General features: G+C 36.3%; 4 protein-coding genes, 1 long non-coding RNA gene and 1 pseudogene across 8 annotated transcripts in view; 3 read left to right on the top strand and 3 right to left on the bottom strand.

Annotated features, from left to right (window-relative positions):
- The first annotated feature begins 31,177 nt into the window (after positions 1–31,177).
- LOC131638804 (transcription factor GTE11-like) lies at positions 31,178–38,195 on the top strand. 2 transcript variants are annotated; one of them, XM_058909353.1, is made up of 11 exons: positions 31,178–31,350; positions 31,461–32,756; positions 32,906–32,954; positions 33,036–33,323; positions 33,793–33,869; positions 33,957–34,029; positions 36,723–36,803; positions 36,881–36,996; positions 37,111–37,177; positions 37,293–37,423; positions 37,514–38,195. In XM_058909353.1, exons 2-11 carry the CDS (start codon positions 31,527–31,529, stop codon positions 37,781–37,783), a joined length of 2,382 nt encoding a protein of 793 aa, XP_058765336.1. In that variant the 5' UTR covers positions 31,178–31,350; positions 31,461–31,526; the 3' UTR covers positions 37,784–38,195. The 2 variants fall into 2 exon arrangements, with proteins under 2 accessions (XP_058765336.1, XP_058765335.1); XM_058909352.1 differs by having other exon boundaries at positions 31,178–32,756.
- Positions 38,196–43,848: 5,653 nt separating this feature from the next.
- LOC131638803 (stromal cell-derived factor 2-like protein) lies at positions 43,849–45,425 on the bottom strand (annotated as a pseudogene).
- A 1,217-nt stretch (positions 45,426–46,642) lies between these two features.
- LOC131638805 (uncharacterized) lies at positions 46,643–49,421 on the bottom strand. Its single transcript, XR_009294774.1, has 4 exons — positions 49,377–49,421; positions 47,338–47,381; positions 47,200–47,248; positions 46,643–47,107 (listed from the first exon to the last, which is right to left on the bottom strand). It is a non-coding gene; the product is annotated as an uncharacterized LOC131638805 (long non-coding RNA).
- A 200-nt stretch (positions 49,422–49,621) lies between these two features.
- Positions 49,622–53,120, top strand: LOC131638801 (kelch repeat-containing protein At3g27220-like). The gene is made up of 6 exons (XM_058909348.1): positions 49,622–50,060; positions 50,147–50,376; positions 50,587–50,757; positions 51,286–51,391; positions 51,751–51,957; positions 52,194–53,120. Exons 1-6 carry the CDS (start codon positions 49,716–49,718, stop codon positions 52,359–52,361), a joined length of 1,227 nt encoding a protein of 408 aa, XP_058765331.1. The 5' UTR covers positions 49,622–49,715; the 3' UTR covers positions 52,362–53,120.
- Positions 51,995–61,791, bottom strand: LOC131638799 (glutamate receptor 2.9-like). 2 transcript variants are annotated; one of them, XM_058909347.1, is made up of 5 exons: positions 61,064–61,791; positions 54,313–55,619; positions 53,944–54,241; positions 53,447–53,844; positions 51,995–53,132 (listed from the first exon to the last, which is right to left on the bottom strand). In XM_058909347.1, exons 1-5 carry the CDS (start codon positions 61,341–61,343, stop codon positions 52,638–52,640), a joined length of 2,778 nt encoding a protein of 925 aa, XP_058765330.1. In that variant the 5' UTR covers positions 61,344–61,791; the 3' UTR covers positions 51,995–52,637. The 2 variants fall into 2 exon arrangements, with proteins under 2 accessions (XP_058765330.1, XP_058765329.1); XM_058909346.1 differs by having other exon boundaries at positions 52,975–53,132; positions 53,385–53,844.
- Positions 61,792–67,385: 5,594 nt separating this feature from the next.
- LOC131638797 (4-coumarate--CoA ligase-like 9) overlaps positions 67,386–71,873 on the top strand; it is a 5,122-nt gene continuing 634 nt past the window's right edge. Inside the window, exons 1-6 of one of the 2 annotated variants that reach the window (XM_058909342.1) lie at positions 67,386–68,505; positions 69,633–69,822; positions 70,326–70,468; positions 71,318–71,385; positions 71,550–71,652; positions 71,791–71,873. The exon at positions 71,791–71,873 is cut by the window's right edge and continues 634 nt beyond it. In XM_058909342.1, the coding sequence (XP_058765325.1) occupies positions 67,486–68,505; positions 69,633–69,822; positions 70,326–70,468; positions 71,318–71,385; positions 71,550–71,652; positions 71,791–71,873 (1,607 nt within the window). In that variant the 5' untranslated portion in view covers positions 67,386–67,485. The remainder of the gene's footprint in view (positions 68,506–69,632; positions 69,823–70,325; positions 70,469–71,317; positions 71,386–71,549; positions 71,653–71,790) is intronic. The other variant, XR_009294773.1, reaches the window with a different exon arrangement.

Raw genomic sequence — 71,873 nt, 5'->3', positions numbered from 1 at the left:
TGAAACACAATCACTACCAAAAACAAGCATCAAAGCATCTTAAAAACATGAGTTCTTAGCATCAAAACAAAACACATAACTTAAACGAAACTTTCAAAATAAGAACGAAAACTATAAAAGACGGGCCATTGTGTTACCGAATTGACGAGATTTATGCCGAGAGATTGATGAAAACACCATACAAATTGGTGACCGATCACAACCCCAAACTTAGCTCGTTGCTTGTCCTCAAGCAATGCCTGAGACATCAAACAGAGGTCACCCCTAAATTTATGCTTCCACAATACAACCGTGTTTTTCACAACTCGACTTCCACCATTCCAGTCAATCATGCTAGCTTTTTCTCCCCGAATTTTCCGCTCCACTTTCATGTTAAATTTCTCCTTCACCTGTAAGCTTTTTCACACTTCTCACCAAGTCTCTCACGGTTAAAAGCAATTCACTCATAAATCACGATATGCAATATCAACTTTTAAATTTGAACAAATTCTACTTTCATACACAAACACTTTGCACACACTTTTTGAGGTCTTCGGGTTGAAACGGGGCTTAGGACAGGTGGGATAAACAAGGAAACGGATACACAAAGGTTTTGGGGGCTCGAAAATCATGTTGTCTTTCTTGTTATTGTGCTTATTTTAGTACGATGGGGTTTAATCATTGACTCTTGACTTCACTCACTTATTCGAGTGTTTCAAATGTAACCAAGTCATTTAGTCAGGACAAGTGTGTTTTGGTGAGTTCTATAATTTTTTTTCTTTTCTTCTCTTCTTTTTTTTTTCACTTGCCCTTTTTGTATCACCACCCCAAACTTAGAATTTTGCACAACTTTTTCATCCACCACGTTTATGCCGAGCACGGGTAAAAAGGAATTTTTTTTCTTTTGGCCAAGGGGTAATATATGCGGGTTTTTAAAAACAAACAAGGGATAAAGGCTCAAAGGGGTTTGCAAATGGTAAACATGAATCAGGGATGGCTAAAAAGGCTCAAGGGGAAACACAAAAAACGTGCCTCAGTGTGTGTTATCAGGTAGTGTCATATGAATAGAACTTACGCAAATTCAAAGTGATAAAGTCATACCTGACTACTCTCTCATGATGATAAATGTCTGGCTTTTTATGATCTCACCATGTTGGGCATAGCTTACAGGATCCCGAGTGCTTATTGTGTAATGTCGCTTCTTTTCCGGTTCGTATGTACCAGCTTTCAATCTCAGACCAGTGTCATCGAGTTGCGTCCAACTATTTTTTTCAGTTGTATCAACTTTCAGGGGTGCCTCGGGTGCAAGCTTGGGTTGGATCTTTCATCCACTCGGTACTGGTTCACCTCTCTTTGACACAATCCTCGTCCTTCTGCAACACAATGTTCCTTCAAGCAAACTAATTAAAACAGAACGAAAAACTTAGCAAATAAACTGAAAATAAAAACTGAATGCAATAAAACCCCCCCACACTTGAACCAAACATTGACCTCAATGTTTAAATTCAAGATAGTGAGGGTGAACTCACAGAGGGTACTGCGACTCCAGCTGCCTCTTCCTAGCTTTCACCGGAGAGACCCACCTTTTTTTCTGAAAACAAAATAAAAAGTAAACTGCATTATTAAAACCGTGGGTTGCCTCCCCCGAAGCGCTTCGTTTAACGTCGCATGGCTCGACGGTCCAATACCCTTTATTAAGGAGGGTACTTCCTCCTCCAAACTTGGTTGCTTGTCACTTCCGCAACCACAAACTTATGAAACCGAGAAGTATGGACCACTTTTCTCTTCAAGTTACTACCCACTTTCATCTTCTCACCTTTACTTTCCACTGTTTTCTTCTTCTTGATTTCTTGAATTACCGCAGGAATTTTTATAGGTGTATGAGTTGAGGCCACCTTAGAGATGATACTTAAAACTTTTTCGGGATGGTGTGGACTTTTGCTGGCTCCCTCACTTCTGATCATACCAACTTTAGATTGATTATTCCCACCAACAGCTTCTTTTTTGACTTCTAACACCTTCAGTGTTACCTCCTCATCAAATGATTTAACTACGAGTTCCCCTTTTTCAATATCCAAATTGCAGCGACTAGTAAGCAAAAAGGGTCGCCCAAGAAGGATTGGAGTCTCTTCATCCTCAGGAATGTCCATGATGTGCAAATCAACTGGGTAAACAAACTTGTCAATCTCTACCATTACATCTTCGGCTATCCCATATGAATTCTTAATAGTGTGATCAGCAAATTGCAACTTTGTTTCACTCTCGCTTATTTTTCCAATCTCCAGCTTTTTGAAGATGGACAATGGCATCAAACTCACACTAGAACCAGAATCAATTAGCACCTTTTTGAACACTCTATCATTTATGGTGCACGGTATTGCCACCACTCCAGGGTCTTTCTTCTTAATGGGGATCTTCCTTGCTGGCGAGACTCTACCACACTTTTCAGTCACAATTTTTGTTTCATCTCCCACTTGTCTTTTCTTAGAAATTACCTCTTTCATAAATTTCTTGTATAAAGGCATATTCTCAAGTGCTTCAAAGAAAGGTAAGTTAATCTCTAACTTCTTGAACATTGCAGCAAACTTCTCAAAATCCTTCTCTTTCGAATCCTTCTTGGCCACTCTAGAGGGGAATGGTAATTTGACCACCGGTTTAGTTTCTTTCTTATTTTTCTCTTCTAGGTTCTTAACCGGTGATATCACTACTTCAGGCTCTTTTGGATTTTCTCTAATTTCTAGATCTACTTCTATGACTAAGTTGTCATCTATCTCCTCCTCTACTTCAGGCTCTGGCGCTTTCTGACTTCTTGTTGTAACAACATTAATTTTTTCTTGGTTTTTTGGATTTGCCACAGTTGAGCTTGGAAGAGTACCTTGTGCCTGTAGAGTGAGATGTTGTGCTATCTGACCCACTTGAACTTCCAGATTTTTTATTGAAGCTGTTGTGTTCCTATGGTTGTTTCTTGTCTCTTCTTGAAACTGGGAACATTGTCCGGCCAATCTCTCAATAGCTACTTCCCATTCTGCCTTTTGAGGAACTTGTTGTTGATCTTTCCATGAGAAGTTTGGATGATTCTTCCATCCCGGATTATAGGTGTTAGAATAAGGATTGTTCTGCTTCAAGAACTTGATTTCTTCAATTTGTTGAGGAGCTGCAAAACAATACACAGTTTGGTGAGGACCATTACAAATCTCACAACTGACCGTCTGAGCCGGTTGAACTTGAGCCACAGTTTGAGTCTCAACAGTCATCTTCTTGAGTCTTCTCTCGACTTCAGCTGCAATTTGGTCATCCATTTTCACAACTTGATTAGCCAACTTTAAATCAATCATCCCTTCCGGCTGGCTTACACTACGATCATATCATTCCAAATGCTCATTCGCAGCAATGGCTTCAATGATCTTCTTGATACCAGTGGCTGTTGTAAAATTAGATGAGCCACCGGCAGCTGTGTCAATGAGTTGCTTAGTCTTCATCTTGAGGCCATTCACAAAGTTCTGCATCTGTTCAGTTGCATCCATATTGTGAGTAGGACATGCAACTAATAATCGTTTAAACCTCTTGTACGCATCTCCAAGTGATTCTCCTTCCTTCTGTTTAAAATTTACTATGTCATACCTCTTACGGATATACACAGAAGCAGGAAAATACTCGTTGAGAAATGTCGTCTCCATTTGTTGCCAAGTTGTAATGCTCCCAGCAGGTAAAGAGTAGAACCACTCTTCAGCATCTTCTGAAAGGGTAAAGGGAAACATTACCAACTTTTTCGCTTCCTCGGAGTGTCCTTCAATTTTTAACGACGTGGTCATCGTGAGAAATCTCTGTAAATGCTTATTTGCATCTTCATTGATTTTTCCTGAAAAAGGCCTCTTTTCGAGTTGCTGGATCGTTGAAGGGTGCAACTGAAAATGAGCAACATTGACCGGTTGATTTACTATTGTCAACCGTCCAGTTGGAGCATTTGTTCCTCCATAATCACCCAGAAGTCTCTCCACTGGAGGTGGATCTGCAGCCATGGTTTCAGACTCGGTGTCTGAAAGTTCGGAATGAACCGAAATTACTTCCTCTTCTTCAGATTCAGAAACTGTCAGTGTTGCTTTTGATGTTTCCGGTCTTTCTTGCCTGGCTTCACGGAGTCTGGTACGCAATGATCTTTCTGGTTCTGCGTCAAAAAGAAGTTCAGCTGAGGTCTTACCTCGCATCCACAGATTAGACAATTATTAATAGCAATAAATCAGAATATAGAAAGAAAAATTTTGGTTGCAGAGCAACAAAATTTCAATTGAATTACAAATTGAACTTATATTTCTGGCAGTCCCCGGCAACGGCGCCAAAAACTTGATCGGAAAATAGCAAGTGTACTATTTTTACCGATGTAGTAATAATAGGATTTATCCCAAATATCGATCTCGTGGACTGCGTAGGAAATATAAGTTATTTTAATGATTCAATTGAACAAAAGACCATGGGGGTTTTGTTGTTTGACTAGAAATAATGATAAATGACAACAAATCAATAAGAGACGTAAATGTGACTTTGAAACAATATGAGAGAATATGCTAGGGTGAGTGTATGAATTGCCTTGCAATGACCCTTAATCCTTAGTTATAAAATATCAATGTACATGAACTATTACCGAATCTCAAGAGTTATCTTCCCTAATTCCTCAGAGGAAAACCTTTTGATACTTTCTTGTATCCTAATTCCTTAGCAATTCAAGAAGTAATCAAGCGCAATATAATTTATCAAGATTATTATGGTTACTACGAAGCATCCTCATTCCTAAGCAATAACAATCGTAATATAATTTTGCAAACAGCGATAAGGTGGTTTGTCCGACCTAAACCTTAACCGTAAATCAAAAATCTATTTGTCAGATAGATAGAGCAATAAGCACTTTGCACAATCAAATAATTTCACACACATAAATATTCTCTAACATAAAGGAAATTAGGTTCAATGACAATAGCAATTCAGGGACACCCCCCTAGCATTGGGGGGTTTAGCCGCTCATAATATTCAAAGAAAATACAATAGGAAGATTAGACATTACAAGAAAATAGGATTGCTTTGATCTTCAATCGCAATTGCTCTTGAAGATCTCTGTTCTCCAAAACCCTTGAGAGCTCTCCTCTTTCTTCTGCAATTCTTTCGTACGTCAAAAAGTGTCTCTTCCCTCCTCCCAATTAGGTTTTAGTAGTGTTGATTCAAGTTAAAAACATGCGAAAAGTCCGAACTACCCTTAATGAAGTTGAGGCCTTTAAAAATATAAAACTGGCAAAATTGCTCGCGCCTGCCAACACGAGCCGTGTCCTGTGACACGGGCACCCGTGTTGGCCCTCTGTCCATGTTATTTTCAAAATTTCCCCCAGGCTTCCTGACACGGGCAGTGTCACGTGACACGGGCACCCGTGTCAGGCCACTGTTTTACATGTTTTCTTTGCTTTCCCCCAGGCTTCCTGACACGGGCAGTGTCACGTGACACGGGTACCCGTGTCAGGCCACTGATTTCTCCATTCTTTTGTTTCTTCTCCTGCTTCCTGACACTGGCCGTGTCCTGTGACACTGGTACCCGTGTCAGGCCACTGTATGCACCAAATCTTCATTTTTTCTTCGATTCATCTTTGTTCAGCCCTGCATTCTTCTCATGGACTTAAACGCATAAACCTGAAACACAATCACTACCAAAAATAAGCATCAAAGCATCTTAAAAACATGAGTTCTTAGCATCAAAACAAAACACACAACTTAAACGAAACTTTCAAAATAAGAACGAAAACTATAAAAGACGGGCCATTGTGTTACCGAATTGACGAGATTTATGCCGAGAGATTGATGAAAACACCATACAAATTGGTGACCGATCAGCTGACAATGGAGTCAGATTGCTACCAGTATGCAAAGAGGTGTCACAAATGTCAGATCTACGCCAATAAAATTCATGTGCCACCATCTCTTCTCAACATACTCTCTTCCCCTTGGCCTTTCTCCATGTGGGGAATCGACATGATTGGAATGATCGAACCAAAAGCGTCCAACGGACATCGCTTCATCTTGGTAGCCATAGACTATTTCACCAAATGGGTTGAAGCAGCTTCATATGCAAACGTTACAAGACAAGTTGTCGTCAGATTTATCAAGAATCACATCATCTGTCGCTACGGCGTTCCTAGCAAGATAATCACTGACAATGGGTCAAATTTGAATAACAAAATGATGAAGGAGCTTTGTGAAGAATTCAAGATCGAACATCACAACTCATCTCCTTACAGACCAAAGATGAATGGAGCTGTTGAAGCAGCTAACAAAAACATCAAGAAAATCATTCAGAAGATGGTCATCACTTACAAAGATTGGCATGAAATGCTCCCGTATGCTCTTCATGGTTACCGTACATCAGTACGTACTTCGACTGGAGCAACTCCTTTCTCCCTTGTATATGGCATGGAGGCAGTCCTACCTATAGAGGTTGAGATTCCATCAATGAGAGTTTTGATGGAGGCAAAATTAACAGAAGCCGAGTGGTGTCAAAGCAGATTCGATGAATTGAACTTAATCGAAGAAAAGCGCATGACAGCTTTATGCCACGGACAGCTATATCAACAAAGAATAAAGAAAGCTTTCGACAAAAAGGTTCGACCTCGCACAATCAAAGAAGGCGACCTTGTACTCAAAAAGATTCAATCTTTTCTCACATATTTGAGAGGGAAATGGACTCCCAATTATGACGGCCCCTACGTGGTCAAGAGAGCTTTCTCAGGAGGAGCCTTAATACTCACGACTATGGATGGAGAAGAATTCACCCGTCCTGTGAACGTCGACGCAGTCAAGAAATACATCGCCTAAATAAACAAAAGAACAGCTCGCTAAGTTGAAAACTCGCAAAGAGCGGCTTAGGCAAAAAAGAGCGTCTCGATGAATCGAAAACCCGAAAGGGCGATTCAGGCAAAAGTTAGAGACATAAAAAATATATTAATCAATCCCGGTAGACTTAAAACCCGAAAGGGGTAGTTTACGCAAAAGTTAGGGATATATGGCAAGTAACTGTGTTCAGGACAAACTTGATCATTCAAAATCCATAGCGGAGTATTCATCAGCAGTAGGTCATCTTCTACGAAGCACGAATACAGCGCAACTCGGAGTGGAAGGGAAAGATAACGGTCGTCACGTTTCATCGTAGCCCTTTTCCCGAAAAATTACCAATTTCCAACTTTATAAAAACTCCATGGAATCAAGCATTTGGCTGATTACCATTCCATATATAATAATTTGAGCCTTGTGCTTTTCCTTTGCAATCTAGTCTTATTCAGTTTCTTGGAATGCATTTTAAGTTTAACAGTCAATTTCTTGAAACAAATGTTTTCATAAAATAAAAATGAATTTACTTGCAAAAATAAAGGTGAAATTTCTTTCTAAGGTTTACAAACAATAGGAAGAATGCAAACAGTTGCTCCGAGAACGGTTGAGACTCCGGGAACCAATATTTCCCCATGAGGTCGCTTTGCGAACATCTCCCGATGACGGATCTTCACTTCAATTCATATTACTCACTTCAGACAGCGGACAACTGATAACCAGATATTCCCAACAGAGTTCGAACTACAAGAAGAAGACATCTTCTGATCAACAAGAATTCAAGTCGTATCTTAGGATTTTCCATCCGCGACAATTCTATTCACATTCACTTTACATTTTATCATTGTCATAATATTCATGCATACATTACATCATAATTGCATAGCTGAATCAGGCTTTGATCCTGTGAATGCCTAAGTCATTGAGGCATGAATTCAAAGTTTCCCCTGCAAGTTCCGGAGAAACGTTTTCCTTCGAGACAACAGTTCATACACGAGGATCTCACCAAGCAAGTCAACAGATGGTAATCTCCCTCCAAGAGATAGTTTGTTCACTTTTGGAATTCCTCAGCCGAGATTCTCCTGCAGAGCGACATTCAACAGTCTTCTTCAGATAAGATAGTCTGCTTCACATTTTGGAATTCCCTACAGGTTTGGTATTTCCCCAGCAGGGTCAAGAGATGCCACTTTTTCGTCAAAGAAAATAATTCAGAATCTCCCAGCAGATCAACAAATGATTCCCCAACGGAATCAGTGAATGGTAGTCTTCGTCCAGAAGATAGTTCATGATCCCCAGCGGAGTCAACAAATGGTAGTCTTTCCCCAAGGAAAGACAGTTTGTCTGTTAAACATTCAGGAGGACAATAAATGTTGGTTTTCACCCCGAAAACAGTTTGTCCGCCTTCAAACAAAGTCATTAGCCCCTCAAAAGAGCGCGGGCCCATATGACAATCTTTCAAAGATGCCAAGTCAAAAGGGAAGATGGTGAAGTTTCTTTATTTACCGTCAAATGGTATCTTACCTCCAAGTGCTGGTAAGAAGTTTGATGAGGAAACAAACCCTTGAAGTTTCTTTATTTACCGTCAAATGGTATCTTACCTCCAAGTGCTGGTAAGAAGTTTGATGAGGAAACAAACCCCTGAAGTTTCTATTTACCATCAAATGGTATCTTACCTCCAAGTGCTGGTAAGAAGTTTGATGAGGAAACAAACCTTTGAAGTTTCTTTATTACCATCAAATGGTATCTTACCTCCAAGTGCTGGTAAGAAGTTTGATGAGGAAACAAACCTTTGAAGTTTCTTTATTTACCGTCAAATGGTATCTTACTTCCAAGTGCTGGTAAGAAGTTTGATGAGGAAACAAACCCTTGAAGTTTCTTTATTTACCGTCAAATGGTATCTTACCTCCAAGTGCTGGTAAGAAGTTTGATGAGGAAACAGACCTTTGGAGATTTTCTCTTTATCTGAGATATTGTCCAAACGCAACTGAGACCAGTTCCGAGATTTGGACATCCGGAACAAGAGGAGGTTGTCTACCTTTTTCTAAGTATCAACACTTAGTTAAAGAAGATGGATTGCGCATCCTACATTGCCATCCATTCTCTAGAATCCACATCAAGTGTTTCTGCAGGAGTTTGTCTCCTCATCCCCGCCGAGTGCGACAACGGGATCAAAGATATGCAAAGATTTTATCAATTACAACATCTCAGGAGCGCCCAAAATTCGGGCATTCCTCGATATTTAAGTCTCTTTTACGTAGAAGAGATCGAGATATCAATCTCTCTCCCTCCAGATAAAAGAAACTTAAATAGGGGCATCTGTCATACCCTAATTTTTGACCCCCCCCCCCTGAGATGACATATCTTCAGGATTTTCATCAAGTCAAAGCAAGTACCCAGAGAAGTCTAACATTCAATCAAGGGTGTTCAAAGACCAGAAAGCTCAGGCAAAGGATCAATCAATAGAAGGATTAGTCTCTAATACAATCATAAGACTCAAGAGCTTCATTATTTCATCTATGATTGATTAGACACCCAGTCATCTGAGTACAGGTTTACTCAGGTCACCAGACTAGGGTTTTTTAGCCTATCAAGGACTAAAATCAGGGATCACCTTTGGGAAACCCTAAAAAGCCCCAGGGGATCATTCAAAGACATCAATCATCTTCAAATAGCTCATATGACAAGATCCACTGGACATCACACCTCAATTCAAAGTCTACAGTCATCATTGTCCTCTGGTCGACAATTAGGGTTTTTGACCTAATTCACCAGGATGGTTGACTTTTAATCAGGGCATGGATCCAAAACTCAAGACATGATTCAAGAGTCTCTACTACCTCAATATAATCCATTTACATCATTCATTTGAGGAGAAGATCTTGATTCTACACAAAAGTCCAAAATCTCACCTTACCAGGAAAAAGTCAACTGTATGGGATCACCATTGACTTTTGAGATTTTTGGTCAAACCATGACTTTTAAGGATCAATATCATCAATATATGGATAATGAAGTAATTTGACCAAAGAAATTCAAAGAAATTCATCAAGGAGCAAAAAGTCGGGAATTAGGGTTTTTTAAGGCATGGTGAGAACTCAAAATTTCACCTACACAACTCAAAAAAATTCCAACATGAAAGTTGTAGATCTTGCAAAATAAAACAACATCTTACAAAGGAACTTTTTTCAAAAGATCAATCATTTAAGAGTTTTAGAAGTTTTGGAGTTTTAGGTCATAAACACTTAGAAATTTTTCTAAGTGTTTTAACCTAGTTTTCTTCCAACTTTTGCCTCATTTTTCACAAATTTTCCAAAGGATTCTGAAGAAACTCCAAACTAATGATTTGAAGTAGATGTTTAGGGCTTTCCAAATTGTGTTCAACCTTCTCCAAATTCAATTTGAGCTAGGAGTTATGCTTGTTCAAAGTTGGCCTCATGAAGTAAAATTATAGGTCATGTACAATTTGAAACTTTGCAATTTTGTGCATTTTGCTTCACTAAGTGATGCTACACGACCTCTAATGCATCTGAAACCATACCATACATCAATTTCCATCATTGCATAAGGATTAGAGAAGATTCCCAAAAACAAAGGCATGTGATTATGTAATGATTGCATTTTTTGAATTTATGGCAAATTGGTGATTCATCAAAGGAATCTTCTCCCAACCAATTGGAGCTCATTTCTGCAGCCATTTGGTCCCCTAAGATCAAGCAAAACCGAGGGCTAGGGAGTGGTATCAAAGAGCTCATCATTGCACTTGGAATATTCTTTGAATTCCTTCATGGCTAAGAAACCAAACTCACTACACTAAGCAAGCTTACTATGATCAATTGCTCTGAACCAATTGCCTATAAATAGAGGCCTCTTTCTCATTCAGAAAACACACCAAAGCAACAGAATCCTTGCTTTCTCTCTTCTTTCTCCATACTTAAGGTTTTCAAAGGTTCTTTGGCAAGAAGACTCGGATTCTTCAAACCAAAGCTCTTCCTTTGGAATTAAGTATTCAAACACATTAGGGGAGTCATTTGGAGGTGATCCAGACCTCTGAAACACTTCTGTGAGTGAGGAATCATCATCTGCACCTCTCACTTGGAGCTGTTGCAGTTGGGGTCGAGCAAGAGGTTTTGGGTACTTTCAGTCCAAGCTAAGCATCTCAACACCTTCCAGGAGGATCACTGAAGCTATCTGGATCGTTGCAACAACTCTGCAACACACTTTGATCAGAGCCAGATCTTCATTTTTCAGGTAAGTTTCCAAAGCTTCAAACTCTATGATTCACGCATGATAAATTAAAAATGAAGTTACCAGTTGGTTTCTGCACCTTCATAGATCATTAGCCCTCAATCAATTGCATCAAAACATGCATATATAGCATTTCATGTTTAATTTCAGTTTTAGGGTTCTTAGTGTTCATGCTTGCGAATTTTATGTTACACTTAGAATAAATGAAATTAAAGGACACCATCATAATCCTCGTCCAAAAACGAGCAAAATCCATGTTTACATCTTTAAGTTTGGTTGAGAAACGAAGGAGATAGCAAATTCAAAAATCTGAAGCTTGAGGTTGAAGATGAAGATGGTGGCGCCATTTTTTTGAATTTCCCAGACTTAAGTTTATTTTATTTTGAATGATGGGTATGTTATCTACGAATTCATCGTAGTGTCCCAATGGTTACAGCGCGCGTCCAAAAGCCTTGCCTTACCTTAGGTCTGGGGTTCGATCCCCCCCTCAGACCTTTTGTTCATTTTATTTTTCCAACTCATTTAATGCCTTGCTTTCACATATAATCCTATGGGCTCTTTCCTTAAACAGGCCACGCGCGTGGCCCAGTTGGTATTTGTTTTGTTTGGTAACCAAGAGGGCGTGAGTTCAACCCTTGGTGAGACCAAACCATTTTTTTTACTACTATTTTCCTTCATTTTTTTATCAACTTTACACAATTATTTAACCTATCAAATAAATACATTTTTACTTCATTTTTCACACACTTGTCATTTAATATATCTATTTTGGGAATAATCATAAAAATATTATTTATTTCTTATATTTTTATTAGGTTTAAAATAGTATATTTTAAGTGTTTTCTTAAATACTTTAAATATATATTTTCATTTTGTTTTAACCTAATTATTTGTGTGAACAATTTTATGATAAAACCCTAATTGTTTAGGTCTTAATTAGGTAAAATCTTTATTTTTACCTTAATTAAGTTGACTTTTGTCAATTCTCAAAACTGTTTTTTTTCAATCTCTGATTAAATCAAATGATTAAGGTTTTCAAACAACAAAACCTTATATCATTTCAAAACATTCTTTTCAAAAATTACTGTCATAACCAGTACTGTAAAGTACTGGGCCTCTAATAGAGTGTAAGTCCCAAACACCTTCTCTTCTTAGCTTGTTTTCAAAACTGTATTTTCAAAATCTTCTTTCTGTTTTCAAAACATTCTTCTGGTATTTGAAGGGCATTATTCCCGGTGAAACTCTTCAGATACCTATGTGACCTTTGTCCATCTTCACTTCTTCTGTTTTCAAAAACCATTAACTGTTTATCATAAATATTCAACTGTTATCAACAAAACAACAAAAATACTGTTGAGGCTCTGTACATACTTCTTCAAAGGCCTCCACTCCATCCAGGTTAGGCTTTACAAGCTTTCAATTTACAGTCTTTATTTAAATTACTGTCAAATATAAATTGTGCATATATATTAGTTTAGAACTATGTTTGAGTATAAACCTTAGGACAGTTAAACTATATATATTATAGGAATATGACCTAGGATTGAGAATGTCTTCCTGGTGAAGGCTCTTTCCTAATTAGAGATCTGTAGTTCAAACCCCCAAGATGAATTATTCCCGGTGAAACATCTTGGCAAAAACCTTAGAATCCAAAAAAATAGGACACATCCACCCAAAGAGGAATTATTCCCGGTGAAACCTCTTACCCATTTGCTTAGAGCCAAAATAAGTTCAAAACCACATAGCTTTCTCTTGTGCTATAACAAGGACCCTCGATTAGCCTCCTCTTGGGCTTTGTACAAGGACCCACAGGCTTCTTAAAAGCACTTCCAGCTTCCTCTTGAGCTTGTATACAAGGACCCATCAGGTTTCTTATAAACATAGGAACAGGTCTTTAGTCACCTTTTAGCCTACCCTGGTGAGTTTCTTCCAATTTAAACCAGACTTTAAACAAGCTAAGTTTGTCTCAATTTTGCATTGAGTACACCTTTTGAAATGAGAGACATGGACAGTCTCTGTCACCCTTATCTTCATCAATCTTCCTTAGCAGAGTCTAGGATCCATATCTTCTTATCCTCAGCATGAGTCAGCCTTCATCTTGGGCTTTAAACAAGAAGTCTCCACTAGATAATCTTTCTGCCAATCATTTCAATAAAACCCCTGGAAAGGGTTAGCCTCCAAAGTCAATTAAAATCAATCCATCATTTCAAATTCCCTGGAAAGGGTTAGCCTCCAAAGTCAATTAATAAAAACCTGTTTAAAATGTTAAATCCCCTGGAAAGGGTTAGCCTCCAATATCAGTCTTTCAAAACCAAATATTCATTCTCTTAGGAGATAATTTCCCCAAAAGAGTCAAAACCCCTGGAAAGGGTCAGCCTCCAAAAAACATGATAAAGTCAGTCTTTTAACAGACAAATTCACCAGCTGAGTCAAAATCCCTGGAAAGGGTTAGCTTCCAAAGAAAAAACAGTCTTTTAATAAAATCTCCTCGGTAGAGTCAAAACCAACAAAAACAGTTAGCCTCAACCTTGGGCTTCATACAAGGCACCAAACAATAAAACTCCCCTGTCAAGAGTCATCCTCAACCTTGGGCATTGTACAAGGCAGATAATAGAGTCTCCCCAGTGAGTTCTTCATCATCTAATAGCCACAACCTTGGGCTTTGTACAAGGCAGATTAAACCATATTTTTATGTGTCAAAGATTCCTAACACCTAGGATCTTTTCCCCATAGAGTCATCCATACTCAGTTTATTTAAGAGTCAGCCACAACCTTGGGCTTTGTACAAGGCAGAAAATAATGTTTTTTCCTAGCTAGAGTCAGCCACAACCTTGGGCTTTGTACAAGGCACACAAAATAGAGTCATTCATAGTCTCAAAAATTCAGTTATCCTCAGCAGTTAGCCACAACCTTGGGCTTTGTACAAGGCACACAAAATAGAGTCATTCATAGTCTCAAAAATTCAGTTATCCTCAGCAGTTAGCCACAACCTTGGGCTTTGTACAAGGCACACAAATAGAGTCTCCCTAAATAGAGTCAGCCTCAATTCTGGGCTTCGTACAGAACACAAAAATACCCTGTAATTAATCCCCAATGGAGTCATCTCCCAGAGTCAATAATAATTAATAAATCAATCAAAAAGCCTCAAGCTTGGGCCTCATACAAGCCAGCTAAAGTCAAATCTTTTATACAGTAGATAGACATAGCTTATCTCTATAGAGAGATATTTTTACTACTCTACCACATTCAAACAAACAAACATTTCCATTTCAATTTCAATTTTAATAAAGTCTCCCATTTAGGATTTTGAAAGGCATGAGCTGGCAGTAAAACCCAGACATGTGGTAACTTTCCCTAATTTGGATGAGCAACTTTCTTTCATTTAAGAGGCATTTGACTGGTATACTTGCACATACACAAGTAAGGTCCCCCTCTTGAATGAAATGAATTCAGTTATTCTGTCACTCCTTTAAATGTTTGTGGTAGAATAGTACAAATACCTCTCTGTAAAGATGATTTCATGTCTCTTTACTGTAAACAGAGATTTAATTCCAAGCTTCAACCTTGAGCTTCAAGCAAGGCACCAAAAATAATTAATTTCCCTAGTTAGTTCCCCGAACTACATTAAGCTCTGACTTCCACTAGGGATATGTAGGCATGAGGTTCACAAGGAATCTCAGCGAGCTAATAAAATACCAAAAATAGTCAGTCTGTCTGTCTGTCTTTCTTTTATTCCATTCAATTCCTTCTCCTAATACAAAGGAGAAACTTTCCCAATAATCATTAGCAGCACAAACACATTTAGACACAGAGAAGGTTCCTGTAGAGTACTACAGATATGTAGGGTGTTTAAACACTTCCCTATGTATAACCGACCCCCCGGACTCCAGAATTTCTAGTCTAGGTGAAATCCCCACACTTAGCAAACTCCTAGGGTTTAGTTGAGATCTTTTTTTCCCTTTCCTACTCGTAGGAACAATAAGAAAGTTCGTGTGATATCGTAGGAAGAACTGAAACAAAATTCATCCCACCACGGGCGCATTCTCCTTCCAAATTTCGCGTGAAGGGTTTAGCGTGCCGTCCTCCCAAGTGAAACGGGGAGGTAAAGAAAACGACACCACACTCGTCTCTACCCACGATCCTTAATCTGGGTCTCTCTTCTTCCGTTTCCTGTCGAACGGGAACGGTTCTTTGATTTGAAGCCTCTAAATTAATTACTGGAGTTCCTTCGGTCATCTCTGTTCTTCGTGAGGGGCCTACATCTCTAGTGGCTGTCCTAGATGGTGGAACCACATCTTGTATACGTTCCAAAATGGGCCTCTCTTCTTGATTCGAAGGCTGTTTGTCTTTCCTTCTTGGTTGTGGCACTCCCATGAAATCTGCCATTCGATTCATTTGGGATGATATCTTTTGGAAAGTTTCCACATTATCCCGATTTGTATTAGCAATATTTGTCGCTAGTGGGTTCAAAATTGAAGCCAATTCTTTGGCCAAGACCCCTAACATATCATGGTTGCTTGCATCCATTTCTTGCCGAAATGCTGCTTGGTTATTTGTGGTAAAATAGGGCATCTGGGTAGAAAAACTAGTGTTGTGTGCACTTCGACCCACTGAACCAACATTCGGTGAAAACGTCGCATTGTTAGTTGTGGCATATGTGGGCCCTGCCCCTCGTACGCCTGTTCCTAATGGATATGGCATTCCGTATGGATTATTTGGCCTCCACTCGAAAGTAGAATTTGTGCCTTGACCAAACAAGTTATTCGCAGCATTTGTCGAGGAAAACGGTATTTCCTCTGCGCTTGTGGATGAAGGTGCGGTTGTCGATATTGAAACTGGAATAGTCCCTGAATGTCCTGTATTATTTTCAGGCATAGCCTGGGAATTATCTACAGGTCTCGATCCATTTGGACCCGGTGTATCCCGTGTTCCCTGACTAGAAGTCGAATTTGCCGCTCCTGATCCTGAACCTTGTGGGGGACCTTGGTCACCCCCTGCACTGGCCGTAACGACCATTTTCTTGTTGTACCTTCGTTTGGGAATCGGTTGTGCACTGTTTGTTAACTTACCGTTCCTAAGGTTCATACAAGGTCTTGATATTGTCTAGACAAAAATAAAACAATTGATTAAAACAATCTGCTTGACACCGTCCCACTGGGCGTGCCAATTTGTTTACGGTGATTTCCGGTAAACAACCGCTAGTCTTCCAAACTATAATAAATATGATTTGGTTACTCGCAGGATCGACTAGATTGATCCTAGGACACATAGTCAAAAAGATTGTTATCAATGGTCATTCGAACCATAGTCATGATTCGTCTTTGTTAATAAGAATTGTTTCGAATAAAACGAGTAGTCTTGACAATCACTTGGTTATACGTAAGTATAATTTCAGTGAAAGGATAAGTAAAATAACATATGAAACGAAAGTATTGTTAAAGCATAAAGAATCTTAAAATGCAGGAATGTTAAATACTTCAAAAGTAAATGACATGAAAGTAAAAATACAGAAATGTAAATGGCAAGAAGTAAATGAAATGCAATAATACTGAAAGATATTTGAAAACGAAAGAGAATACACATGTATTAAAATGGTGGTGTCATACGTACATTTTCTCAGCGAACTCTTTCTCTTAACACTTGATACTTGAGTAATATGTGAGTGATTTGTACAAAATGAACACCCAGAATCCTAACATTAAGACTCCTATTTATACTAATCTCGACCTTAACGGCCCTACGCTAATCTAATGCCACGTTTCTCATAAGAACTCCAGGGACGCCATCTGTTTATTTAGACAGTTACGAAACCGTCTTCGAATTTCAAATCTTCCCGCCTGAGTCCTTCTTCGACGCGTGGCAGTTGTCGCACGCTCCCGAAAATGAACAGAGTCGCCACCAATATATTTATCCCAAAGAGGGAAAGGAATATCAGGAAACCTAAGATGAATAAGAACGAGGTCTTTCGACCAAAGATAGGGTACGGAAGTCGGTTACGCGAGGGGAAGGTACTAGCACCCCTCACGCCCATCGTACTCGATGGTATCCACCTATGTTTGTTGCTATCTAAAGGGTGTGTACTATATAAAGCTAAATGCAAATGAATGAAAAAGAAACACGGGGAAAAGAAGGAATATTTACAAATGTGCTCGTTCAAGCCCCGCGACTTGATGCCTACGTATCCTTTTCAGGAATCAGAGCGACCGTAGTTCGGCTCATATGTTTCTGTTTGTTTTTGTGTTTTTTAGTGGACGAAGTTACATTCGCACTCCGCTGCTCGACCTCTGGAGTCTTAAGCTGGGAATGGAGCGGAAATAACATGTCCGATTAAAGAATGCCTCGGAGGCGAGATAGAGAAGAGAGTTTGAGCGTTTCGAGGAAATCCCTTAAGCAAGGGAAACTCGAGTTACTCTTTGGTTTGTGTTTTTTAGAAGTTGGGAACTTACGCCTGAATGGAACCCTTAAGCAAGGGAGATCCAAGCACTCGAACATTCCCTTAAGCAAGGGACGTTCAAGCTTCCATTCCCTTTTTTAAGATTTTCACTTTGTTTATTAGTGTTTTAAGTGTTTTCTTTGTATTTTTTATGGGGATTTTTATTCAAGTATTTATTAATGTTTTATGGTTGTAAAAGAAAAAAGAAATGAAAATAGGGAACTAGTTCTAATTTCTAAATCTATGTTGTGGATATTCTAAAAGAAAAATAGAGAGGAAAAAGCAATTAAATGGATTAAAACCAACATCAAGGACCAAGGGCATTTTAGACATTTCACAATGGAAAATATTCACAAAACAATTAGAAAATCACACAAACTATAAAGGAAATTAATCACAAACAATTTCATTTTTTATTTAATAGAGAAATTAATTTGAATTAATAAAGAAGACTATTATCTATTTATGGTTTTTTTTTTTATGAAAAACTATTTATTAAAATTCTACAAAAATGCTAATTAAAAGTCACTTAAAAGAAATTTAAAAAAAACTAGTTGGTAGGAAAATTATTTTTGTTGTTTTTTATCTAAAAGAAAAAAACAATTAATCAATCAAAGAGAATAAAAAAAACTATTTTTATTACCTAGTTTGGTGAGGGAGGAGAGAGAGAGTAGAGAGAGAGAAGGGGGAGAGAGAGAGAGAGGGAGAGAGTTTGAACGTTTCAAGTGGCACCCTTAAGCAAGGGAGACTCAAGTTGTTCCTCTTTTTTTTTTTCTCCTTTTATGTGAATGTATGTGCTTCTATTTATATTGCCAATGATTGGATTGTGATTTGGATTCTTGAATGTGGGACTTGAAAAATGTAGTTTGCAACACACCTTTTCCATTTCTCCAATGTGGGACTTGCACCATCACCTTTTTTCATTTTTTCAATGTGGGACTCTAACTTGTGTTGTATGTTGCAATTGCTCTTTTTCTTCATGCTATGATGCTCACTTTAGACACTTATATCTCAAGCCATGGGTGGTCAAATGATGCAAGAATGGTGTCATATCAAAGAGGGCATGGGATAGAACAAGATTGGTGTTGAAAATATCTCGGGATAAGGCTTAGAAATATGAGAAAAATGGCCTTGAACTCATGCAACCATCACTGCACACGCCCAGCAGCATGCAGTCCCGTGCGTATGGCCAAATTGTGACTCTGCGAGGGTGGTACTTTGAGCCTCTCTATCTCGATCAATACATGTCCAAAATCAGTGATACTGGTCTCATTGGATAGAGGACATGGCAAAAAATAGTTTAGAACTGGGCTTGTTTAAGATAGAGACTTGTGGAGGGAGAAAGAGGCCTTGACATTTGGCCCGCCACGTGTTTGCTGAAATGCGTTGCGTGCCCAGAATTCTGTGTCATGGCTGCCTGCAGAGTTTGGTCAGGGTTGGGGCACCACTTTGAAGGCTTGTATCTCACTCAATATTTGTCCAATTGTCCCAATTCTTGTTTCAATGGATAGAGGAGATGGCAAGGAAGATATTGATACCAAGTTTGCATTCATAGCACTTCTGTAGAGCTCTAAAAATGGATGGAGATTTGGCACGCCATGTGTTTGTTAAAATGCCGGGTCATGACCTGCCTTGTGACCTGGATTGTGCCTTGATTTAAATGAGTTTTCAGAAACTCCACACCACTTCAACTCTTCATACAAGCTTCAAATAAAAAAGTGTCCAACTACAAAGTTGTTCTCCTCCATGAGAGGAAGAACTTTGATGTTGGAAATTTCTCCGAAAAATGCCGTTTGCCACGTGTAATTCAGTGCTGAAGTGGACTGCCCAACAAGATTCGAAACACCCAAAATTTTTCTAAGTGTTGAAAATTGCCTTTTTTGTCATTTTTTCTATTTTTGGCAGCTTTTTGTCAAACTCCCGATTTTATCCATTCTTTGACTTTTCTTGCCCGATTTTCCACCAAAAGTCAATATTTGAATAATTCCTCTGATTCTGACCCAAAAGTCAACTGTTCCGATTTTTCCGACTATTGATGAAATTCCCGATTAAACCTCTTCCAATCGAATCCAGTCAAACAAACCCCTCCACAAGGTCAGCATGAGAAGTTTTCCACACATAGGAGCCATTCCCGATTAAATGTTGACCAGAAAGTCAACTGGTTGACTTTGGTCAAAGAAACCCTGATTTAACGAACCAGATGATTTGCAAGCTTGCACTCTTCAATCAATGTCCTGATTCGAAGCAGAGAGACACCCCAATCTAGGAGGACTTCAATGAACATAGAGCCACATGATTATACCTCAGTCTTCCTTGTTCTCCGATCAAACTTCTTTGCAATAAAGCTCTTTCTTTGCTAGCCTTTTGAATAGTACCAATGATACGACTGCATGAATGTGAGTTATGACCTAAGTGATGTATGTACATGAACCATAAGCCATATGAGTAGGGTAGGACAAATTTGGGGTATGACAGCTGCCCCTATTTAATCGTCTTAAACCTGAGAGCGAGATTGGCGCTAGCCTTTCAAGCATTCAAGGTAGAAGAAGATTAAATACCAAGTAAACCTGAAAATTTGTCTTATGATGAGATGTGATCCACTGGGGATAAGATGATGTCAAATCCACTAAGGAAAACTGCGTCAATTCTGGATCGAACGAAGTAACCCTGGGTTAGGAATGAAGTGGAATTTAACTCTGGGTTGAGTGGGAAAAAGACAAGAAGACAACCATCAACTCTGGGTTGAGTGGAAAAAAGAGAAGGGTCAACTCTGGGTTGAGTAAAAGATAACCGTCAACTCTGGGTTGAGTGGGAAAAGAAACAAGAAGAAATATCCGTCAACTCTGGGTGAGAGGGAAAGAAACAAGACAACCATCAACTCTGGGTTGAGTGGGAAAAAGATAAGCGTCAACTCTGGGTTGAATAAAAGACAAACATCAACTCTGGGTTGAATAAAAGGTGACCGTCAACTCTGAGTGAGTGGGAAAGAAACAAGACAACCATCAACTCTAGGTTGAGTGGGAAAAAGATAAGCATCAACTCTGGGTTGAATAAAAGACAAACATCAACTTTGGGTTGAATAAAAGGTGACCGTCAACTCTGAGTGAGTGGGAAAGAAACAAGACAACCATCAACTCTGGGTTGAGTGGGAAAAAGATAAGCATCAACTCTGGGTTGAATAAAAGACAAACATCAACTCTGGGTTGAATAAAAGGTGACCGTCAACTCTGGGTGAGTGGGGAAAAGGTAAGGGTCAACTCTGGGTTGAATAAAGGAAGACTGTCAACTCTGGGTGAGTGGGAAAAGATAATTAACTCGGGGTTAAAAGATGAAAGGAAGGTCAACTCTAGGTTGAACACAAAGACACCAACTCTGGGTTGAAGCAAGATGAACATGATTGACTTGAGGAGATGACACCACAATGGTAACTCTGAGTGCCCCAGTGGAATATCAATTGATTGCTTGTAGAGAACCCATCTGATGAGTAACTTGGCTTATGCTTCACATGCAAATGTTTGATTTATTTGTGCACTTCTGGAAATGCAATGCAAGGGATTCTATATGCAGTGTACTGATGCATTGTTCAGGGTTTCTGCTTTGATGTGGAATAGATTAGGTGGAGTTTTGAAACTCTGCTTGATTCAAGATGGGGTGGATGGCCCTGCTTTGTTGATGATCGGATCATGCGGGTGAAATGCTAATGAAAATGCAATGATATGCATGATGATTGTATGATTATGAGTGCAATGATTGTCTCCAAGATACCAGGAGTGGATGGAGTATGCCCTTGTGGAAGGTTGTTGCTTGAAGGACAACACTTGTGAAGGTGAGGTGTTTAGTTTGACTCCTCGACACTTGTCTTGATATCTGACACTTGCTTGGGGATGGAAGAAAGAATTGTCACTAGCTTGCCCCAGCTTGTATGACCTTTTGAGATAGAATTTTGACATGCTTGAATCATGGAGATGTGCAATGGTCTGCCCCAGTGTGGATGAAGGGATGAATGCCCCAGATTGGAAGGAACTCTTCCACCAGATGGGTGCTTCAGAGACTTGCTTTGTGGATGACCAACCTTTGCCCTTGTAAGATTACTCGATTGGAATTTCAATGTTGGACTTTCCTTGGTATCAAGCATTTACTTTCTGATTAGAGACAAATCTGTTTTGCAAGAGATAATGAGAAATGCGATGCACATGTTAATCTCAAAGAAAAAGTTTTATTTGTCAAAATGTTGTATTGATACTAACACAAATGACACAGCAACATAAGGAGTCAGTTTGACATGATCTTACAGTTTCTATGCTTTCGGAACGAACCCTACTTCAATTAGGACTTTTGAGGGTTGTAACGTAGCCGGGTTCACGGTTTGAGAAACAAAGGATAAAGGCTCAAGTTCTAATTAACCCACCCCTTCTTCGTGATGTCCTCCAATCCTACGTCCAGTTAGTTTGACACGAGTATTCGTCTTTCAGGAAGGTTGTGATGAATGAGGATCTAGCTTTGATGGAGGTGGCAGTCACCCTTTGGTGCTTTTGTTGATGGTCACAACAATTTGTCCCTTGGAGGATTCCTTTCTTTTGCTTTGTCTTTTTTGCTTTCCCTAATTTTTGCCTGGACAGAAAGTTTCTTTTGATTTTGGTTTTCGTTGTCCAGCGGGATATGCCCTAATTTTTGCCTAAGTCAATTGCTTCAAAGCTTTTCTTTTTTTCTTTTGACTTAGCGGGCTATTGTTTCTTTCTTTCCTTTTTTTATCATGATTTATAACTTTCTTTCCATTCTCTTCGTCTCGTTCGGGAACAAGTTGTATGACATTTGTGATTGACTTGATGATAAGGTTGTGACTGCCTTCTTATTGGTGAATGAGAGACATCCATTGTGGATTGTGCTCTTCTTCTTTGTTGTGAGATCTGAGATATGATTGACCCTCTGATGGAATACCTGAAAGTTGAGCGCTCTGTCGCACTAACTGAAGACTACCCTGCCCCAGGTTAAGATTGAGGGTTTTGTATCTTTTGAAAAGAAACTTCTACTCCTTAGGCTCAAAGGGGTTGACGAAGGTTTCACTCCCTTATAACTCCAGTGTTTAGGAATTGAAACAATGCCTGTACATCGTCAGCAGGATCTTGTTCCAAAAGCATACAATTAGTGATTCATGTGTTTTTGATTCATTTTTCATCATTCTCCTTTTTTAGTTGCTTAAGACAAATGAATGAAGTATCAATGAACATAATGACAAAGATGAATATGATTTGAGAAAAACATGTATATTACATTTTTATTATTTATTCAAACAGAATGAGTTTCTTACAATGAGAAGTACTTGATAACAACAAAAGTAATACAGTTGAATGATACTTGAGAAATCTAAACAATGGCAAGATTGGCCTTATTTTGATGCAAATGAAATGTTCTCTGACAAACATAAAGTATTTAGGCTCCTTTGGTGGAAGGTTCCCTCATGAGGAGGCACGGGGTTCTTTGATAGTAGCTTGATTTTGTCTGTAATTCCCCATAATTCTTTGTCTGTTGTCTTTTGTCAAATATCAGTGTCGAGGAATCGTCTTGTCTGATCTGATGGAGAGGAAGAGTGGTAAGAGTCTTGGTAACCATGGATGCACATGCATGAATGCAAAAATGTTAATGAAGATGCAAATGTATTAGGATCAAGGATCAAGGCTTCTTGGACAACAACTTCTCATGGCCAATAAGATATGGTCGACCCTCCAGATTCAGAGGTTCGACGTTGCTAGATAACTGATGTAGAACTTCTGTATAAGTCAAACGTCCCAAGATCAAAGGTTCGACGTCTTTTGTTGAATAACAGAAATCCGGGTATGATGAAGGTTAAGTTTCCTGTCCCATCCCAATCTCACGGGTATGTAGTCTAGACACGGACAAGTGGTCCCTAATGGTCACTAGGGTCTACAGTTCCCATGGGGTACAAAGTGTTTGAGGCAACAAGCGTGCCAGACACAGTGTTCCATGAAAGAACCTCGCCCAGTTGTGGTACCCCATGTTGAACTCATCCATAGCAAGCGCTACGGTAGTCAACATGAGCATCCACGCTAATCCTATGTGTCACTTGGCCTGGGTAGTGGGCCTTTTACCTCACACAACCCCCCACCTGCAAAACAGAACAGAAGACCCCAAGGAACACAGAATATAATCCACATGCATGATGTGCAAACAGAAATAAACATGATATGCAAGCAGAAAATAAACATGCAAACATATATACAAGATATAGACATAAAACAAATAAACACCCAATAAAATAAAACAAACAAAGGCTAGGATCGACTTGCTTAGGTAATCCCCAGCAGAGTCGCCAGCTGTCGCACGCTCGCGAAAATGAACAGAGTCGCCACCAATATATTTATCCCAAAGAGGGAAAGGAATATCAGGAAACCTAAGATGAATAAGAACGAGGTCTTTCGACCAAAGATAAGGTACGGAAGTCGGTTACGCGAGGGGAAGGTACTAGCACCCCTCACGCCCATCGTACTCGATGGTATCCACCTATGTTTGTTGCTATCTAAAGGGTGTGTACTATATAAAGCTAAATGCAAATGAATGAAAAAGAAACACTGGGAAAAGAAGGAATATTTACAAATGTGCTCGTTCAAGCCCCGCGACTTGATGCCTACGTATCCTTTTCAGGAATCAGAGCGACCGTAGTTCGGCTCATATGTTTCTGTTTGTTTTTGTGTTTTTTAGTGGACGAAGTTACATTCGCACTCCGCTGCTCGACCTCTGGAGTCTTAAGCTGGGAATGGAGCGGAAATAACATGTCCGATTAAAGAATGCCTCGGAGGCGAGATAAAGAAGAGAGTTTGAGCGTTTCGAGGAAATCCCTTAAGCAAGGGAAACTCGAGTTACTCTTTGGTTTGTGTTTTTTAGAAGTTGGGAACTTACGCCTGAATGGAACCCTTAAGCAAGGGAGATCCAAGCACTCGAACATTCCCTTAAGCAAGGGACGTTCAAGCTTCCATTCCCTTTTTTAAGATTTTCACTTTGTTTATTAGTGTTTTAAGTGTTTTCTTTGTATTTTTTATGGGGATTTTTATTCAAGTATTTATTAATGTTTTAAGGTTGTAAAAGAAAAAAGAAATGAAAATAGGGAACTAGTTCTAATTTCTAAATCTATGTTGTGGATATTCTAAAAGAAAAATAGGGAGGAAAAAGCAATTAAATGGATTAAAACCAACATCAAGGACCAAGGGCATTTTAGACATTTCACAATGGAAAATATTCACAAAACAATTAGAAAATCACACAAACTATAAAGGAAATTAATCACAAACAATTTCATTTTTTATTTAATAGAGAAATTAATTTGAATTAATAAAGAAGACTATTATCTATTTATGGTTTTTTTTTTTTTATGAAAAACTATTTATTAAAATTCTACAAAAATGCTAATTAAAAGTCACTTAAAAGAAATTTAAAAAAAACTAGTTGGTAGGAAAATTATTTTTGTTGTTTTTTATCTAAAAGAAAAAAACAATTAATCAATCAAAGAGAATAAAAAAAACTATTTTTATTACCTAGTTTGGTGAGGGAGGAGAGAGAGAGTAGAGAGAGAGAAGGGGGAGAGAGAGAGAGAGGGAGAGAGTTTGAACGTTTCAAGTGGCACCCTTAAGCAAGGGAGACTCAAGTTGTTCCTCTTTTTTTTTTCTCCTTTTATGTGAATGTATGTGCTTCTATTTATATTGCCAATGATTGGATTGTGATTTGGATTCTTGAATGTGGGACTTGAAAAATGTAGTTTGCAACACACCTTTTCCATTTCTCCAATGTGGGACTTGCACCATCACCTTTTTTCATTTTTTCAATGTGGGACTCTAACTTGTGTTGTATGTTGCAATTGCTCTTTTTCTTCATGCTATGATGCTCACTTTAGACACTTATATCTCAAGCCATGGGTGGTCAAATGATGCAAGAATGGTGTCATATCAAAGAGGGCATGGGATAGAACAAGATTGGTGTTGAAAATATCTCGGGATAAGGCTTAGAAATATGAGAAAAATGGCCTTGAACTCATGCAACCATCACTGCACACGCCCAGCAGCATGCAGTCCCGTGCGTATGGCCAAATTGTGACTCTGCGAGGGTGGTACTTTGAGCCTCTCTATCTCGATCAATACATGTCCAAAATCAGTGATACTGGTCTCATTGGATAGAGGACATGGCAAAAAATAGTTTAGAACTGGGCTTGTTTAAGATAGAGACTTGTGGAGGGAGAAAGAGGCCTTGACATTTGGCCCGCCACGTGTTTGCTGAAATGCGTTGCGTGCCCAGAATTCTGTGTCATGGCTGCCTGCAGAGTTTGGTCAGGGTTGGGGCACCACTTTGAAGGCTTGTATCTCACTCAATATTTGTCCAATTGTCCCAATTCTTGTTTCAATGGATAGAGGAGATGGCAAGGAAGATATTGATACCAAGTTTGCATTCATAGCACTTCTGTAGAGCTCTAAAAATGGATGGAGATTTGGCACGCCATGTGTTTGTTAAAATGCCGGGTCATGACCTGCCTTGTGACCTGGATTGTGCCTTGATTTAAATGAGTTTTCAGAAACTCCACACCACTTCAACTCTTCATACAAGCTTCAAATAAAAAAGTGTCCAACTACAAAGTTGTTCTCCTCCATGAGAGGAAGAACTTTGATGTTGGAAATTTCTCCGAAAAATGCCGTTTGCCACGTGTAATTCAGTGCTGAAGTGGACTGCCCAACAAGATTCGAAACACCCAAAATTTTTCTAAGTGTTGAAAATTGCCTTTTTTGTCATTTTTTCTATTTTTGGCAGCTTTTTGTCAAACTCCCGATTTTATCCATTCTTTGACTTTTCTTGCCCGATTTTCCACCAAAAGTCAATATTTGAATAATTCCTCTGATTCTGACCCAAAAGTCAACTGTTCCGATTTTTCCGACTATTGATGAAATTCCCGATTAAACCTCTTCCAATCGAATCCAGTCAAACAAACCCCTCCACAAGGTCAGCATGAGAAGTTTTCCACACATAGGAGCCATTCCCGATTAAATGTTGACCAGAAAGTCAACTGGTTGACTTTGGTCAAAGAAACCCTGATTTAACGAACCAGATGATTTGCAAGCTTGCACTCTTCAATCAATGTCCTGATTCGAAGCAGAGAGACACCCCAATCTAGGAGGACTTCAATGAACATAGAGCCACATGATTATACCTCAGTCTTCCTTGTTCTCCGATCAAACTTCTTTGCAATAAAGCTCTTTCTTTGCTAGCCTTTTGAATAGTACCAATGATACGACTGCATGAATGTGAGTTATGACCTAAGTGATGTATGTACATGAACCATAAGCCATATGAGTAGGGTAGGACAAATTTGGGGTATGACAGCAGTGTATTTAAAAACACTACGAAAACACGCTAAGTAGTAATACTTGAACATATTTCATAAATTTTATCTAAGTCCTCGAAGACATACACTTCTACTAGCTTCAGTATTCATTATCTTCATAACGAACTTAGAAGTCTTCATTCTCGAAGTATGGCCATCAGGAGCCATTCTTTTATTTTTAAGGGATGGTCATCAGTAACCATCTTTCCTTCGAATTTTTACTTCTTCGAAGAACCAATTTATAAAACGAAATCTTCAGCTAACAAATCAATTTGTTTACGGTGATTTCCGGTAAACAACCGCTAGTCTTCCAAACTATAATAAATATGATTTGGTTACTCGCAGGATCGACTAGATTGATCCTAGGACACATAGTCAAAAAGATTGTTATCAATGGTCATTCGAACCATAGTCATGATTCGTCTTCGTTAATAAGAATTGTTTCGAATAAAACGAGTAGTCTTGACAATCACTTGGTTATACGTAAGTATAATTTCAGTGAAAGGATAAGTAAAATAACATATGAAACGAAAGTATTATTAAAGCATAAAGAATCTTAAAATGCAGAAATGTTAAATACTTCAAAAGTAAATGACATGAAAGTAAAAATACAGAAATGTAAATGGCAAGAAGTAAATGAAATGCAATAATACTGAAAGATATTTGAAAACGAAAGAGAATACACATGTATTAAAATGGTGGTGTCATACGTACATTTTCTCAGTGAACTCTTTCTCTTAACACTTGATACTTGAGTAATATGTGAGTGATTTGTACAAAATGAACACCCAGAATCCTAACATTAAGACTCCTATTTATACTAATCTCGACCTTAACGGCCCTACGCTAATCTAATGCCACGTTTCTCATAAGAACTCCAGGGACGCCATCTGTTTATTTAGACAGTTACGAAACCGTCTTCGAATTTCAAATCTTCCCGCCTGAGTCCTTCTTCGACGCGTGGCAGTGTATTTAAAAACACTACGAAAACACGCTAAGTAGTAATACTTGAACATATTTCATAAATTTTATCTAAGTCCTCGAAGACATACACTTCTACTAGCTTCAGTATTCATTATCTTCATAACGAACTTAGAAGTCTTCATTCTCGAAGTATGGCCATCAGGAGCCATTCTTTTATTTTTAAGGGATGGTCATCAGTAACCATCTTTCCTTCGAATTTTTACTTCTTCGAAGAACCAATTTATAAAACGAAATCTTCAGCTAACAATCGCCCAAATGACTTCTTTGATTAACAATCCTCAACTTTGACTCTAATCACTGAGCAACCAATGAACCCATTGAATGGAATACGACAGGTCCCCTGACACCTCAGAACATGTCTTAATTCATGAGCATGGGTCTTGATTAGAAAGTCAACCCTCTGTTGACTTTGATCAAGAAACCCTAATTTGAGGCCAGATGAATAAACAAGGCTCGTAGCTTGAACCAGTGATTTTGAATGCAATGATTGTGATCCTTTAGCTACTTGAGAGAATATAGGGAGAGTATAGTAATATCTTGGTGTCTCAGCTCCTCTATTCATTCAGAGGCTCATATAAATCCTCTTATCTTGGTAACTTCTTGGAGAAGAAGAAGCATCAACATGACTTGTGACTGTAAGAACAAGATTTGTTCATGCAATAAGTCTATATGGTTTGACGATAATAGTACATATATTTTGTATGTAACAATTTAGTCTCTAATAGTTTTTTTTAGTGTGCAGGTTATATGCTCTAAGAGGTTTTGGATTGCTGTCTATAAAGAATCATCAGAAGCAAGCAAGGCAACTCAAGAATACTATTTGCAGTTGAATCAGAAGAAGAGTTAGTGTATGCTTCTCAATAAGCTGTTGCTTCAGAAGTCACAAGTAACCAGAAGGAGTCAAAATCAGCATACAAGATCGAGCTTTCAAGTCAAGTTCAGAAGTCGAGATTTGTTCATCAGAAAAGTTGTTGCTTCTAACTCTGAAGACAAAGTCAAATATTATGAATACAAGATTAAATGCATCAAAGGTCAAGCCAAGAATTCAAAGATCAGACTCAAGGATGTACTGAAGATTAGAACCGAGCTAATCAAGCAAGAAGATTTGAGGCCAGGATTTAAGAATTAAAAGCACTCTCAAACATGGAAGAACGTGTTTTCAGATTGGTTGTTACCTATGTATTTGGAAAACAATGTTCTAATTCTTCAAGGATTCTAAAACAAAATTTGGACAAGCTACATTGTCACAAGACAACTCCATATCAGAAGTCAAGTATCGTTTTTCAGTAAAGATGTTGCTATCAATTCTGATAAGCGAGACTCTGACTCTCACGGGATAATGATTATACTCTTCACTCAAAGTAGTTTTTGAACTACACATCAGAATCATTATCAGGAATATTAAGACAAGTTGATCTCCTCCAAGCTTACTACCTCAAAACCAGAAGTATATTATTTGAGGATGAGATTAAAACTTAGTCAAGAAGAAAATAGTACAACAGTACATCACAAATTCCACTGCAACCAGATGTATGTACTATTTCTCAGAAGCTGTCTCCCACCAACCTACAACGTATCAAGCTACAAGACAAAGGAAATTACTATCCGCAGCAAAGCTTGATTCTATCCGTTGGGAACTAGCCATTGGAAATCAAAAGACCTTTTTATCCTTCAACGTCTCTTTTGAGAATTATAAAAGAAGATCAAATGATCCAACAAAGGTTGACGACATTGGCAACGCCTATGTTGTTCATATAACAGTGAAGGTTCATACTGCTATAACGATTGTTGTCGTTGTAGTTGTTAATTGTAATTTGGTTTGAAATGGAACTTAACCAAAACAGATTAACATGAACGAACTGATGGAGAAAATGACCACGCCTACAAGCTGATATCAGAAGCTTATGTTAAAGAAGAGAAGCTGAAGGACATACTAATTCAAAATACAACTTGGCTTTTTAGTTGTTCCTAATGCCTTAGTTGATATGCAGAAGCTGATCAGAAGAAGAAGAAGATTCTATAAGATGTTTATCAACTGTCATCATATACTTTGACCACTAGGCTAATGTACATTAAGATAAATTATTCCCATAATTTACAGTAATATTAAATTTTTTTAATTTAAAATAAAAAATAAAAAATTTATAAGATAAAATGATAGTCATTTTAGAACTACACTAATTATACTTAATATTTTTAATGATGAATGACTAATTTAATAATTTAGAATAAACATTTACTTATTAACTTATTTTAAATAATTCATAAATAAATATTTACTTATTTTAAATAATACAAAAATTTCAAAATAAAATTAATAAAATATAAATTCTAAATATAATTAATTCAATAGAAAATTAAATAATATTTATTTGAAATTAAATAATACACAAATAAATATTTACTTATTTCAAATTAGTTAAAATTGAATAATAATTACTTAATTTAATACAATTAAATATTAAAATATTTTATTAATTAAAATTAAATAATCAATTAATTTTAAAAGTATTATTTTATTAAGATAAAATAATAATAAATTAATTTAATAGTAATTAATATAAATATTTTTTAATTTTAGTAATTATATTTATGATTTGTATTTTATTAATTTTATTTTTAAATTTGTGTATTATTTAAAATAAATAAATAAGTAAATGTTCATTTTAAGTTATTAAGTTAAATCATTAAAAATATTAATAGTAACTACCGTTTAATAAAAAAAACTTAATTTGTATCTTTTATTTGAAATTCAGAAATATTTGATATAACTACAAATCATAAAAATTATTTGTCACTAATATACATTAACTTAGTGGTAAAGACACAAGATGTGATTTAAAGATCATTAAATATTTAAAATATAAAATTCAACGTGACAGTTTAATTATGATTTAAAAATAAGAAAAAAAATTCATTTGAAAAAAATATAATTTTGAATTTTGTAATTTTTATGAAGGATCAAAATTTATTATAAATTTTTTTAAATAAGAATTAGGTAACAAAAGTGATAATGAATAATTGAGAATTATTTACCTTTCTTATTATTTTCAGTCGTAAGGATTTCCAAAAAAAAAAAAAATGATAATGAAGACGGAAAAAGTAATTTTTAGTACGGGAGGTAGTAGTAAGAAGATTTGTCTAGAATCTAGAGTTTTATTACTCTAATACCAAAAAGTCGCACTTGTCAACTAAATGAAACCCGCATGGTATCCGTTGATTTTACATCGCACGGCTCAAACTGTTTGACGAATCGATGCAAATTGCAGAGAAAAGTCGGCATCATAATCTTCTTACAAGAAAACGAAAGCCAAGGTAAGACTCCACATTTTTCTTCTCTTCTTCTTCTCTCGCTCTCTCAACTCGTGCTTTTCAGAAAACGTGCTTACGCTTTTCTCATTCACTCATTCAATTCAGCTATGGTTTCACTTCACTTGTGATCTAAGAAATCAAGCTCTGTGCTACAAACTAGGTAACTAATTCAATTCGTTTTCAGTTTCATTCAATTTCAGCATAGAGATTCCAGTTTTACCCTAATTTTTGGAGGTTAAATCTCTAGTGAAGAATCTGCTTTCGAATTAGGTGATTTTCTTACATGATTAATACTGGATGTGGAAATTAAGCTAGTTCAGTGAACCGTGTGACTTTATGATGGCAAAGAGTAGGGTGAGTAGGGTCCCTGGAGGTTATTTTGGTAATCCTCTTAATACAGTTGGTGAATCCGAGGGGTCCGGAACATCGGGACAGATAGACACTGAAATTACCGTTTCGGAAGACTCCGGTGCCGCGGCGAGGAAGTCGATTAGTTTGAATTCAAGCCGCCGCGGTGCTTTTGGTGCTTCCGTCCATGTTGTTCCCTTGTCGAAATTGTCGTCGATTGAAAGAAAAGGTCTGGCGCAACGCCTGAGATCCGAGCTTGAACATGTTCGCCAGCTTCAGAAGAGAATCGAGCTACAGAGATCGAATGGCGTTACGCTGTCGTCTTCTAGTGATATTCTTAGTTGTAGTAATGGAAATACCAATACCAGGGATCATCGAGTGGAAAACTCGAGGAAAAAATCGAAACAGTTGGGTAAGAGTAATAAGCCTCGCGGATGGAATCGGGGCTCGTCTGGAAAATTTGAGACTCCCTTGAAGACTTGTTTGCCAAGTACTACTGCGAATTCTTTGTTAATGAAAGATTGTGAGTCACTGTTGAAACGGCTAATGAGTCATCAGTATGGTTGGGTTTTCAACACCCCTGTGGATGCGGCGAAGTTGAACCTTCCTGATTATTTCACTATCATTAAGCATCCTATGGACCTGGGAACAATAAAAAGCAAGATCGATACAGGAGCGTACTCAGATCCTTTGGAATTTGCCGGTGATGTGAGGCTTACTTTTTCGAATGCAATGACCTATAATCCACCGGGGAATGATGTCCATATCATGGCGGATACCCTCCGTAAATATTTTGAAATGAGATGGAAAACGATAGAGAAGAAACTGTCTAAAACGGATGATCTTCCATTGCCTACAAAGCCAGCCCCTAGTCATGATGTGAAAACTACTAGAGCAATGCCTTCTTCCAAAAAGAGGAAAATTGTCTCTTTGCCCCCTCAACCTGAAGTTATTACACCTGCTAAGGAGGTTATGTCGGATCAAGAGAAGCACAATCTAGGTCAGCAATTGGAGTCTTTGCTTGGAGAAATACCTGTTCATATAATTGATTTCTTGAAAGAACATAGTTCAAATGGAAGAGAATGTGGAGAGGAGGAGATTGAGATTGATATTGACGTTCTCAGCGATGATACACTATTCACATTACGCAAGCTTCTAGATGACTTTTTGCACGAGAAGCAAAATAACAAAGAAAATGTTCAAGTGTGTGAAATAGAGGTGCATCCCTACTACCTAACCCTTTCATAAATCTATGTTATTATCACATTTTATTGTATTGCCCTAATCCTCCCTCGCCGTAATGAAATTTTGTCTTATAATAATACATATACTATTTGACTTCTCGTAATCTATATTTTCTGCTGCAGGTGTTGAATGATTCTGGACCTAGCAATTCCTCATTGCAACCATTTAAAGGTAGTCTTTTGAGTTTGTGTGTCTGCATGTATGGATGCAGTTTTTATTTATCCTATTCAAACATTGTTCTACTACGTATAGGCAATGATATGGCTGATGAAGAAGTGGACATCGGTGGGAACGAGCCCCCTGTTTCAAGCTATCCTCATGTGAAGGTTGAAAAAGACAATTGTGGAAATGAACCCCCTGTTTCAAGCGATCCTAATGTGAAAATTGAAAATGACCCCCCTGTTTCAAGCAATCCTGATATGGAGGTTGAAAAGGACATTGATGCAGGCGAGCCCCTTATTTCAAACCATCCTGATGTGAAGGTTGAAAAGGATACAACTTGCAGAGAGAACAAATGTCCAAGTCCAGGCCATTCCAATGGTACTTCTTGTATTCTGTAACCGTGGTTATCCATGTTTCTGAAGATTTCATCGTTAGGATATATTTGAGACTTGATTTAGGGAGGTATATTATTTTTTATTAAACTCCCCCTTAATAGAGCTCTGGAAACTCAGAAAAGTAGAGAAAATTTTCCATCTGAAAAACACTTTGGCATTACCATTCCGAGTGAATACACATTGATACGAGTATTTATAGGATCATAAAAGCAAGGAACAGTTATTGTAGTTGTAACTGAACTAAGCTACACTCTTACACATCTTAGAGGATTCAATATCATCTCTTTTTTCTTTGCATATCTTTTGAACTTAAACCGAAATGACCCAAATTCATCTCGCACTAGCAAATAAAGAAGCATCTAAACACAAAGCACATGCCATGATGTTGATTATATCACTTTCAAAAAGAACAAAACACGCATCTATTTATTACTCTAATGTGTACATTGCAGATTCAGACTCCAGTAGTTCTTCTGATAGTGATAGTGAATCTGATGATGCTAAAGCAAGTCCAGCAAATGGAGCAAAGGCACAGTTTTGTTTATTCAGTGAATGTTATTTCCTTACATAATTATTTTGTATTATAAAAATCTGATTCATTTGGATTCATATTCAGGTACCAGAAATTATGGGTTCAGAAGCTCAGTTGGAGGATAAGATCAGAGCTGCTGATACTCTTGAAAGAAATCGTGAGTGATGTATCTTTAGTTTGTCTTTTTTAGCTGCATAAAGGTTGTTCTGTAAGGTCTGCAGTTTGAAAAGTGAAACTAACAAAAGAGTCCTTGAAAGCATAAGAGAAAGAACAGTATGTGTATATATAAGGCTGTGGGTTTGTTGTCCTAGTGTCATGACATTTTAAATTAACACACTCAATTGAACTAAATAATAAATGGGTTTTAATGTTGCACATAATGGGTTAACTCACTAAATTTCAACAGGTATTAGAGCTAGGTCCAGTAGTACAGTAAAAAAATAAAATTTGAAGGGCCTTTTTAGACTCAGCAACAAAAAAAGAAAAGGTACAAGTAGCTACGCGGCTCAACACTGTTCAGGACAAACCTGGAGGAAAAAAGAGACTATTATTAAAGTCACAAACGGGTAAAAAAAAATAGACCTGTTTGAACTTGAAGGAGGGTTTTGGAAAGTTAACACAAGAGTCCCACGTTGGAAAGTGTATGAGAAAGGAGAGTGTTATATATAAGGGAGTGGATATGTTTTCCAATTATCAGGACATTTTGAATTAACATACTCATAGTTGAAACTAAATTATAAATGGGCTTTGACTATTACACAAAATGGACCTGGTCACTTAATGTCAAGTTCAACTAAAACTCTAATCTTCTTTCCCATGGTTTGTCTCATGTTTGTGTGGTAACTTCTATGGTTTGTGCTATTATTTATTTACATCACAGGAGTGTTAAAATTGCTTTTGTTGAACTGATACTTTTGAAGATCTATTTGATGATTTACGTTGTTAAAACAGAAAAGTATAGAAATTTGTTGCTGTAGATTCTCATTAATATAAAAGTTTTATTTTGAAATATTTGAGTTTATCTTTAGGGAAATGTTACTACCTTTATCCCTAAACATAGGACCTGTTGTAAAGTTTATCTTTAGGGAAATGTTACTACCTTTGTCCCATGTGTTTTGGTCAATGGGATCTTCACATATAGGGATGAAGGTAGTGCAATTTTTGTTATGTCTTATGAAGACTAAACTTTATGGTGAAATATTGGTGTAAGTCGGTATCAAAGCCAATAACCGAACCTGTCCCTGTTGCTATTACTCTAGGTGACTTTTTCATTAAATGTACTCTTATATATGTGGCATATAAAGTTCGATAGCTTTAAATGAGATTGTGTAATTAGGTGAACTATTTAAGGAAATCGCTTCAATGCAGAAGGACCATGTTAATTGATGATAACATTATACTCACTTCAACATAACTACTTAGTTTGAGAATCACTTAGGTGACATTTGGAAGAACTTATTTAAAGCTTATGTGGGCTTATTGCATGATTTGAGCACTTATATAAGTGGTTGGAAGAGATTGTACTTATAGCTTGTGAAACATCCATTAACTGTTTTAATAAACTTGATTGAATAAAGATTCCGAGATAGCTATGGAAACAACTTTTGTAGAATGAGATACAGGTTGGGTTGCTTCCGGTTAGGGGTATTTTGGGGTCTAAACCAATCAAATTTAACCGGTTTGGGTTGGTTAGTATTTGTGAATGATACACAACTTGAGTCAAACCAGCCCAATCTCATTCTTGTTGGGTCAGGTAACTTGGTTTAATAATAAAACAACAGTAGGCTTACAGCTTTAAGAAAAAAGAAGAAGTAATTATAATTACCTGCAGAAAGGAACCCAAAATGAAAGAGTAAAATTTTCAGTTCAGGTCCAAAAACCATATATTACTATCTAAATCAAAATTATGTTAGAGAAATGGGTAACATTGAGCTCATGGCAGGGGTTCCAGTCAGTTGATTTTTTGAGATTGCAGCGTAAGTTCTCTGCTTGCCACTGGCAGGGGTTCCAATCCAGCGGAGAGATATCGGTTGTGGCCACTGCTCAGGTGGTGGTGGGGTGTGAAGGAGGGAGTAATGTCTTGTGCCCTAGTCGGCCTTAGAGAAGTGGGGAAAGATGGGGAGAATATGAAAAGGAAACTAGGAAATCATAACTAAGTATATGCACATACTGTGAAAATCCCCTTCTTTTGGATCGGTTTTCTGAGGTTTGAATTTTCCAACCCAATTAACTCGGGTTAGCCTATTTCAAAACCAAATCGAACTACCCTTGATTTTTCAATTGGTTTTATTCGGGTTGTGGGGAACCATGATCCGTGTCCACCCCTATTTGCCCTTTGTCTCCTCTTCAACTCCCAAATTATATTTTACAGTGAAACCAATTTAAACAAATGTTGAAAATACAAATAGCTTATTGAACTTAAGGCCATATGACACAAATTTGCATATGGTAAGTATTTATGCAATAAGCGATTAGTTAAATTGCAAAAAAACTTGTTTGCTAGACACCCTTTATTGTGAATAAATGCTTTTGTTGTTATTGTTGATGCTATGCTGGTTACATTGTTTAAGGAGATAATGCTGTATTCTTATCTCTTGTCTCATGTTCCTTTCTTTTCTCTTTTTGCTGAATTCCTACTACTAGTAGAGTTTGTGGTCTCTTTCCTTTTTAATATAGTAATAGTATATATGAGCTTTATTTTCATATAACAATGACTTATGTGAAACCTTCTATATTTTTCCATTTATTAATCTTGCATAAAACTTGCATGTCTGTGTGTATTGTTCGTTAGCCATGTCTTTAATATCATGATTAAATTTCTTGACCTTAGATTCTTATCCTTTCTTACAGAATCTGTCAGTGGCTTAGATCAAGTTGAGGATAATTCTCAGGATCAGCGGAGTCCTTCTGACTCTGATTGCCAGCAAGATGGTATGTGTGTGTGGACCATGTAAGGTTTTATTGTTATGCTAGATGACTTCAAACAAATTATCTTATAAATATTACAGGGGACAGCGGTCCTTCTGAGAGGCAGGTCTCCCCTGATAAACTTTATCGAGTTGCAATATTGAAGAATCGATTTGTTGATACTATCTTGAAAGCTCGAGAAAAAACGCTCACACAAGTAAGTAGTATCTCATATTTGAGAAATGTGAAACTTACTCTACTAGCATCATACTTCTGATTGTTGTGTGAAATTTGAATATGATTTGCTTCAATAAAATTTGGCTGAGGTCAGGGAGAAAAGGGTGATCCTGAGAAGTTGCGGCTGGAAAGGGAGAAAATGGAGATGGAGCAAAGGAAAGGTGAGTGAGCTTTTGTACTTGTGTGTTATTATAAAGAGTGATGTGTCCATGCTAATTGTTCGACTTACTTAAGTGCTAACTAATCTATCTTGTTGACCCAACTGTTTGTCGACAGAAAAGGCAAGGCTCCAAGCAGAAGCAAAGGCTGCTGAAGATGCTCGAAAGCAGGCAGAAGCAGAATCTGCTGCTGAAGCCAGACGAAAGGTAGAGCTTGACAGGGAAGCTGCACGACAAGCTTTGACACAGGTAAATGAGTAGTGTCTATCTTGCTGAAATATCTAAGTATTTACATGTTTGTTCTGAATTTCATTGGAGCATATACTGGTCTCTATGCAGATGGAAAAGACTGTTGAAATCAATGAGAATTCTCGTTTTCTCGAAGATTTGGAAAGGCTTAGAGCTGTACCTGTAGAGCAATTACCAAGTTGTGTACATGAGACAAGTCCTGATCACTCTCAGGATGGGTTGGGCAGTTTCAAGTTTGGTAGTAGTAATCCCTTGGAACAACTAGGGTTATATATGAAAGTTGATGATGAAGAGGAGGAGGGAGAGCCACCCTCTGTTCCAAATCCTGTAAATGATGTTGAAGAGGGTGAGATTGGTTAGGCTATTCACATTTTGTATCATGAATATGGAGCAAAGTATAATTATATCTATCCCACAAAAATATCCTCATGCATTTTAGTTCATGTGATGCATTAATCCATTGTAAATGAGTAGAAGGGATGTGCATTCAGCTTCTAGAAGGACAATATTAATTCAGTTCTGGTCTGAACATCAAACTTCTTGTTCTGTAATACTAGTTAGTGGTTTAAGTTGTACAAAAGATAGGCGGTGCTCTCTTGGAAACTATGAGCATTGAAGGAGCCACCATCTTTCTGGTTACTGGGTGTTGTATTTCTGTTTGGCTATTTCTGTAGATGCTAGAATTTTAGTTTAAGTTCTTAATCGGGTTCATTATCAGGATTAAGACATTGTACTACGCATTATATTATACTTCAAAGCACTTACATTTAAATACTTAACTATATTCTAATTGTAGATTCCACTCAACTAGTACTTGACGTATGCTTCCGCACGGGTAAATTTATTCTTATCTTAGATCATTCGATAAGGTTTTGTTGGTAATATATAATTGTTATTATAAAATCACTAATACCTGAAAATATTTAAAAATAAATATGTAGTAAATTACCAACATGATAAATCCAATATGACCAATATAAATATTCACAAATATCACTAATAACTATAAATATTTACAAAAAATTTATGAATATTTAATGATAAAATAAAAAATTAAACATGATCACTTTAACAAAATAGTTATAAATTTGTTAGAACTTTAAACTATTGAACTCATTTGAACTCATTTGAATTTTTAATTTTAAAATATTTATAATTTTTTTATCTATTGAATTTTAACTTCTTTCTAACACTTCACAAGTTATAAATTTGTTAGAACTTTGAACTATTGAACTCATTTGAATTTAATTTTAAAATATTTATAATTTTTTTATCTATTGGATTTTAACTTCTTTCTAACACTTCATAAGATTTTTTAAATTTGCTTGTAAATATATATTACATAGAGAATGAATTCTATCTAATGAATTATATTAAAACATATAAGTGAATAGAGATCCGTGAGATCTATATTTCTTGCAATATGCAAGCCAAGAATGAGGTTAGACAAAGTTGCATTGGGAAGGTAATAGAAAGGTGAAATATTATATTATTTGATTGAAAAGTTGGAACATAAAGAGTAGAAAGGAATAAAAAGGGAAGTCATTTGAATTTCAGCGGATATCGTGCAAGGAAATAAAGAAATTCAGTTAGGCCATCCACGTGGCAATCCGTGGAACCAGAAGGGCAATGTTAGTATTTCCAGAACATTTTATTTTCTTATATGATAGATACACATATCATCACACGCAATTCAAATAACGACAAGACACGGTTGATTCAACTTCATAATAAAAACATATTTATTTTTAATTCATCACAAGGTATCATTATCTCATCATAAAACAAATACTAGGAAATTATGTCCTATAACTTATTTTACTCCATTAGGGTATGAATTATTGTATTAGCTATCCTATACTTCGAACAGCGTGTCAAACGGAGTCCGAAAACTCAAGTTACGGCTTTTACAAAAATTCTGGTGTTTTATAAGATGCACATTTACCCCTACATTTGAGAGAATTCTCGTTTATCTCCTGTTGTAATTGTAACGCCCGGAAAAATAAGTATATGCTTAATTTGGACGTTTGTGACGTTTATTGGAATTTTACCGTTTTTGGAGTCATTTCAGTTGGTATTAGTTCGGGATGGCGGACTAATATTTAATTGAAGGTTTTCATATTTTTGGTACTAGAAATATTATTAAGGTAATATTCGGCGTTTTGGGGTTTTTCTGAGCAATTGAGTTTGGACCGTAAAGTGAGATATTTTGTGTGTGAATAGTAAGTAGTGGGGGGAGATAGAAAAGAGATAAGAGAGAATAGAAAGAGAGAAAAACCAGAAAGAAGAGAGAAAGAAAAGGAAGAGGAATAGAAGAAGAGCAAAAATGGAGAGAAAGTGAAGAAGGGGTTTTTGGAGAAGATGAAGAATCAAACCAAGGTAAGGGGGTAAATCTAATTTATCTTGAATGTATGACTCTTATAGTCTTGTTCTTGTTCTTGTTCTTCTTCTTCTTGTTCAATTTCCATAACTTTCTTGTGTGGTCTTTGTTTGATCTATGTTTGTTTGGTATGATTGTATGATGATTAAATGATATCCTTGTTGTGTTATGATGATTGATCATGCTTTCTTTTCCATTTCCATGGCTTGATTGAGTTTGAAGAAAATGTTAGGTTTTGAGAAAGATTGATGAATCAACCATGAAAAGTTTGATGTTAGGTTGTTTTAATGGTATGTATGTGTTGTATTGATGTTATAATTATGTATAGGTGTTAGAGAAATGTTTATAAGGGTTTAGTTAGTGGAAATGGTGATTTTAGGGTTTCTACGAAGCTTAGGTCGACCTACACAGAGGTTTGCGTCGACCTGTGCAGCCTAAAAGGCAAAAATCTGGGTTTTCTGATGAATGCGTCGACCTATTGGGTCAGCGTGCGCATACCCGAGGGTGGCAGGAGTTCAATGCGTCGACCTATGATTTCCATGCGTCGACCTACAACTTTTTTTTCCATTTTTGGCAGATTTTGTAACGATCGTAACTCTTGAACCGTAACTCCGATTTTATCGCCGTTCGAAGCGTTGGAAAGCTAACGCAATGAACTATACTATGATCTAATAAAATGATTCATAGTATGTAGTCTCCTATTATTTTTATTAGGATCAAGTGATGAAATGTGTAGTATGTTCAATTATCCAAACTTTGAAACCTTGTAACTTTTTATCCGTAACTCCGTTTTATACGCCGTTCGAAGCGTTAGGAAGCTAGTTAGATGTTCTATATGATGTTATAGGCTTGGTTAACTTGTGATTGATTGGTTGTAATTGTTGTTGATGAAAACACATAATTGTTTATATGCGCGATATGATTGGTAGATAATCATAGTGCTTGGTTGCAATTGTTGTTGATGTGTGGATTAACATGAAATCATGTTCGTATGTGTTATGTATTAATGAATGTTCATTCTTGATATGTGACGATGTTTGGTTGTTTGTTGTTAACATGATGTGTGGCCTTATGGCAAGTAATTGTTGTTATGAGAATGATGTATTATCATTGTTGAATTGTTGTTATTACAACTTGTTGATGATGTATTGATGAAGTTGTGGGCCGATGGCCAATATTAATTTGATGTGATGCAATTATGCGATCATTTATGCCAATGTGGCCAGTATGTTTTGACGGTGAATGTGTGTTGTGTGCTTACTAATGCCTGTGTGGTAATTATGATGTGATATAATTGATAACGATGTTATTAATTGGTGATGTATCCTTTTGGATAGAATATAAACGGTGTAACGTGAGTATGTGACCGTGTTATATTGTTGATGATGTTGTTGTCATATAATAGAGTCATATATTTGCACAGCATAACATTTCAATACGTTAATGGCGGAATGCTATTAACAGGTGGCCTGAATTGGCAATTATTACCAGTGGGAGCTTAATGCTCGGTAAAAAGGTGTATTTGCCCGAGTGGCAAGAGGTCATCAGTGGGGGCGAAATGCTCGATGACGGTTAGTCGTAGCTTACTGCTTGACAAAGGTGTATTTTCCTGAGGGAAAGAAGTCCTAGCATAATGCTCGGCAAGGTGTATTTGTCATAATGACAAGGAGGAGTTTACTCCGGATTTGGTACCACATGCATATGCATAGTCGAGTCTCATTCATCATTGTCTGTCCTTATAATTTATGTTATCATTCATGTGTCGCATTACTTATATATCGATTGTGGTTAGATGAGTGGATTACCTTGTTGTATGATTCTTGATGATACTTGTTGGCATTACTATATTTTTCATGCTTTTCATTATGAATTATATTCTCACCCTTCTGCTGATTTGATGCTTGAGTGGCATCCTGCAGATTAGCCGCTTTGGGAGTCCTTTGGAAGAGGTAGTTCTCCAATTGGTCTTGTCGGTTGCTCTGATACGTAACACCGGGGAGTCGGGAGTCTGTTGTTATTTATTTGTATATGACTCTTTTGAACATGTATATGTGATGATTGTTGAAACATATTCTGTTAATGTTTTGAATATTACAAACTATTTTATCTAAAGAAACTCCAAAGTGATTTCATCAATTAATCATCTAAATAATTTATGGTCTCTATCAAACAAAAAGTTAAAATGATGATTCAAGATTGAGCTGACAAAGAACAAAGCTTTAAGAACATATGGATTCTCAGAAGTTAAACAAGTTACTCTCCAGAATTATGGTCCCAGAGTTACTCTTCAGAATGACAGTCCCAGAGTTACTCTCCAGAATTATGGTCCCAGAGTTACTCTTCAGAATGACAGTCCCAGAGTTACTCTCCAGAATTATGGTCCCAGAGTTACTCTTCAGAATGACAGTCCCAGAGTTACTCTCCAGAATTACGTGTTCCAGAGTTACTCGTCTCAGAGTTACTAGTCCCAGAGTTACGTGTTCCAGAGTTACTCGTCCCAGAGTTACTTGTCCCAGAGTTACTCGTCCCAGAGTTACTCCTCCAGATTTACTTTTCCAAGAATAAGTCTTTGTTGAAATGGTCAAATGTCAGAACTTGCAGATTGTCAGCAGTACCAAGTCAAGCCAAGACCAAGTCCAAAGCTGCCAGCACTTCTCATGAGAAACTCTCGGCACTTCCTTCTCACTTTGCTTTGCTCTATAAATACAAGACTTATGCTTCATTCTCATGCACCGAAAATACACAAGCATACAAAGAAAAACAAAGCTCTCAAACACATAGTAATCACACTCTCTACACATATTACCTTTAGCTCTCATTGCCAAGTTGTGATCAAAATATATTAAGAGTTATCATACACATTCTATATTTAAATACTCACTGCCATATGGAGAGTATTTAGGAACTTATTGTAAACCTACTAAAATCACAAAGTATATCTTAGATATACAAACCAATCATTTTGTAAGCTATCTGTAAGCTATACCATTCAGAAGTGTAAGCCTGGTGAGGCTAAGAATACATAGAAGAAAAAGCTAGTGTAAGAAGTATTTGATAAAGGATAATCTCACAGGGTGTGGGGACTGGACTAGCCAAGTTGGTGAACCAGGATAAGTTTTCTTGTGTTCTTTATTTATTGTCTTGTTATTATATTATTCATACACTATACTTTATCACACACATTAACACTAATTATTTAAATCTCTAAAGACCTCACTAATCACTTTCTTCTTATTAAAGGCAACCTTTTTAAATACTAAGATAAATTTTAAAAGGGACACAATCCAACCCCCCTTGTTGTGTCGCACCTTATTCCATCAATGATGTGCTGGTGTGTATTGTAAACACTTTATTTTGGAAAACTCCTCTTTGAGAGTGAGAGCTATACGTACATTTTTATGTTCATATCTTCCGTGTGTTATGTATCGTTTTATAGGCAGGTGTTGTATGATTTTGGCATCGTTGATGGCCGTTTGTTTTCTAGGTGTTTCTTGGTTACTTGGTGTAACATCCTAATTGTGTTGTATGAAATTTTAATACTCTGATATTTTCTTGCCTAAATGCTTTGGGTAGAATTGGGGTGTTACAGTAATTGCAATCATGGAATGACTTAAACTTGCCAGGGCTTTATTATCTTACAATGTCAATGAGATAATAATAGGACAATCAATATCAATTCCATACAACATCATTACATTATCAAACTAGTAAGAGACCCGTGCTGCCGCACGAGTATTCGAATATTTGATGTAGTTTATTTTGAATAATATGCGTAAATGTCACTCTAAGCAATTTTATTAATGATTATGTAAATTATTTATACATGGAAAAAAATCAATTTTATTAATGTTTATTAATGATTATATAAATTAATATAAGGACTCTATTGATAGTGACCCGTGAAATAAATAAATTATTAATTTGATTCAAATTTAAGCTTAAATGCACTTTTGAAGAGTGACACAAAAGGATAACACTGTTAGAAACATACACAAATGGAAGAGAGACATTTACACTGTTATTGAAATAATTATTTCAGAAGTATTTATGCAGGGAGAAGGACCTGCAGTACTTCATAACAAAGTGAAACCTATGACAATATTTCTATCATTATATCATCCTAAGAGTGCTCACGTATATTTTTCCCTTCAACAATCTGCCTCTATTATCACTACCCATGCTAGCCAACCAATCACATAATCGATCCTAATTGGACAAAATATTGATACTACTCAACTTGTTTGCTTTCAGTAACAGGAAGATAGACACCTTCAGCTGCCAACCAGATATTGTCAGCGCGCTTTTCACAAACACCACAAACCTAGTTAAATACAATAAATGGCCATCAATAATGATAATTCACTTCCAATATTATACTTGCATAAAAAATAAAATATCAGGATCACTATTAAAAAAAAACTATGGTAGATGATATCATTATCGACATCATTATTAGCAATGCACGCCAAAAACACAAAAAACTAACATTTAAGTGCCTAACAACAAATGACAACTAAAAGCAGCAAGTCAAGTATCCAAAATTTTCTAGGGTATATGACATCGTCTGGACATCGCTGCTGATCTGCAATTCAATAAAATATTTGCGAAAGACCAAAGGAAATTTTAAGATTCCAGGTAATTACTCACCTCCTGCTGTCCACCTGCAATCCGATTCTATTTCTTATCATGACTATGTAGATAGCCTGAAGTGTCAACATGCTGAAGCCGAATCTTTTGATCCTGCTTCCAAGTCTTTCCACTTCCTTCTATAAAAAGCCTAACAAAAATAAAACCAATATCAGCACTTTCTAGAATATAGTGATCTAGTTATATTATTGTCCATAAAAAACCAAGTTACCTCCAATAGTCCCTAGTGTCAGAATCATTTTCTCCACCAAAGCAGCTGACCTATTTTCAACTCAAAAATATAAGACAAGTTTGAAGAAATACTGAAACACTAAAATGGTTGAAAAGAATGCAAAGAAATCAGAGTGGAAAAATGCATAGGACCTCTAGGTTTTATAATTGGTCTGATACCACATATAAAGCACCAAATTAGCAAGAGCTGGAGAATAAATTATGGGTTGATTATGCGGCAAAAGATGCATAAAGTTGATAGTCGTCATTGTTTAGGTTAATGAGTATATGCAATGTAAACACAAGTAAATACAAGAGTTTTTTTATGGTAGATAGACTTTCAAAACTCAATTCTAGGACTGTTACATGACATGCATGGAAATAAGTTTGGAACATTAACATGTCTACAATGAACGTAAGACAGATGAGATTAAAATAACCCGTCAATTGGTCAGTTCAAATGGTTGGAACATAACCCACCAATTCACGGGTTGGTTCAACCTGATTTGAAATGCATTCTAATCAAACCCGCCAATTCATGTAACTAATATACCCCATTAAAGAGTGACACAAAAGGATAACACTGTTAGAAACATACACAAATGGAAGAGAGACATTTACACTGTTATTGAAATAATTATTTACCTTGACAAGAAACTCGTCGACTGAAAGCCACAAATCCATTTTTAACAATGCAATCAGAGCAGGGGCAGCAGCTGAACCAAATTCAAGGGTAGAAGTGATGAATTCATAAACCTATGAAACTGAAGCTCAAAAAAGTTATTAGTAAAGTTTATAGAAAAATAAAATTACATTAGCTTTTTTACATATCTATTAAAATCACAAAATAAAATACTATCTATTGGTAAGCAATACACTGCGTATCAGTGCAAACTATCGGTGCAAACTCAACAGGACATATATTAGTTATATACTAACCTATAATTTAAGAAACAATGGCACTTAAAGAACACATAAAATAATCACCATAAGGCTGCACAACAATAGAAACATGAACACCTTCCTCTGCTTCGAACACAAAATTGGCCTGAAAGATCAATCAAACAATAATGTCATTAGCACCACGGAAAATTATGCTTCCAAAAGCTTTACATTGAAATCACTCTTCAATAAAAAGTTAGTGTATAATAATAACAAAATTTGTATACAATAGTTGGTCAGGTAAAGGTTGACCAAGCCAATTGCCTAGCTAGTATTTTCGGATAATCAGCAACATCCCACGAGAGGAAAGCGGTAGGGAATCTTAGACAATGGGCGAAATCCTGATCCAACAATAAGGGCATGTAAAGCTCATGATGTTTGTTGACATCGTGAAGAGTAATGAAGAATTGTAAAATAACAATAGATATTTTTTATAGATAAATGGCATTGGCAAATCTGACTTTAACCCGATCAGTATCAGACAGAGGTCTGGATAAGACTTTCCTATTCAGCAGTTGGGTAACGAAATCTATCACAAGTAGTGGCTCAATAAATGAAGTTGTGAAAGCAAGCATGACATCATTCAACGATAATTCCGCAACGACTATAAAATTAATGATAATTCCTCACACCCTGAACCCTCATCTTTTGCCCATTAACACCGAAGGATGTGTTCAATCAATAGAGATGATAGAGATATATGTGTAAAGGAGGAGATTTTCCAACATCTATTCAGTTCGAAACATGCAATTCATCCTCATTAATAATTTTGTTGAACTGGATCACATCTTATTGTTTTAGTTCTACTGATGCAAATGAAATTTTGACTTGTTTGAGAGATGACAAGATAGATTCAGCTCATGTACTTCCAAAGTAGGTCGTTTCTGTATTTATCCTCCCCTTGGTTAGAACATTTTTGACAAAGTCTCTTGAAAAGTCTATCTTGATTCTCAACATGGAGGAAACCATTTTTTTACTATAATAAACCTTTTACCAAATCAAAGAAGCTAGCTAAAAAAAGTTATTCTCCAAATAAACAACTTATGGTATCACAGACAAATTTCAGACTCGTCCATTTTCCAAGCAACTTCACTTTTCTAATGCATTGTACCCTTCCCGATTAGCGAGGAGATTCGAGCACTGAATGTCATACTAAGTATAACATCAATTATTGTGTAACAATAATATTTAAGTCACAATAGCCTCTATTTAAGTATTAAATCTGTTACTGTATCCGAACAAAATGGTAGCTAACATACTATACTCATAAAATACAAAGCTTACATATTTACAAACTCTGCTAGTACAGTTTTCTTACAATACAATTGTAGAATTACAAAGATATTTTGTTTGAGGTGTTAACAACAAATTGCTTAACATAAAGTAGTACCTTCTTTATGTAAAATGATTGCTTAACATAAATTGCTTACACATTTCTGCAGAACAAACCTGAGAATTATTCCTCACACCCAAATCTTGAAGCACATCATCATATCATTTAAGAGCTTGTTGTTATCAAATGAAAAATAATAATTAGCCGAGACACTATTCCTGCTAATAAATGTCATCAACTTTAATCACAAAAATATGAACTAACCATCAGATCTGTGCAGTCAGGTTTGCTACCTGTGATTTTTTTTGGAAAACTATAAATAGTTGAGTTCAAGGATATCAAAACATGAAAACCAAAACAACATAAAAACTAAAATGACTGGAAAATCGAGAAGGAACATACCTTGAGTTATTTTCAGCCATGTCGAAGTACAAATCCTGAAAAAACTGAAAAAGAAAAAAGAATCAGAGATTTGGAAGGGATGAAGATGAGTTTCTACCATACCATAAAATCAGAGACGAATATTTTTGTGGCTATGGGTTTATGCATTTGCGAGTTCACTTTTTCTTCCATTTCACAGAGAGTTTCCGCAGCACTAGGGTTTGAAGACAAAAAGATATGAGAAGAAAGAAAATGGGAGAGAGGGAGAGAAGGGAAAAGTTTTGGCAGCTAGGGTTTAGAAAAAAGTTGGAATGTGAAAACTGGAAAGAGAGAGAAAACGCAGAGAGAGAAAGAGAAATGGTTTATGCAAGTACAACAATTGAAAAAAGTGACCAATGAGAACACAACATTTGGCATGTTCTTTTTTTTTTATTTTGTTAATTACATGATTAACCTTTTCTATGGGTAAAGAAATTATAAGGGAAGGGCAAAATGGACAGTTTGGGCAATTTCTCAGTATTGGGTAGATAGTAGATACCAATTCAAATTCCATTCATTATAATACATATCCAAATGCAAATACAAATGACTTTTACGATGGAAACCTAGATAATAACTTAATACTTACTAGTATTACATAAAGTTTTAAACAACATAAAAAAGTCTAAGAAATCATGAACGGAAACTATTAGCCGATAAATTTAGTTATTTTCATTTTGCAGCTTCTTCTATAATATGTTTCTTTAAAGAGTAATGCTATTTTTACATTCATATTATACACCAATACTTACATCAAACACTGTTCACCGTATTTATACGGTGAATAGTGTTTTTTAAAATAAAATAATAATATTTATCAAAAAGATTTTTTTATTTTTAAAATTACGGACGACACTGTTTATGTACGGACGTGTATTAACCAACTTCACTACTGCATTAACCAAGTTTTTACACTGCATTAATCAAGTTTGATGACTGCTAAAAATTATTTTAATACCTGTATGTTGCATTAACCAACTTCATTACTGCATTAACCAAGTTTTTACACTGCATTAACCAAGTTTGGTGACTACTAAAAATTATTTTTAATACCTGAATGTTGCATTAACCAACTTCATTACTGTATTAACCAAGTTTTTACACTCCATTAACCAAATTTGAGTAATAATATTCTTACACCCATGAACAGTACTTTACAGTAGTCACCAAATTTGGTTAATGCAATCTAAAAACTTGGTTAATGCAGTAATGAAGTTGGTTAATGCAACATTCAGGTATTAAAAATAATTTTTAGCAGTCATCAAACTTGGTTAATGCAGTGTAAAAAATTTGTTAATGCAGTAATGAAGTTGGTTAATGCACGTTCGTACATGAACAATGTCGTCCTTAATTTTAAAAATAAAAATAAAAATTACTATTTTTTTTAAAAACACTGTTCACCGTATAAATATGGTGAATAGTGTTTGGTGTAAGTATTGGTGTATAATATGGGTGTAAGAATAGCATTACTAAAAAAAAAATTAACTTGTCATCCTTTAAATTTAATCGGCCACTCTCATATTTTTTTAATTTAATTTTATTCTTGTTGAAAAATATTGGGATACAAAGAATTTTCGGTATATTAAAAATTTCAAATTTCCAATACATATCACTTTTTTTTTTGCAAAAAATATCGAAAATTTCAGTTATTAGGAAATTTCCGGTATATCATATCGGAAATTTTAGTTAATTTAAAATTTCTTGTACATATCGGAAATTTCAAATTTTCTATACATACCGGAAATTTCAAATTTATGGTATCACAATTTTTTTTTTTGTAAAATATATTAAAAAGTATTTCAAAATTTCCAGTATTTTTTTGAAATTTCTAGTAAAAATTCACGGAAATTTTTTCAAAATTTTTGGAATACTCCCCAAATTTCCAGTAAAAGCATAAACTTTTTGAAAATTAATAAATTTAATAAAAAATATAATGATAAAATCATAGCTTTGAGCTAGTGACGGGGTTAATTTTAGGAGTGGAAAGTTAAATTCTCATAAAAGAGCTATGCTAAGCTTACATCTGTAATTGACACCCTGTATGCAATTGGTTTAGTGATACACGGATTCCAAAGTACTGAGAAAAACTATTAAAAAATTGATTAATATTAATGCATCGTACTGTATTTTATACGGTGTAAGTGTAAAATAAAGTGTCAAAGTATTTCTGTTTAAAAAACAATGAGTAACGAAAACCATTGGCGCGCAACCATTGTTTTGTTTCCTTTCCTCTGAAAAGCCAATATACTTCCTTCCTTTCTCCTTCTCAATTCTCATCCTCCATCTCCCACAGTTTCCCCCAAACAACAAGAATAAATAAAAATGGCCAACACATTTACCATTCATACAATCTCTAACCAATGGCCAGGTTTCACTCTAAGCACACATTCTCCACCAAAATCATCATCACCATCTTCCTCTCTCTCTCAACATTCATTGCCATCGCTTTCATCGCCAACCACATCTTCCACTCTTCCGCTCACATATCCATCACTTCCAATTGGCTCATCGATATCCCTAACAGCACAATTACTCCACCTCATAAAACTCCCGAGAGATTTCTTTCCGCTACATTTGCTGATATACCTGCTCCTCAATGGAATTGGGAGCAAATGGATTCGGCTCCCGTGCCTCGTTTAGATGGTTATTCTATTCAGATCCAAAATCTTTTTTATGTTTTTTCAGGATACGCCAATCTTGATCATGTAAGTATTTTCATGTCACAATTTTATATCTCATTAGTAACCATGATGATTTACGAGTAGCTAACTTTGTGTTTCTTACTTTACAGGTGCACTCTCATGTTGATGTGTTTGATTTCAGGAGCAATAAGTGGGTAGATAAATTTGATACACCAAAAGAAATGGCTCATTCACATTTGGGAGTTGCAACTGATGAGAGGTACATATATATAGTCTCTGGACAGTATGGTCCACAATGCAGAGGACCTATTTCCACTGTGTTTGTGTTGGATACCATCACAAAGAAATGGGATAATTTGCCTCCATTGCCTTTCCCCAGGTACGCCTCTTCCTCTTTATTAGGAAGATCCTAAAGTCCCATATTGGTTGGAGATAGAGCAGTATATATAGAGGGACACTCTTCACCTTACGAACTGGTTTTGTAAGGATGAGTTAGGTCAAACTCTAATATGGTATCAGAGCCTATCGATCGGACCATGGACCGCCCACCGTTAATATCCACGCACCAAGCTAATTAATGTATTTTCAGGTATGCTCCTGCAACTCAATTGTGGAGGGGAAGACTCCATGTCATGGGTGGTGGCAAGGAGAATCGCCATACACCTGCCTTAGATCATTGGAGTTTGGCTGTAAAGGATGGGAAAGCTTTGGAGAAACAATGGCGGACTGAAATTCCTATTCCACGCGGTGGACCACATAGGTGACTACACTGCCTATATGCTTGTAGTTAGATCTTTATGCCTGCTCATTGGTTAACCTTAATGTTTGTTCTCATTAAATTCAAGTAATACAAGACAATGTAAGTTTGACTTCAAATCACGAATCAAAAGATTTACTTAGTGAATAGAATCTCATTAACATGACTCAGAAATTGATGTTTGAAATAGATATACACTAGTGACTTGTATCGATTAGATATAGTTTTGTATCAAATCAAGATAGTGATAACTATGATTGACTCTATCTATACAATGGGAAAATTGGTGGAGATTTTGATTTGATATTTTGGTTATACACATACACCATGGCATCTTCTGCTGAAGATGTTAATAAAATACCACTTTTAAATATTTAAATAGAAATCCATGTTAAGAAAACCAAACCTGGGTCACTACAAAGTACAAACCTATGAAGCTTTGAAAGGATTACTTGAAAAGTGATACAATATTTGTTGTCTAGGAAAGGAAATTCTTAGGCTTTTATCTAAACTCCACCTTATTTGGTGTAGGGCTTGCATTGTGGTCAATGATCACCTTTACGTTATCGGTGGACAAGAGGGTGATTTCATGCCTAAACCGGGTTCACCAATATTCAAGTGTTCACGCAGACATGAGGTATCATCTTCTTTGGTTATTGTTACATAAATGAGTTCTCAGTTGCATATTGTAGTTTCAATAGTTGAATTTAAAGATATGAAAAAGGTAATTGAATTTGATAGAATGTTGTAACTTGTATATAATCTTTCTCATAAATACACCTCTTTTGTGACACCTAATATATATGATGCTATTGGGGTCTAGTGCAAGTGGTTAGTGCACAAGGTGTGTGAGTGCTGTAAACTCATGACTTATATTCCCACTCATTGGGAAAAAAAAACCTAATATACATGAGAGACTAACATACATTGAATTCTTAATATTAAATTTTCCCGCGATGCTTTAGTTTTGTGGCCTTAAAATTTATAAAATTTCAGGTGGTCTATGGAAATGTTTATATGCTGGATGATGAAATGAAATGGAAAGTTTTGCCACCTATGCCAAAGCCAAACTCCCATATAGAGTGTGCATGGGTAATTGTCAACAATTCAATTATTATTACTGGAGGTACAACAGAAAAGCACCCAGTTACGAAAAGGATGATGCTGGTTGGAGAGGTCTTCCAATTTAACTTAGACTCTATGGTACTCTTCTGCTCTTAACATATTTTGGTTATGCATTTCTTTTTATCCTTTAATACCTCTTAGACCATTCTATAACAGATATTTCTGACTTATCTGTGGGTCTTGTAGTTTATTATGACATTCTGTTGTTCATACTGACCTGATAAATTGTACATGTGTCTCATTTTGTTCACGGTTAAAAATGATCACAGTTGGGCATTTCAAGTAAGCTGAAATGGTTTTCTTATTGAATGCAGAAATGGTCAGTGATCGGAAAACTTCCATACCGAGTGAAAACAACATTAGCTGGATTTTGGGATGGATGGCTATACTTTACATCAGGACAGAGGGACAGAGGACCGGATAATCCACAACCCAGAAAGGTTGTTGGAGAGACGTGGAGAACGAAATTAAGTTTGTCATAGTTTGAATTCATCAAGGCGCCCATATCAATTTGCTTCCAATTTTTGGGTCACAATACAAATTATTTGTTGGGCAACTTTGTGTACATAGGATAGGTATAATTTAATAGATATTGGATTGAACTCTTTACGAATGCTTCTTTATCTTTGTACCACATTAGTCGTTACATAACATCAATCGCACCTGTCATAGTATCTAAGCAAAGTGAGTGTCCAAAATCTTAAAATATTTGGCAGTAATAAACTAATTTTTACAGCAGTATGAACATAATGTATAGTTCATGAAGCATGAGCAGCCAGTACAGTATCAACAAGCTCAACCACCACTGGGATTTGCTGGCTATCAGTGACATTCTCTTCTGCATTTCTTGTTTCTGTGCAGCTGCCTATTCTTCTCATGGTCCTTGATTGCATTTTTGAACAGCACCTAGCAAAAATATTGGTTGTCCATCTCCATATTCTCCATAATTGTGTTAATGTTAAAACTGCGTGGCTTGCCAAAGTTTCTACATTCTTCACTAACCAACAAATCACGTAATATGACAAACCAAGAATAGTGACAGTAGAACAGATCGAAAACAGACCAAGGTAAGGCGGAAGGCCTATCGATGAATTATTTTTTCCCTTGCTCGCTAAATCAGAACAATTTGCTTTGCCTTCATTTTCTATCCCATTCAACATTTCTTTTTCTAGTTGTTCTGTTTCTCCACTCTCTATCATACTCAGCAATGCCTCTGATATGTCGGCAGCTAGACTTGAGCCTTTTGGAAACACCTATGGTTTGAAACCACACAATGTAACATAAGAGTTGGATCAGTTTTTGAAGAATTAAGAAAAGCATGCATAGCTAAGGTTTTAAATTGCAGGTGCAGTACTGGTTCTTTATATTATAGAAAAATGTGGTTAAATAGGTCACAAACCATTTTCTAAGACCTTGTGTCTAATGTCATGTAACTTAGTGAGTGTTTTAATGTTAGATTTAGTTTATGGAAACATCTGTTGGGTCTAAAATTTTAATCTAATTACCCCAATTTCACTTCTACCAAACATGTCAAAAATTCAGTGACAATGAGAGGAGAGAAACCCACAAAACCAAAGCCACCAAGCCTGTAAGTATTCCCTGCTTTGATAAATCCCTTACACGAGTACTTTGCTAGAAAGACTTTAGCATGAGGTGCGACGAAGAAGGCGGCTTCTATTTCCTTGTTATCAAAGGCAGCAGGGTAGTCACTCATGGAATTTATTTTTCTTATATTCCCAGGCTTGAAATTTAGTACTTCGGTCAAATACTTGATAATAAAGGAATTTCCGTCACAACCAATTGGAGAATTTCTTTCTTTAAGGGTCTGTATATCTAACACAGATGGCTTTACTTGTGAAATAGTTATAGACGTCAAACTTGCTGTGAAACTATTTGTCACAATGAAAATAGCGAATAACCATGGTGTCAGTACAACTTGAGCTAAGGGCCTTCTTATTGGTTCTCCTGCATATTGAAAACGTACAATGAATTAGGATTATGCTTTTCAAAGCTATGAATTATGCCGAACTCAACCCTACAAAATTGTCTTGTTAGAGGACTTACTGTGTGCATAAAATAGTACAGTGACTAAAAACCATAGCATGGACCCAAATCCCCTTAGATCTTCATTTACTTCCCTTTCTATCAACCAAATAACAAATCCCACAAAAACATGCATAGCTGTCATCATCAACCACATCTCTTTTGTAAAGGCAGCCAAAAACATCCATGTTTCTTTTGATTTTGCTGGTTGTTCAGTAACCACCATGTGTAGGCCAGATTCAATATAAGGCTGTGAGAATTCCACTAAATGATATCTATATGCCACTATTGACGTATCGCCAACTGCAGCATCCAATGTCTGCATCAAAAACAAAATGTTAGATTTGTGTTAAGCAGAAGCACCGATAAACTAGTTAGTAGTTACCATACCTTATTGTAGACATGATCAACCATTTCATCATATGATCCATTGAAGGGAAAAAACTTGTAATTTAAAACATAAGGTAAACGTTTGACAGCTGCTTTAAAGACACTGACGGAGAAACCAGTGACTTTAGGTTCATTGTTTCCCTGATCATATTCCACATTCACAAACTGAGTAAAAGCACCATTTGAAGGTATTGCTATTTTCAATGACCTTTGTTCATTATTATGACCCTTAGGAACTGATTGCAATTCTCCCGGCCAATAAACTGTTTTGAAAACTCCATCAGAATCATCATTGTTTGCCCTTATCTCCATTACCTTATTATGGTTAACAATATGTTTGGAAAAACCAAGCGCTGGAGACCAAGATGCCATTTCTCTATAACTTTTCCCAATCACATTAATTATGTTGAAAGTTGGTGATTGCAACAATTGTCCGTTCTTCTTCGAGAATGTCTTTCCACTTAGTCTTTCAAATTTATTGGACAAAAAAGTCATTTTTGAGAATTCTGTGAGGCTGAATTTTCCCTGTGATGATTTATTTGCAGCCTTAGCAATAGCCTTAGTTGCATCATACGCTTGAAGTGCAAAGATACTTGGATTTATGTTATCTTCTTCAGGGTATTCTAGAGAAAATTTTCTCTGGAATTTGAACTTAAACTCTCTAAAAGCCTCACTCTTTTCAATGAAGTGTGTTTTAAATCCAACAACGCCTTGCATGTTGAAGATAACAGAAGAGTTAACCGAATCAAGAAGACCAGCAACTTCGTTTGGGATAATCCATACAGAACCTTTTTCCATCAAACCTATTTGCTTTGCTTTCTCACAAAGCATGTTAGCCAACTCTAAAGAAGAATGAACAATCAAGAAGACCCTATTACTCTTCTTTTTCAGCTTATGAAGCTCATTTTCAATTGTAGTTTTCGGGTCTGAAAGAGTGGATAAAGACGGGAAAGCTAAATGGTTATCAATTTCGGAACCAACAAGTTTAAGAGAATAAGAGAGGCTAAGTAGTATCCCTGGATCAGATGAAAAGTCGTTATTAAGTTCATAAATTACTGTCACCTTTTTCCATCCGAATTCTCCTACAATTGCTGATATGCATTGCATATGAAGGTTAATATCATCCCCTACTTGGATGAAATGTGGCAATCTAGGAGATAGTAATTCTGGTCTGGCTGAAAATGAAGTTAGAGACATGATAGGAATGGTGTTTATGGTGCCACTGAATTCACTTGCAAGTGTTGCTTCGTTGTGCGTAATAGTTCCTATGATCGCTTGCACTTGGTTGCTCTGTGAGAGTTCCATAACTATATAAAAGCATATTGGTGTTAGAATCAGCATCCCATGGATAATATTTATATTTTATGATATGTTTGGTTGATATGAGGGAGGTTTTAATACCAAAATAGTTTTCATTTAATTTTTACACCATTATGCTTACTGAAAACTGAATTATATATTTCAAAGTATACGTATTAATTTATGTAGGATATTTTAACTTAATGAGTCTGATTAATAGATTAATGGGTGGAATATAAATTACTACTAATAATAAAAATACATAATTTATAATACTTTAAGTAAATAAATAGCTATGGATTTAAAAACAATCCTTTCAAAGTTATTCTTGTTCAACCCTTTAATTAGATGATATGCAAGCCTATCTTGAAAAGAGATGCATAAACTACAAATTAGGCCGTTATATATCTATTTTCTTAGAGTTTAATTTATATGCACTGTGTAAAATTATTTTACACTGTCATCCAATAGAAAACTAACAAAGTGCCTTGTCATTAAAAGAACTTTTAATTTAAAGTGTGATTTATTCTGATACAAGGTTGTGATTGGTTGACAGTGTAAAATAATTTTACACTGTCAGTGTATGAACCTTTTTCTCATTTTCTTATGAAGTGTATAGCAACTTCAATATGTTTTATTCTATCATGTTGCACTTGATTGTGGGGATGTTAATTGAATATAGCAACTCCATAGATGTTGCACTTGGTTTGTAATATGCCAGACATTGCATATGCAGTAAGTTTTGTAAGAAGGTATATAGTGAGTCTTGGAAAGACGCACTGACAAGCATTGAAGTGAATTCTAAGGTAGATAAATGGGTCTCTAAGTAGAGTCCTGATTTATGATGGAGCATGTGGTGATGATAGAAAAGTAGAAATCGAAGGATTTGTCGACTCTGATTATGCAGGTTGTATGGATTCCAGAAAATATATTTCTGGATATATTTTCACTATGCTTGGCACAACAGTTAGTTGGAAAGCGACAATTTAGAAGGTTGTTGTCTTATCAACCACTGAAGCGGAATATATTGCCCCCACTGAAGTTGTGAAAGAAGCATTGTGGTTTGAAGGTTTTGCGAAGGAGCTGAAACTTCAAGGTCGAGGAATCATTGTTAAATGTGATAGCCAAAGTGCAATACATTTGTTGAATAATTCAACTTATCATGAGCGAATCAAGCATATCGATGTAAGACTGCGTTTCGTTAGAGAAATAATCGAGCATGGAGAAGTCTAAGTGCTAAAGGTTTCGACAAATCATAATGTTGTGATATGATCACCAAGACATTGCCAAGTTTCAAGTTCTTCCACTGCATGCAGTTGATAAAGCTGCATGAAGAAAGCTAGTTTGTTCCCTTGGTGTTCTAGAGTTTGTTCCAAGCTGGAGATTTGTGAGGTTTTAGATCAAACTCTAGTCTCAAGAAGGATAGCTTCTTGGTTCGATAGTGATTAAGCATGTTGTCAAAGTCTGTTCACATGCTGATGTCGAAGTCCTGCATGCTAATGTCGAAGTGCGCTCAAGCATACAACAGTCGAAATGCTAAGATTGTTAGCATGTCGAGTTGGGCCTGTTTATTTAGCCCATTTGTTTAAGTTAGCTTGTAGCTTAAAAGAATCGGTTGTGTGGTGCATACTAAAGGGTAAGAAAATAAAGGCCCCTTTAAATTAATTTTTTTTTTTACAAATAGGCCTTTACAACTCTTGTATATGAATTTTTTCCCCATTAAGAACCATGAGGTTTGGCAGGAATTAATATGCCCTTGTAATAGTGGAAGACTATTCTGGTTATACCTAGATGTTTTTCTTATCTCATAAAAAAGATGTGTTCTATGCCTTTTAGAAATTGACCAAAGTTATCAAAAATGAAAAAGGCTTAAGCATTGCTTATACCCAAAGTGACCGCATAAGTGAATTTCAAAATATGAAATTCAAGAAATTTTACAATGAGAATGAAAAAAAAGCACACTTTATTTGTTCCACGAACTCCTAAAATACTGGGGTAGTGGAATCAAAGAATATATCTCTTGAAGAGCTAGCAAGGTCACTTAATGGAACCAGTCTTCCTAAATATGTATGAGCTGATGTAATAAGTATTGCTTGCTATGTGATGAATCATATCTAGTTAAAATTAATTTTGAAGATGTCTCCTATGAATTATACAACGGAAGGAAGCCTAATATTTCTCATCTCTATATTTTTATATGCTAGTGCTTTGTCCTTAATAACAGAAAGGGCAACCTTAGCAAATTCAACGCTAAAGCTGATGAAGTTTATTCTTAGGATATTACACCTCTAGTAAAGGTTTTAGAATCATTAATAAACGAACTATCACTATAAAGAATAAGTCCGTATCACCTTTGATGAAACTAACCCCAAGTTGATATAGGTAAAATTGGTCGATTGTGCATGTATTATGGAGAACACTCTCTTAGAAGACCAAGATCAAAGCAAAAGTCAAGACAAGATCAAGATAAAACCAATAAAAGAATCAAGAAAATGATTAAAGGAAAGACAAAAATCAAACTGAAGATAAAAATAATGATTAAGTCATAGAAATAAGCAATCAAGATCAACCCAAGGGATGAAGGACAACAAAAGATCATCTAATCAAGAACGTCATATGGGATTTTTTAAGGGATAACCACTCGACACTCCCTTAACCAGATATGTAATTTTATACATTTCATTTCCCGAACTGAGCCGAGTAACGTCCATGAAGCTCTTATTGATGAACATTAGTCTTTTGCTTTAAGAAAATTTAAATTAATTTGAGAGAAATAATTTCTGAGAATTTGTCTTATTGCGAAAGAATACAATCAACAGAAAGACATAAGTTTTGATGAATCCTATGATCATGTAGCTAGATTAGAAACCATAAGGATGCTTTTAGCTTTTTCATTCATTTTTTAATTTTAAATTCTTCCAAATAGATGTAAAGAGCGAGTTCTTACTCCTTAAATTTCAAAACTTCTCTTCTCATAATAATGTCTTCAAGCTGAAAGAGACTCTACTATTTAAAACAAACCTCTAGAGTTTGATATGATCGTTTGAGAAAATTTCTGTTTGAAAATATTTTTCAAGGAGGAAATGTTGATTTAACTCTTTTCATTAATAAATCTAAGCATGACATTTTACTTGTGAAAATATTTTTCAAAGAGGAAATGTTGATACAACGCTTTTCATTAAAAAATCCGAGCATGCCATTTTACTTGTGAAAATATTTGTCAATGATATTATATTCGATGCTACTAACGAGTCTTTGTGCAAGGATTTTTCTAATATGATGCAGAAAAAATTCAAATGTCTATGATGGGGGAGCTTTGATACATTCTTGGTTTAAAAATTTATTAGTCAAAGGAAGGCCCCTTCATCAATAAAGTTAATCTCGGAACTGTCCCGATAAAATGCATTAATACTAGCGCTATAAATCTCACTAAGAATACAATACTTCACTCTTGGACGAAGCATCGTAAAGTACGTTGCACTTAAGTTGAACACACACACACAGACTCTCTCTCTCTCTCTCTCTCTCTCTCTCTCTCTCTCAAATTCTTCATTTGTAGCAATTAGCACTGAGATCGAAGACACTCTGTTCATGTTGACTGAGTAGAGGCGTTCATGTTGACTGAGTTAGTGGTGCCTATAATGCCATCTTAGATAAGTGTAGAGGCGTTCACGTTCACGTTGACTTAAGTTGAACACACACACTCTCTCTCTCATTGCTGTTGACGCCACGTCTCACCATTGTGGAACAACGATCATACCAACAAGTATTTTAGATAAGTGTATGGTCCGAGTTAGTTTTTTTGGGTCATATGGTGGACGTCAACTGTACTTGCGATGAGTACAAATGATCCTACCTTATATGAGGTAAGATACACGAGAAGATTTATTTTGTTCTAATATGTTAAAATGGATGGTTTATTGAATTACCTAGCTGAGTATTTATAGATAAGAACTGTGATGGAGAAGGAAGTGAGCAGACCAGTTCTAACGCACAAAAGTAGTTACACGTCTTCTGGATATGACTTGTTAAAGGAATGATTGGAGTTAGTCACCCTATTATGTTGGAAGTGAAAATAGTCCTACAAAAACTTCAATTATTTCTTGATGGAGTCTTATTCCTCTCGCTTAGGACGTATCCTAGTCCCCCATGAGAGGGAGTGGGTTATACTAGATCACATGCTCGCCATGTGATCTTTCCATCTACTTCCCAAGTAATCGTCTCGTTACTTAAAGATTGGAGAGTTGGTGGATCGAGTCTTTTTTTAGTGTCTATCAAAAACATTCTAGTCCAAAGTCCCTCAAATACGAAGTGTGTAAGGATGAAGTGATTAAGGTAGAACATTCGAGTCCATAATATACTAAGGGTTTGTTTGGTTCAAATGAGGGGGAGGGGATGGGAGGGATTTTAATGGAGAGAAGGGGAGGGGAGGGGAGGGGAGGGATTTTTTGTAATTATATATATGTTTGGTTCAAACGAGGGGAGGGGAGGGATTTCGTTTAAAAATATGTTTGGTTCACGAGGGGAGGGGAGGGATTTTAATAATAATTTACAATTTTATCCTTGTAATTTTATATAAGTGATATGATATTCAATTATAAAAATTTCATAATTATTTTCTTGGAAATAATATTTGTATAACTGAGTGACTAAAAAGTCATAACTTATACTATAATATTAAAAAAATTGAGTACACTTGATTCGTATTATAACTCTCTACACAAAATAAACTATGCGTTGATAACAACTTTTGAATACATAAAATAAATTATAATAAAACACAAAAAATTATAGTAGTTATAATTTTTATTAAGTAAAAAAATAAAAAATAATTTGAAGGTGAAGAATAATTATAATAAGTTGATGGAAGGCTTGGAAGCAATAGATAAAAAAATCACAAAAAGAAAATTAGAAACATGAAAGAAAATAATATTTTTATAATAATAAAATAAAATTGAGGATATTTTAGTAAATATATTAATTTAATTAATATTAAAACTCAGATCCCATCCCCTCCCTTCCGAATCCCTCCGATTCGGGAGAATGCAAAAAGTGTCACTTGGAGGGATTTTGCTCCCCTCCCCTCGTCTCCCCTCCTAAAAATTAAATCAAACACATTTCATTTTAAATATTCCCTCCCTTCTCCTCCTCTCTCCTTCCCTCGCTCTACCTCGAACCAAACACACCCTAAGAGTGAGGAGACAGTTCGAATCCCTCCCTTTTCATTTGTCCCAACTAAAAACTATATTAAGGATGATAAACATGTAAGTTATGAAATATCACGTGCATTATATCAAAAATAAATTTGTGCAACTTAATTTGGTAACAACTATATATGGATGAAATTGGGCAAAAAAAACTCATGCGACATGATAGACATGACAAGTAATGAGACAGATAATGTGATTCTTTATGCTGCAACATGACAAAAAGTTGGAAGGAAGGAAGTTACCACTTGCAATCACTTGAGCAGAATTTCTATGCGAGTCTTTTATCTGCAAATCTATATTGAAAGAGCTGAATTGGTCAATGTTGAATTCTTCCACTGCAATATCCATTGCTATCTTCTGTTGCTTCCCCATTAACGAAGTCAAATCAAGCACAGCACCTATGCTCATAATAGTAGTTCTTTGTAGCACTAAGGAGTGGCTTGTTTGCACTCTTGACCATGCCAACAAGTACAAAACAATATTGAAGCAGATAATGAGTTGCAATGAAGAGTTCCTCCCCATTCCAGAAATATCCAGAGACAAAGAGTGTCATAAAATTGAGTCATTGACTTTGTGCATGAGTATTAATAAACCTCATCTCTGTAACTTTCCTATGATTCCTTTCAATCCTTCTCCAATAATACTTGAATATTCAATTTGTAGCCTATTAGTTAGGAGAAAGAATAAAACTTTTTTTTTCTTCCTAAGTCTCCTCAATATATTTGTAAAAAACTTCCATATACTGGTACACAGGACTGTCTTTGAGGATGTGCCAGACGGGCTATCGCACAGGGTCTCAAATTTTTTACAGTTAAATCATAATTAAATAGGGCCTCGTAAATCTTTGCCACGGTTAAAATGAGGTTAAACAGGACCTCTAATTACTTTATCATAGTTGAACTATGACTAATCTACACGGTGCCTCCAAAAAATTGAAACGGTCTTGTACATATATTATTTGTCGAGTAGCTTATTATGTACATCAGTTGAACTAGTTACTCTAAATTCTATGATAAATAAACTAGAATGTTTGAATAGAGAAAAGTCAACGGAAGACTATGCATGAGTAATGCAGTTCTATATTCAGATCAAAGTAATCACTGCAGCTTAAAAAACGATTTTGGTTTGAGTCAGTCTTATCAGGGAACTTTCCAAGTTACACCCATCTTTGATTTTTTCTTTCTTTCTTACAATACATTTTCCTAAGTTTTAACTCATTCTTAAAATAATGACACTTATAATAAAAGGTGTCATTTTCACTTACAAGTTTCTTTTCAATACACGTCTTTCATGTAGAATGATATAGAAACTCAGTTAAAGTTTAGAATTCCATGTAAATATAGTTACCGTCAAACCATTAGACTTTAACTTGGTATATACAATACTAGAAGTAATCTATCTTCCTGCGGATTTAAACCAAAAATCTGCAAGGAAAGGAAAGCCATTTTCTGCGGTTTTTTCTGCCGATTATTATCCTCAGCTAAAACCTTCATGAATAATAATAAATTCGTAGGTAAAATCTCAGGAATTAAAAACCGCAGGTAAATCCCTATTAATCTTTAACCGGTAATTTATTTTGAAATTAAAAAATATTAAATTAACTTATTGATAAATTTAGACTGTTATTTTCCTATGCAATAGAATTTAGAATAAAATTTATAAGGTTTAAATAACATAAATATTATATATTAGAAAAATTAAAATATAAAATATTATAAAAGTTGAACATGTCTTAAAATATTACTTGTTTCACCTGTTAAATATTAAATACTAAATAAGATCCAAAACACATAATGCATTTAAAATTAATATAATTTTAAGGCTCAAATGCACTTTTGGTCTCTGTAAGTTAGCGAGTTTTTGATTTTCGTCCCTGTAAGTTTTTTTTTTAGGTTTGAGTCCCTATATTTCACTTTCGCGTTTGTTTTAGTCCCTAAAATCAAAATCCGCAGAAAAATTCGCAGGAAAACCTGCAGATTTTCCTACGGATTTTTGCTTTAAAATATTACTATTAAAATATTACTTGTTTCACCTGTTAAATATTAAATACTAAATAAGATCCAAAACACATAATGCATTTAAAATTAATATAATTTTAAGGCTCAAATGCACTTTTGGTCTCTGTAAGTTAGCGAGTTTTTGATTTTCGTCCCTGTAAGTTTTTTTTTTAGGTTTGAGTCCCTATATTTCACTTTCGCGTTTGTTTTAGTCCCTAAAATCAAAATCCGCAGAAAAATTCGCAGGAAAACCTGCAGATTTTCCTACGGATTTTTGCTTTAGGGACTAAACCGCAAGCAAAAAGTTAAATACAGGGACTCATACCAACAAAAAAAACTTACAAGGACGAAAATCAAAAACTCGCTAACTTACAGAACCAAAGGTGTAATAAGTAATAAATCAAACCAACTAAATCCAGATTAAATATCACACAATTTTAAATTAAATTATACCATAACTAATAATATTAATTGGCCAATATATCAAAAACTACAAAATAATAATATATAGAATTTAATTAATTTACAATTGAATTACATATCAACGTGGACTAGTGGACTAATGGCGATTATTTTTTTCAATCTAAAAAAAACAAAAAGATATAAGTTAAGCAAAAAGAACAAACTACAGAAATTGTTTGTAGTTATTAAATAAAATCCAAGCATAGGATAATTACTCTTTGATTTATCAAGTTACATATGCAATGCTCAATCTTTCCATTGCAGTACCAACCCTTTTTGGCAAATCCTTCCATCTACATTACCTATAAGTCATGTATCCACAAAATCACATTATCCACAAAATCAGTGTGTAAATCAGTTTGAAACACTAGATGTTTCACTTGAACATCATTGTCACATAGTTCAAACAGTTGGAATAGTTTTGATAATATCATATTCATATTATCCTAATTAGTTTAATTTTACCTGAAAATTGATTGCTCTTGTGTGAATATCAATTAGGAGTAAGAGATGTTGTGGAATAGTGAATTGATTTCTAATCATATTTGAGACATGAATCAATGAATGAATGAAATAGTGTAAGAGAGTGTTAATAATATCTTTAATAGAATGAATATAATAAGTTTTAGAGTGAATAAGTAGCTTTCAGGTTGAGACCAATTCATAGACGGAAGGAACATGAACTTCTCCCATATGAATAAACTTGCCATTGCCTTGTTCGAATCAATGAAACAGAGTGAGAGTGGAACCTTGATCCCGTGATCAGAAAGCTGATGACATGTATGTATGAATATGATATGATGGAAAGCCTAAGCCAGTTAGAAAAAAATAGGAGGGAAAATTTTGGGGTACAACACCTTGATGCTAGCGAGACGGGCCAATAGGTCGGCTCTTAAATTTTCTTCCCTAGGTACATGGAGCACTTCAAACATAGCGAAACCCTGAGCCATCTGTAGCGTTTGTTGTAAGTATTTTATCATAACCAGATCCTTTGTTTGGTAGTCCCCTTTGATCTGGCTAGCTACCAACTAAGAATCGCCGCACACCACTAAATGAGTGACGCCAACTTCCTTTGCCAGTCGTAGGCTGGTTATAACAGTTTCATACTCCGCCTAATTGTTACTTGCTTTGAAGGTGAAGCATAGTGATTGCTCCAAATTCTTTCCCCCAATCTCTCTAATACAATGCATGCCCCCACTGCCTTTGAGGTTAAACAAACCGCCCACAGATAGTATCCACTTTTCAACCAACTCTTCAGTAGGCGAACTAAGCTCAACTAGAAAGTCGGCCAGTAGTTGGTATTTTATTCCACTCCTTGTCTCAAATGTTATATCATACTCTAAAAGCTCAACAGCCCAAGATATCATTCTTCCTGCAAGGTCGGGCTTTTTCAATATTTGTCCGACCGGATAATTTGTTTTGACGATGCTTGGATGTCCCTAGTAATAGTGTCGTAGTTTTCGAGCAGTGACCACCACCGCAAGTGCTAACATATCAATCTTTTGATAGCCTAGTTCTTCCCCCTTCAACGCCTTGCTTACGAAGTAGACCGACTTTCCCCTTGTCACCATCTTGCACTAGAACATAGCTTATAACTTTGCTTTATACTGAAAGATACAAAATCAGAGGTGAATCTGCTTCAGGCCATACTAAAACTGGTGGTGCAGACAGGAATTGCTTGACCTCAATGAATGCTTTCTCGCAATCCTTGGACCATGTAAACTCTACCGACTTCCTTATTAACGAGAAAAAGTGCATTGCCTTATCTCCAGCAAAAGACAAGAACCATGGGAGCACAACTAGTCGTCCGATCAACTGTTGTACTTCCTTTTTAGACGTCGGGTTCCTCATATCCAAGATTGCCTGACGCTTATTAGGGTTTCCCCAATTCCTCGGTGAGTCAGCATAAACCCGAAGAACTTACCTGCATGAGAGCACGACTAGTCATCCAATCAACTGTTGTACTTCCTTTTTAGACGTCGGGTTCCTCATATCCAAGATCGCCTGACGCTTATTAGGGTTTTCCTCAGTGAGTAAGCATAAACTCGAAGAACTTACCTGCAGGAACCCCGAAGGTACACTTATCGGGGATGAGCCTCATGTTGAACTTCCGAACCAACTTGAATGTCTCCTCCAAATCTCCGACGTTATCTCACTCCTCCGAGGTTTTAATTACCATGTCATCCACATATACTTCTAAATCCCTTCTTATCTGAGATGCAAACACCATGTCCATAAGCCGCTGGTAGGTAGCTCCAGCGTTTTTTAGGCCAAAAGGAATTACCTCATAGTAATAATTGCTCTGACTTGTCATGAAAGCTATTTTAGATGCGTCTGAGGGACTCATCTGGATTTGGTTATACCTAGAGTAGGCATCCATGAAGCTGAGTAATCGAAAGCCAAATAAACTGTTAATTAACTTGTCAATGTGTGGCAGAGGATAAGGATCATTGGGACAAGCTTTTTTTAAATCTGTGAAATCCACACACATGCGCCATTTCCTTGTCTTCTTCTTGACCATTACTATGTACAGCCAAGTGGGATTTTACCTCTTAAATGAACCTGACATTGAGCAACTTCCCAACCTCCTTGGAAATAGTATGTTCCTTTTCGCCCCCAATCTTCCACTTTCTCTATTCTACCATTTTATGGGCCGGATCGATAGCAAGCTAATGGCACATGACATCCAGATCAATTCCTAGCATATCAAAAGGCTTCCATGCAAATAAGTCCACGTTCTGTTTTAACATTTTTATGATTCCCAACTCTTCATTGGGTGTGAGATTGGAACCGATTTGTGAGGTCGATCAGATCGACATTCAACAAGTTGACTTCTCTGGGAAGATCTTCTCCGGTCCTTTTCTTCAGCCTCAGGCTATCTTTGTAACACTTACGGGCCAACCCCTGATCTCCCTTGACCACGCCGACTTCACCACTACTTAGCAGATATTTTATTTTTAGGTACAGTATGGACAATGAGGCTTAGAAAGTATTGAAATTTGGTCTCCCAATGATTATGTTATGCGAAGAGGTTGCGCTTATAATGAGGTATCTGACTATCAACTTGGCATTGTGTCCACTGCCAAACACAGTGATTACGAGCATATGATTGAGAACCTTTACCTCTCCTCTTGTAAAGCTGACGAGTATTCCTTTAACATGTAGTATCTCGGAGGCATCCATACCCATGCCCTTGAAAATGTCCCAGTATAGGACGTCTGCAGAACTCCCAGGGTCGATCAACACCCTTTTGACACTCCAGTCCTTGATGTGCACCTTGATAACCATTGGATCATTCTCATGAGCATGCACTCCCTTGGAGTCTCGTTTAGAGAAGCTCACCACTGTTGAACTTTTTTCCCCTGTTTCCGTGGTTTCATCATGGGATACATACATAATTGTCTGTTCATAGCGCTTCTAGGTCGAGTTGGTTTCCCGACCCTTGACAATGGTATTTAGAATGTGTCGGGACATACGCGCCTCGTGTGTTTCCTCCGAACTTTTACCTTTTTTAGCTTGTGATTTCTCCAACCCAGAATCTTTCAGAGTTGGACTTCTTTTTCTAGCTGATGACAAACCATCCTCCTTTATGTAGGATGATAGTTTGTTGCACTAAATCAGGGCCTCGATCTCCCTTTTAAATTATAAACAATCCTCGGTATGGTATCGATTTGTTGTTGTTGATATGTTGATACTAAGTTGTAGGCCTATGGCCAGTGACGATGTGATGATGATGAATTACCTCTATTTGTTGGTAATAACAGTGATATAGGCATATGCCTCTGTTGAGTTTGTGATGTTGCCTTCATCGAGTCACATACATTTGCATATTTTGTGACGGCCTGGAATTGGCAAACTGCGACGAAGGCTTATGCCTTGTTTGGTGCCTCTATTAATTGGTAATTGACGATGTGGCTGAAGTCCTGGGTACCACATGCATATGCATAGTTAGTGTCACAGTGTAACCATTCAGACCGGCTAAAACGGTCCCTATTTTAAAACTATATTATTTTATTTAAAAAATAAATTAAATTGAATTTTATGAGTAATGACAAAATAGAAATTAGTTGCGTCCAATAGTGGAACCGCTTATACTTTTTTTGGAGTATGTTCCGTGTTTGCCTTCTTCAATTTCAATAGGCCAAGACACATGACAGAACAACGTCCTTTTCGAGAATCAGCCTAATCCTCCACTCAAAAATCTCATGGAAGAAGACAACAACTCTAATCCGATCGATCCGAAAACCGGGTTCAACTCCATATCCAAAACCTTCCACAGTCTACGGCCCCCACTCAACCTTCCTCCACCACACGCCTCCATCTCCGCCGCAACCTACATTCTCTCCCTCCGCCACAATTCACCTTCCTCCGACTCCCTCCCTTTCCTCATCGACTCAACCACATCTCACCAAATCTCTCACTCCAGCTTCATCCAACGCTCACAAACCCTCGCCACCAACCTCACCACCCTCCACGGACTCACCAAAAACCACACCGCATTGGTACTTTCCCCAAACATCATCCAGGTGCCAATCCTCTACTTCGCACTACTCTCCATTGGCGTGGTCCTTTCACCCGTTAACCCTGCTTCCTCTCCCTCCGAGATTTCTCACCTCATTAGCCTCTCGAAACCGATCATCGCTTTCACGACGTCGTTTTTGTTTCACAAACTTCCAAAACTCTCACTCGGAACGATTCTCATTGACTCGCCCGAGTTCGACTCACTCACCACTGAAGATAATAGTTCACCGGTATCGGTATCGGTATCGCCGGTTGTTAATCAATCCGACGTGGCTGCGATTCTGTACTCCTCGGGGACCACGGGGAAATCGAAAGGCGTAATGCTGACTCACCGGAACATTATGGCGTCGGTGGCGTCGTACAATGCCGTTAGGATTCCGACGGAGAGTCCTGCCGTGTGTTTGGCTGTGGTGCCTTATTTTCACGTGTATGGTTTTACCTACCTTTTCAAGTCGGTGGCTATGATGGAAACGTTGGTTGTGATGGAGAGGTTTGGATTGGAGAAAATGCTGCGTGCTTTCCAGAGGTTTCGAGTCACTAATCTTGCGGCGGCGCCGCCAGTTGTGGTGGCGATGAATAAAGAGAGAGCGACGGAGGGGTATGATTTGTCCTCATTGAAATGGGTGGCTTGTGGTGGTGCTCCGTTGGGAAAGGACAACTTGGATGCTTTCAAAGCAAAGTTCCCTCAAGTATCCATTCTCCAGGTTTCTTCTCAAACTTTCCAACTTTTTAACTTCTAGTGTGTTTGGATGAGAAAAGAAAGGATATGCTGTGATAGCACCGTCTTTGAGGGCGTATAAAGTGGATTACCGCACAGGGGTCCAAATTTGTTAAGATTAAACTAAAGATAAATAGGGCCGCGTAGAATATTTTTCCGGTTCAATCATGATTAAGTAGGGCCCCTAGTTGTTTTTCCATTGTTAAATTACAAATGCATCCAAACTCTTGAGACGGCCCTGAATGGTATTGATGTATCTGGCTCAAATCTTGAAGGATCCTCTAATCAGTATAAGAAGGTCTGATTTGGCCATCGGATATCTTTCTATGCCTCACGGGCTAAGGTGTAATTGAGTAGTCTTTTACATGATACACTGATTTAGGCAATGTTTGCTAACTGGATTGGGCTTGTCGTAGTCCGGAATAAAAACTATGATAACTAGCGTTATTAGCGGTCGTCCCGATAGTATGAGTTACATTTGTTACAAAACTGAAAATTGTTACCTAAGTGATCACAAACAGACTGAAATGTCTCTGGCCATATTGTGGATTAAGAGCAAACCACCTTTGTGAAAGGGAGACTAATTAAAAATAACCAAAGGTAAGAAAGAAACGGATGCTTGCTCTAAAATTAGACATGAACAAAGTGATTGATCAAATTGAATGACCTTTTGTCAATTCAGTTTTACTAACTAATTAACTATGGGCTTCCTGAGTAAACTGATAGACTGTTTCAAAAAAAGAAACTAATCTGGTAGAAACTATAATGTCATGCATATTGCATAACACTTTTTACAAAGGAGCTATTTGCAGCTTTGAAATGCAGCCAAAACAAGTAACTCTCCTATTTACTATAAAATGCTGCACCAATATTATATTTATAAAACCAGCAGTTGGTGTCATCATCATTTGCATAGTGGCAAATGTTATTCTTTCTGATAACAAAAAGAAATTGTTATTCCTTAATTTTGTTTTATGAATTTATTTTGAAAAAATAATTTTTATTAATTTATCCGTAAAAATTATTAATTAACTAGATAAATTTTTTTTTTCAAAACCTTATTTGCATTTGTAATAATTATCTTAAAAGATTAATATAATCTTTTTATTATAGGGATATGGGTTAACTGAATCAACCGCAGGTGTTATCCGAATAGTAGGTTCCGATGAGGCTAGCCGAGCAGGTACTACAGGTAGGCTGGGATCAGGGATGGAAGCTAAAATAGTGAACCCCAACACAGGAGAGTCCATGTCTCCTGGTGAAGAAGGAGAACTTTGGGTTAGAGGACCTCAAATAATGAAAGGCATGCACATTCATAAATGCAAGAATACTTTTTTTTTTTTTGTCTTTTGTGTTTGTTTTTTGTGAAACTAATAGTTATTGCTACTTAGATTACGAGTTTAATTGTAATTTTTTTCAATATGCATCTATTCACATCTTAACATGTAGATAGTTGTGGAGGTAAAACTGTTTTATCAAAGTGACATAAGGGTTAAGATACTCTCTTTTTCTCATTCTCTTCATTTTCTCCATTACTATAATTTTGTATGTAAATAAAATAGCACACGGTTTTAAAACATGTGACATATATTTAATATTTATGTGACTTTATTTATACACACAAAACTATAATAATGGAACTCTCAATTTCTTAAAGAAATGAAGAGGATCTCTACTCGTGAATCATGATATAGTTGGATACATGTGGTAAAACTTTTTTACAGTGAACATACCTATCAATCAAACTCTTATATTGATGCCAATTTGCTTTGGTATTTGGTAATTGGGCATTTGGAATTTTAGCAGGTTATGTTGATGACCCAGTGGCAACTGCTGTTACTTTTGTGGATGGATGGTTGAGAACTGGCGATATTTGCTATTTTGACAACGAAGGTTTCGTCTATGTTGTAGACAGGTTGAAAGAATTGATCAAATATAAAGGTTACCAGGTAAACTATCTGCTTCTTTAGTAAACTAGTGTTTTTTTATTTCTTTTATAAATTACAATAGTTGTGAAAATTTATGGTTTCCATTCAAAGAATAAAATTGGATCTTAATTCCCTTATGTGGGCTCAAAAATGTCACATGGAAATTAAGAACTTCCACATATTTTCTCCCAAATGCAAGAACCTTATTTATGCTCTTACCTTACTTTAAGTAAGTTCTACAATTGTTGAGAATGTGTTCAATGAAAAATAGTTCTCTATGTGACTGTCATGTCAAGCTACTTCAAAGGCTACAAAATCTTTAGACATGATATTATGTGCTTTAAATGATAAGAATCCTCCACCGGATCCAATCTAAAATGAAAACAAAAACTTTAGCAGAAAAACTTTTTAGTATTTTATTTTTTGCAAGTCATGGATACTTTGTCCCCTTAGTCATTTTGTCAGGGATTTGATACTAACCATTGCTATGGAAAAGCATCTGTTGGGAGATGTCAATTCTTAATCAATTTCAATTAATTTGAGGGATTAATCTTTGCAGTTGCATGTAGGGATGCATTGGATAACAAAGAAAAAGTTAAAATACTGCAATATGCAATTGAATTTTATTGTTAAAACTATGCAAAAATCACGAACTTTCGTGTTTTAATGTTAAATCCATCTAAGTTATATGTCAAGTATGACTTGGTAGTTGAGACGAGGACCCGAGAGTTAAGGAGGAGTTGGGTGATATGGAAATTAGATTAGCGGTTCTTATCCCCCCACCCACAATATTAACACTATCATACTGACATTTTGTCATTCCAAAAAATATTATGACGGGTCTGTTTCTTTTTCCTACAATATTGGTAGGTGGCTCCTGCAGAGCTGGAACAATTACTCCAGTCTCACCAAGAGATAAAAGATGCTGCAGTTGTTCCGTAATGTCTTCATTTCTTCACTAGTCTCACGAATCCATATTTTTTCTCTTTCAATTTCTCACATAAAATAATCTTTCATAAAATATGTTTTTAGAAAAAGGCAAGTTATAATTTGTGCTATCTAAGCTAGGACAGAATGCATAACCTTTGAAAATCAACAACAGATACCCTGATGAAGATGCTGGCCAGGTTCCCCTGGCGATTGTGGTAAGGCAACCTCAAAGCTGCTTGGGTGAAGCAGAAATAATAGATTTTGTAGCCAAACAGGTGCTATTTTCTTGAACCTTTTTATTCTTCTAGTTGATATAGCAGTTTTCTTTTCCAAAATCAATAAATTTCCCTGTTTGCTTGATGAAAATATAAATCATTGTTGTATTTTTATTTGTATTTTGCTCGAGTTTGTAGGTTGCACCATACAAGAAGATAAGGCGTGTGGTATTTGTCCATTCCATACCTAAGAATGCCTCAGGAAAGATACTGAGGAAGGA

The sequence above is a fragment of the Vicia villosa genome, unplaced genomic scaffold, assembly GCF_029867415.1.
Source record: "Vicia villosa cultivar HV-30 ecotype Madison, WI unplaced genomic scaffold, Vvil1.0 ctg.002425F_1_1, whole genome shotgun sequence".
Lineage (NCBI taxonomy): Eukaryota > Viridiplantae > Streptophyta > Magnoliopsida > Fabales > Fabaceae > Vicia > Vicia villosa.
The sequence above is the reverse complement of the archived record's forward strand: the minus strand, read 5'-3'. Positions and strand labels throughout refer to the sequence as shown.

What these genes read in the sequence shown, in the direction of transcription:
- LOC131638801 (XM_058909348.1), top strand. Translation starts at nt 49,716, where the DNA reads ATGGCCAGGTTTCACTCTAAGCACACATTCTCCACCAAAATCATCATC. An exon ending in CCTCCATTGCCTTTCCCCAG is followed by an intron (nt 50,377 to 50,586) that starts GTACGCCTCTTC and finishes ATGTATTTTCAG; the next exon opens with GTATGCTCCTGCAACTCAAT. An exon ending in AATTTAACTTAGACTCTATG is followed by an intron (nt 51,958 to 52,193) that starts GTACTCTTCTGC and finishes TATTGAATGCAG; the next exon opens with AAATGGTCAGTGATCGGAAA.
- LOC131638799 (XM_058909347.1), bottom strand. Translation starts at nt 61,343, where the DNA reads ATGGGGAGGAACTCTTCATTGCAACTCATTATCTGCTTCAATATTGTT. An exon ending in TGCTCAAGTGATTGCAAGTG is followed by an intron (nt 55,620 to 61,063) that starts GTAACTTCCTTC and finishes GCTTTTATATAG; the next exon opens with TTATGGAACTCTCACAGAGC. An exon ending in TGTACTATTTTATGCACACA is followed by an intron (nt 53,845 to 53,943) that starts GTAAGTCCTCTA and finishes TTCAATATGCAG; the next exon opens with GAGAACCAATAAGAAGGCCC.
- LOC131638804 (XM_058909353.1), top strand. Translation starts at nt 31,527, where the DNA reads ATGATGGCAAAGAGTAGGGTGAGTAGGGTCCCTGGAGGTTATTTTGGT. An exon ending in CTCATTGCAACCATTTAAAG is followed by an intron (nt 32,955 to 33,035) that starts GTAGTCTTTTGA and finishes TACTACGTATAG; the next exon opens with GCAATGATATGGCTGATGAA. An exon ending in GAGAAAAAACGCTCACACAA is followed by an intron (nt 36,997 to 37,110) that starts GTAAGTAGTATC and finishes GGCTGAGGTCAG; the next exon opens with GGAGAAAAGGGTGATCCTGA.